This window comes from Stylophora pistillata, chromosome 9, assembly GCF_964205215.1.
Source record: "Stylophora pistillata chromosome 9, jaStyPist1.2, whole genome shotgun sequence".
Taxonomy (NCBI): domain Eukaryota; kingdom Metazoa; phylum Cnidaria; class Anthozoa; order Scleractinia; family Pocilloporidae; genus Stylophora; species Stylophora pistillata.
Window position 1 is genome coordinate 5,470,589 of NC_142527.1, and position 72,089 is coordinate 5,542,677.

Consider the following 72,089-nt stretch of genomic DNA (forward strand, 5'->3'; position numbering starts at 1 on the left):
CTTGTCTCTTTTCTTCCTTCCTGTCTTTCTTTATTAATCTCTTTTCCTTTTTTTCTGTCTGTTTATGATTCATTTATCTGCTCTGTCGCACTTAAGGATAGGTGCCATCTCCCACTTCATCAAGAAGTTATCAGGAATTGAAACCGCTTAACCATTTTGTGATTTTCTTTTTTTCTTTTGTTTCTCAAGTCACTATCTTCAGTCACTATTTCTTGTGCACCGCGAATTCTAATTCATCTAGATCAGAGTTCATACACTTATAAGTTAACCCCTATACCCGTATTAAAGAGCATCATACTACAGTAGATGATAAACATGTAGGTTGGAGAGCATTACGTCAATGATTACCTTTGCAATTTTTATTAGAAAATTTAGAGAAGTTGAAGTGAGATCTACTTCGCTACCTGCCGCGACAAGGAAAGTGGGTTCTAACCTTCTCCGTCTCTCCTTGAAAGACACTGCTGAAAAAAAAAATTACTAAAGTGACCAGGTACGAGCTGGAATCTCTGATCGCGAATGTTACTGTGATAGCTTTTGTGTAATAATAATAATAGCTATAATGCAATTTTTTCTATGGCGTTAAACCCAACCACAAACAGTTTTACATACCATATACAATTGTGAGAGTCATAACTCTCACAAATAAGACATAACAATTAGAAAACTATTAGGAAACCTACTTAAAATAGAACTACTATGTGGCATTTAATAGACACGTTTGGAGTTAGTATTTAAATTTGGACAGGGTTTCTACTGATCTTATTTGTGGAGGGAGATGGTTCTACATTACTGGAGCTGTGTACTTACTATCATCTATGTTTTTCCATAAGATTTGTACGTAATCGTCTCAGTCAGGGCGGAACTGTTCGTGATAAAAACCCAGCGCATGTCCTTAAAAAAAGGTTCATTTTCAGTGCCTTATTGTCACAAAACAAGAGAATATAAACCGTTTATCGTCTCTTGTACGAAAGCAGTGCATAGACACGATTCCTTCATTAGTTCGTATGCGCTGTAAATGCCATGGTTCGTCCTTTAAGCCTTTACTTATGGTAAAATGTGAATAAATAATTAAATAAGTAAGAAAGAAACTTAAACCAAAGAACTAAAAGTATAAAGCGTATTTGTTCACTCTCAATCAAAGTTAAGAAGTAAAACATTCTTACATTAGGGCCAGAATTATATTGAGGTTTACTACGCCCTTCTAGAACCTCTCTCTGTCAGTAAATAATCTTACTACTCCATAATAAAACACTTAGAGATATCATTTTTATATCTAGGAAAGAGTAGCGGACCTAAAATTGAACCTTGAGGTACATGTTATGTAATCTATAGATGAGGTGATATCATTAGCATAACATACTTGTTGTCGATTTTCTAAATACGAAGTGAACCAATTGATTGTTGCAGTTTCTACTCCGTAGTATCTAAGTTTTGTAGGTAAAATAACATGGTCAACGGTATCGAAGGCTTTTTTCAAGTCCAGGAAAAGAACTCCATGAACAATGCCTTTATACTGAGGTATGGTTAGTAAGAAAGTTATTCTCATTAACATACCTAAGATATAACTGCTCAAAGTCTTTTAAATACTCGTGCAATTGTTGGCAAAACATAAATTGGTCTGTAATTATTTGCGTAGCTCAGATCACCCCATTTAAAGAGTGGAAAGACCTTTGCTATTTTCCAATCAGATGAAATACACCAGAGGTGATAGATAAATGAAATAAGTCTGTTAAGTTCTTATACATAATAGGAGCAGCTATTTTTAAAATTCTATTTTATAGTTTATCGATACCAGTTGCCTTGTTAACTTTTACCTCTTTCAATAATTTTAGCACACTGGAGGCTTCTACTTCTTTCAAATTAAAGCTAGAATATTTTTTAGTCAAGAATTCTGTAGGAGTAATATTATCTTCATTGACTTGAATCTTAGAAGCTAGATTTGGGTCGATCGCTGCGAAGTGTTTGTTCATGTAATCTGCGATGTTCTCAGGATTTGTGATTGTCACGCCACACTTTTTACACTTTTCGCTTATCATCCGGAGTTGTTGCGCTCGACTTTTTTCCTAAGAGATCATTAAGCACTTTCCACGTCGCCTTTTGATCGCCAGATGCCTCGTTTATGCGTGACTGATAAAATATTTTCTTTTCTTGTTATCTTTTTATTGGTTAAACTTCTTGAAGTTCTATAAGCCGTCCAATGTTCTAGCATACCGGTTTTGGTTGCTTTCCTTCTTAACCAATATCGCTTAAGCACCAATTGTTTGATGTTTGGATTTAACCATGGAGAAGGTTTGTTACTTATTCTTCTGGTGCGGCAAGGAGCATGTTTATCAAGAATGCTGAGAAATACTTTAGTCCACGCGGCTAGCGTGCGGTTGACGTCTTGAAAGTGATCAATATACGGCAAAGGCGCATTAATGAGATCTTTTTTGAATTTTGATTCGTCAAAATACTTAAAATTTCTTGGTTTAACAAACCTTGGTCGACCCCTGGGAATCCCTATTTTCCTGATTGCATAAATAAGATAGTGATCACTAAGTGAAAGTGGATAAGCACCTGTGTAACTTAACCTTTCTTTACTATTGATAATCACTACATCAATTAAGGTTTTGGAAATAGAACTGAGTCTCGTAGGTTCATTTAACACCTGATTCATCTGAAAGCTAATCAATACACCATTAATTGTGAAGTGTGATACTCCAGGGAATTTGATAAAAAATTACAGTTCAAATCGCCAAGTAAATAAATTTCTTTATATTTTGGCGCTACTTTCTCCAAAAATAACTCAAAATACTTAAAACATTGAGAATTTAACTTTGGTGGTCGATACCAGGCAGTGAAAAGTCTAACTCCCTCAAGGATCAACGAACGCTTGTCATTGCACTAATTTATTCGTGTTTTTCTCGTTGCCAAGTTCCCACCAATAACGTAGCTTCATTTCTGCCTTTAAAAGCACACACAACCCACAATTCCTCTATTCGCTCCGACGAAGGGCTAACGCTCGAAACGTCAGCTTTTGTAATCGTTACGGTGGCCAATTTACCATTTCACCTTTGTTGATATATCCAAATTATTTAGTGAAAAGAAAAGGTTTCGAGTTAGGTCTCTGAATTTCCAAGGCGATCAACTCAAGGTTTTGCTCTTCGAAATCATGTAATCTTTCAAATAATAATGAATCACTTTAATAGACACAAACACCTCCACCTTTCTTATTTCTGTCTCTACGAAGTAGTATATAACCATGCAAAGAAAGCATATTATCAGAATCGTTGTCATCAAGTTTAGATTCATTTATGGCTGATATATCAAGAGGCTGATTTATCATAACTACTCTTAATTCATCGATATGTTTAACTAAACTATTTATGTTAAGAGAGCCCATTTTGAAACCTCTCATTTCACTCATTCTTTCGTGGAATGGTTTGAAATCGGAAGAATCCGACCTGTTTGAGTGACTATCAAATGGATGGATGGATGGATGGAACCCTTTATTTTAATACGGCATTTTATCAAATTAAAATATATAGTGATATTAAAATTTGGTTTACATAAAATCCGTACGCAATACAAGTTATATATTTACTATTAAAAAGCTTAATGTTCTAAAACTAGTTTTGCTGGTGCTGATAGTCATAGCCTAGCTTACCCATAAACTCTTTTAGTGAAGTTTCTTCCTTTAAACTTTTTGGCAAATCATTCCAGATTCTTGCTCCGGTAAATGCAAAACTGTTTCTTTAAAAATCTGTGCGACTTTTAGGGAGCGCAAGATTCATTCTGGAAGATCGCAGTCCATAATCATGAAAAGAGAAGCTATGGGCAAACATTTCAGACAGGTACGTACGGGGGGTGAGACCATTCAGTATTTTATGGATGGATGGGTGAGAGATGGAGGGATGTATGGATGGATGGATGGATGGAGAATCACTGAATGGATGGATGAATGTAATCGTCATTTTTGCTAGATTAAAATTTAAAAATGTAAAACGTAAAACAAAAAAACTGATGCACTGACTAAATTTGGAGACTGGCCCGAGATAAATTGAAGGAATCTCATAGGAAAAAGTATTGTCCGGCATAAATACAAACCTAGTCAGAACACAACTGCAAAACAAAACACATGAAGCCGCCCGTTTAAAAAATTTTTGGATAAAAATGGATTCATTATATTAGAGTCATTGGAATTATATTTCTGCTTTCACTGCATTGTCAGTGTACAGATATTGTTTTAGCCACAAAGACGGAAAACTAATACCGTTAATTGAGGAATTCGAAACGTATAGTTTGATTTTTCTTTCATCGTATTAAGAAAAATAAACGTTTGTGGTCAAGATTGAGCAGTTGAAATACAGGGTATTTCCGAAAAAGCTGAGCTCGATATGGCATAACAAGATGCCTTTCGAAGAACTTCATGAAAATCTTTTGTTCACTCATTGTTCTCTTTTTGGAGTCCCTGTTGCGTCGTTGATGTTGATGGTTAAATGTAGCTGCATCAAAACAAATCTTTAGTAGCCAGTATTCCAAACGAACAAAGCAAGGCTATTCAGCTAATTTTTAAAATATCGGGACGTGATTTCTCGATATGGCCACCCCAGTTATATAAAGGGATCCTTCACTCCGTATGCAGATGAGTTAGCTGGGTTGATTCTTCGAAATTTTAAAGTTCCGCGGTAAAACACAAAAGAAGTCACCAATTTATTTAGTTAGGTCGGTCAAGTCGTAGTACTTCCCTATTATCGTTGAAAATTAAAAAAAGGCATTCATTGAGGATTCATCAACTAATGAATCTACCAAAGTGGTTCAGAAAACAAAAACTATTGCACAATTGACATGCTGGTTAAAAAAACAAAATAATATAGGATAACAATATAACATCTGCTCGTCTCTTTCAATAATTCGAAAAACTCGACAACAACGAAAGAAAACAAGGCAAAGAGACGATATAAATGCAATTTTCACAATGTAGCGTGTGTCTTTTGTATAGGAGTTTTTCGACCAAAGAAAGACAAATTTAGGTAAAGAAAAACTAAACTTGGATGCCCTATTCAGGTATACAAGCCATTGTTTTGATAAAATGGTTTAATGAGGATTGTTTTGATTGTAGCCAAAAATGAAGTGACGGAAGCTGCGCGGGTTAATTGAAATGGGCCAAGAAACTGGTGCAGCTATGTTAATCACCAAAGGAAGTAGCATAGATATGATCTTTAGCCCGGGCAACAGTTACACGTACATAGTGTTACGTGCACGAATGACCAACAAATGTCTGCTAACAAAGCATACATAAAAGTAGACTCCCGAGTACGATATATGGCACGCAACAAAAATGTAACAACAAGCAGTTACCCATTTTAACTATTATTTAATTAGTTTTACACTGTTTAATCTACTTAGGTTAGAGATTAAGTTAAGTAGTTCAAAAAGTAGGCTTACAATCCTTTATGCCGTAGAAGTGTTCATCGTCTTGATCAACCTCCAATAGACCCTTCCACGGTTTTTACGGCCATATTGTTTGGGGGTCAAACAAAACCTCGTTACGTAGCAACAAGCAATATATTCTTTTGTAATTATTCGACGCGCGTCCGTACCTTCGCTCAATATCGTAACTTTATAAAGGGAAAATCGCTTATTTTCGTCTCCAAATCTAGTGGGAACATAGATAAGGCGTTACTAAAAGTAAGTGCCGAATTTTTGGCGAAGTACCTTTTTATCACTGCATTTTATGGGCAGATTGATATGTTGTTTGAATGTGACCTCGTGGCCGCCATGGTGCGAGAATGGCATTTTAAAAAGCACTTCTTTCGGTTGAGAAATTAGAGTATGTTTTTTAGCCATCGATATTGTGTAGTTTTAAACTTTAGGATTTATGGTGGGAGTAAGTACTCAAATAAGGTTCTGAAAGCATCTGTATTTTGCATGCCAGTATAGAGTCGAACATCAGCATCTCTGGTTATTTGTGCAGAGGCTGTACACAGTTTTAACCCTGGGGAATCGTCTCCACTTTTCATCAATTCGTCACTTGCAGTGATGGTATCACTATTATTAACCGATGTTGATAATCGCCGCCTTTTGGGTGACTTAGTATTTGAATGCTTAAAAGGAGTAAAAAAAGAGAGTAGGTATTGGATTGCTTACTGAAGGCTTCCCGTCTCGAAAATGATTGGAGCAGACGACAACACTCTCCCTTGACTTTCCTATGGAGAAATATTTTCTTTCCTTCCGAACCTGTCGAGATCATGCTTCAATTAATGATTGCTTGGGCTTGTGGAACGATAACTTCTGTACATGTGAGTGGATGACCCATTTTTTCGGATCTCCACTATCGTCTCCAAAACCTATTAAAACAAGGGTTTCTCTTTGCCGAGTTATTGGTTTTTCAAGAGTATGTTAGCCTGTCTGGACGAAAAGGTTTAAAAAGCACGTAAACACATTTATTTCAATTTTTCCTCTGCACAATTAAGTTACTTAAATACAAAAAGTCATTCGGAAAAGCTGTACTCTGACCTTCTGGCATTATGTCGACCGCGAGGTCACGTCCAAAGAAAAACGATCTCAATGTTCCCATAAAACGCAGAGAAGAAAACGTTTTTCGCCGAGAGGAGAAAAAGTCACTCGTCTTTATTGATGTCTTCTCTTTTTCAGCGATGAATATTAATTTTTGTTCCTGAACAAAGCGAAAATTTAAACGAGGGTGGCGATGCGTGTCTTCTTATCATAAGAGATTCTATGGCTCGTTGCTACGCAACGAGGTTTTGTTTGACCCCCAACCAATATGGCCGATAAAACCGTGGAAGGGTCTATTCCAACTTCCGCCGACTGAAGACCACAGCGCTTGGCTTTCTTGATTCATGACTTTCTTTCCGTGTACGCAAACTCTTCCGAAGGACTCCATAGTAAACTCTGTATTCTCTATCTTCTTCCTCTCTCGACTATCGTCTTTTTCATCTCTTTCTTCTCTCCGGATATCGCAAGGTCAAAAGGTCATAGCCTCGTCATATCATAGCTTCCAAAAAGTTCAGTCAGCAAACCACGAGGGTAAGCCCTCGGGCAAATCTCCTTTGTACTTCTCACAAGCCAGCTTTTATACATTTACTTTAGTTATCTAGAATGTTCTATTACTATTTATAGCGTATTACAAGTTGTACTATGTTTGGAAACTGCTGAGTCACATGAAAGAAGTTTCTGGAATATTACAGATTATAGATAATTCTAGAAAAGTCTGGGGTTGCGTGACAGATTCAGTAAAAATAATGCGGTCCTCGTAACAATAGTGTCTTGAAATGACCCATATTTGCAAAAAAAGGAAGCGTGTTAAGAAAGGCGGACGGTGCCCTATTGAGAAACATTAAATTCAATTAGTACTCTCTCCCATAGCTACGTATGTATGCCATTAGAAGTCACAGGAAGGAGCCAGGTTTACCAGGCTCCTTCAATATTGCAACTCTTGACGTCACTACAGCGAGTGTTGTCGCAGAAGGAGGAGGCTTAACTTGAGCATGGAAAATATCACAATATATTGCATTGTTACCAACAGAGACTATTTGGAAGTGTATCGGAATAGAAACTAAGTCATCACTTCTTTTCTACACTATTTTTGCCGCAATTTTAAATGGCCAAATCTAGCACTCACATATTGGATTATCGACTAAATAGTCCATAGGTGGCCAAGTTTAGCACTTACACGTATTGGACAACCGACTGAATAGTTCATAAGAAGCAGCTTTTCTGCGGGTAGCATCAGTCTACAGGAGAAGTTTTCACTGGCAAGAAAACTTAAGCTGACTAAGTATAAGAATTCATTAACAAGACAAAGAAGCATGGAGTACCTCTGCTTCCTTCTGTTGGTGACAGCAGGCTTGGTTGCATCTGAAAATCCTGATGGTGAGATTGCTCGATAATTCCTTGTAATAATGCCAAAGTAGATCATGGTTCTCGAAGCTCAGGCCCATACTTTTGAATTGTTTTCGCTTTTTGAACTTTTCAGTTAGTCCCTGTTTTTCTGATTATTGATTTCTCTTGCTGGTCACAGTTCTTAAGCAATTAAATTGGTACCGCGAAAAAAAACCCATGGATTCACCGCGTTAAGAAATTCTAAGAGTTCGACCGTTACAGAATAAAACATTTTTTGAAATTTTCCATAATACGAAGTCCACCTGATTTTACAGTTAATAACTAGAAGTTTCAATTCGCCTCACAACGAATTCTTTTTGCGCATTATTATAAGCGAAGCAGTCATTTTCAAATCGCTTGTTTTCTATTGAAACGTACCTATCCCAAAAAGGTTGAATGCAGGCCTCTGTTCCTGTGACTAATTATTAGTAGAGTCAAAGAGAATGGAAGTAAACAAAGCTTCATAATTTTTTTTTCGCGCTACTGATCAAAGGAGTAACGTTTGATTGGTTTCATTGGAGGACTTACTGCATAATTCATTGGTTGATACCACGAGTGATACATGATCTATTGAATGAATTAGTAATCAATAAAAAACTAATTAATCAACTGTATTTAACTTTGAACAATAGAAAACTTGGAAGTGGATGATAAGGATTTGTTCGAGGGAGATATGATTGTCCCTCCCGATGTCTTCTATAAAGCCGAGCACGGAATGGATGTTGATAGCTCTCGCAAAAGAGGTGCGATCAGAAGCAGACTGTGGCCGTCAGGAGTGGTTCCTTATGTCATCTCTAGAAGCCTTGGTAAGGGTGAATAAAATATTTCATCGTTAAAACTCTCTAAACATTGTAATAGTGAATCGTAGTTTTCTGATACACTAAAGACAAATACCGAATCTGCTGTACTACAGTAGCTATGACGTCACATAATTAGCTGAAGAGCGACGTTTTTGTTATTCATTTCCCTTTTAAACTGTATGTTTACTTAGACAGATTTGATCAAGTTCCTGTGAAGTTCGAAGTGAGATGTATGTTACACATAACTAAAAAGGAAAACAAAGTTACAGTCAACAAGCTGGATTTTAGGGTGATGGACTGGTATCCTAGCGGCTTCGTAACAAAAAAAACGGGAACGGCTCCTCGGGGAAAGGAAACTTGGGTCGAGTGCAGACTTATCCTTTCTTTTTTTTAAATAAGAGTTCGGAACTTTTTGGCATTAGTTGAATAGTCGCCGCTGTAATCTGCTTCACCTGTATCACAATTCAAACAAGATCTTCCAAAAAAAACATACCTATTCACTCGAAATGATTTTTGCTGCGTCATATCTACGATTTGAACTCTGGAGGCAAACAGAGGGAAATAAAGCCCGCTTGGTACACGAGATCGAAACTAATTAGTCTGTGCTTTTTTTTTTCAATACAGCTGGAAGTACGTCTCCCATTTATGCAGGAATGAGAGAATGGTCAAGAAAGACATGCATCCGTTTTAAGAGGCGAACAAATGAAAGAGCCTTCAGACCGTTAGCGCAAAATGCTCTAAGACAAATCTTATAAGACCGTTTGTTTGAACGAAGTTGATAGAAATGGCAAGAGAAATTAGAGATTCGAGTTATTTCAACATGTTAACATTTTTTCCCGTGCTCAAAAATTTTTATCTAAATCGACAAAGAAAGAGCCAGAATATCTCGAAGCAATGTTACTGATGGATAAGCAACACGTAGCAATCATATTTTCTTGACTTAATAGGTTATCGTAACTATTTCCCTCCGTATGGAGCTGAGTTAGAGACCTTATACGCAAATCAGACCGGCGACTACAAACAGTAGGTCCTAAATCGAAAAATTAAGTATAAAAAAGGAAATGGACCTTTTTAAAACTTTGTACGTTTCTTTTCGTGCCTTTCATTTTTTTTCATGAAAGCGCTTCACACTATATAAATAATTAATGCATTCTCCTGATGTCAACTTACTTTTCAGTCGAGGGTGTTATTCAAATGTGGGCAGAACTGGAAGATCTCAAATTATTAACCTTGGTCCCAGATGCCGGACTCTAGGAATTGTTGCCCATGAAATCGGTAAATAATTTGGTTTGTTGTGTTTGTATATCATTTTTTATTTATTTTCCTCTCCTTATTAGTTTGGCCGGTTTTTTGTTTCTTTTTCTTCTGCTTTTTTCCTTTCTCGTTTGTTTTCTTTTCTTTCGTATTTGTTCATGTTTTAGAGGTTTTATTTTATATAAACGTTTAGGGAAGATATTTTTAGAGCGGTAGCAAGAGTTAAACAACTTTATCCTAACTTAAGACTAGTTCGACACTTCTTAAAATTTTCTCTGATTTTTCGCAGGCCATGCCATTGGATTCTTTCATGAACAGTCTCGTTCCGATAGAGATAAATTCGTCACAGTGCTGTTGCAAAATGTAATACCAGGTGAGGCAAATTGATTCGCATTTCATTTTTAAAAGCCTAAGCGGCAAAACTCGTCATTCTTGAATTTCTCCACCTAGTCTTGCTACTGTACAATCACTCTCAAGAAGGTGCAAGCGCTATCTTACACTAAAAACCTAAATTTGAGTTTCGTCATAGAGTAATTGCAGTTTGTAAACTGTCGCTAATAACTTGGGGTTTCGCTTACCAAAAGCAATATCCGTTTACTCTAAAGTCACTTTATATTTTACTCTTAATTTCTCAGTGCATAATTTATGTAGTATGGTTTAAGCAAACTATTTTTTAATCCAAAATAGTAAAGTTATTTTAAAGCAGCCGTGAAGTTTTTGTTTTTGCTTTGACTTCACGCTGGACCTCTCCTTGCTTTTGAAAGATTTGATCAGATTGTACAGTGTGTGAAATACAAATGCAGCATACACCGTCAAGTCGCATGCAGTATTTCCGGCCATTTTGTTCTCCAACCCACTAGAACCCAAACCTTTCTTAAGTTATCTTGAATAGGGTTCTCGTTATCAGGATTGTTAGCAATTTCTTCCTAGCGTCCACCTGCCATATTACCAGCTGCCGACCTTTCCGACCAAAAGTATTTGATGTAATTTATTGCAGGGACAGAGAATAATTTTAGGAAGTACCCAAGGTCAGTCATTGATTCTCTTGGAACCTTTTACGATTATAGAAGCTTAATGCATTACGGAAGCAGAGTATTCAGCAAGAACGGCAGACTTCCAACCATAATAACAAAAAACCCGAGGGTATGTTACTATAGCAGCCAAGACAAAGATCTTTGTTTATGTTTCTTTGATTTACAATGAGCCAAAAAGGCTCGTTTTACGAAGGTCCCGTTGCTTTATGAGCCAGAAGCCATAAAAATCAAAATCTATGGAGTGTAGATAAAGAGATCGCATCTCACCTCATACACCAATTCATTCTTTTTTTATTTCCCGATATCTTAAAGGCCCAATTTCAACCGAGATGCCTAGCGCGCTCAGATCATTTTTCATATATGAAAAATACACTATTTTCCTCGAAGTTGCGGAATCGCTTTGACTTCTTCTTCCATGTTACTAATTAGGGCTTTCAAAGTTCCATCTTGAATCATGTGCGAACAACAAACTATCGTAGTATCCATATCAGTAAATAGTTTTTAATTCTTACATGTATGACGGGGAAAAACGTCATTTGAAAAGTTGATGCCGCCGAAGAAGCGGTCTAGAGGAAGGCCGGGTCTGCCCGGCTCGGCAAAGGTTATTCGACTTCGAGAGACTGTGTATGATTTATGGAGGGCAAGGAAAACAACAATGGGTTTCGGTAACACTACAGACAGTGCTTTTGCAGAAATGTTATTGCATTATTCCTACGATGAAACTAGAGACTCCGGGGAGATTTTTTCGAGGTGAGAATAATTATTTGACTGATTTTTACTTGAGATCCTGAGATATGTATGTAAGCGTTCTCATTTGTACAAGTCATTATTCTATAATTGAAATGCGTAAAGTAAATCCGTTTTGGCCAATATTGGTTATTTGTTTATATTTTATTTAGTGTTGAAGCCGAACAATTTCCTTCAACATCAAGTAAGCTTTGTACAAGTTTTATACACAGACTCGATTTCTGATTTTTCAGTCTCAAATATTTAGCTGCAAATTTGTTTACTGTTCTTCACCAAATCTTTGTTTTTCTTTTTAATAGTGTTTGTGAATGACTATCAGAGTTCGCCATTTAACAATAGCGCGATTACAAAACAAAAACAAACGACTGCAAAGGATCTCGGATGAAAATGGGCCTTTAATTGTTTCAATTTCAAAAGTTTCTATATCTCCCTTTAGTATGACTTCATGGCAAACAAAAAAGTTTTTAGGGCCTATTAAGTATAGGGAGCCTCAAGAAACAGGATTTTGGACCCGACTACACAAAGTATTCACTAGCGTAACCAATATGCTCCACCTCCTATAATAATTTTTGATCAGCTGTCGTATTGCACCCCTATCCTTCCCTGAGCAACTTGTTTTCTTCTTAGCACCAACAAGTGTGAAGACTTTTGCAATACATTTGCAGATTTGATGGAGGAATGATGGGGGAAGGAAGGCATTGTGCGACATACATCACTGGCTGCGACGGAGACAGAATCAATCTCCCAGCCCCTGATGAACACGGAATGGGCTATTTAAATAGAGTTACTTACTCACTTACTTATGACGTTTACGTATAATGTTTTCAGTATCAAGGAGTTATTGGCCAGCGGAGGCGCTTAAGTCCAATTGATGCACAGCAAGCCAACCTTTTGTACCGAAATGAATGTAGAAAGAGAGGAGGGGGAGGAGGTATATATATATATATATATATATATATATATATATATATATACAGTCTTGTTTTTGTAATTAAATTTCACTTTTGTTTTGGTTCGTTGTCTTTTTTTTGTGACATTTTCAACTTCTATTCAAAACATGTCCTTTTTTGAAAGTTTAAAAACCCGTAGATAATATTCGCGAGCTACGTTGTCCATCAGAAAGATAACCCGGAATGTCACTCTTTAATTTCCTATGGTTAAAAGCAATGATAGGTAACAGATGCTCGGTGTGTTAAAAAGTAGTTTTACAAGTGTTGTATTTTGTCCTTTCCGGTCGCCGTTGCTCTGTTTTCAATATGTTTTAGTCTGCATTTATAATTATGGTGTTATAAAATGATTATACCAAGATATTATTACGGTCTCAGATCTCGCATCTTATTTGGCGAAATGACAAACTAACAAAAAAGAAATGTCGGAAACGTTTATTTGATATTTTTAGAAGAGTTGTTAACGAGCCACAACAGCTATGAATAACATAAGTCTTTGTCTTCATTTCCTACATAGCGGTTTGTCGAGACCGATGGCGGCCAGTAAGCCAATGCAGGAATTCCAGAGTTAGGAGAAACTGCATGAAACGATGCAACCAATGCCGTTAGCAGAGAATGCGATCACCGCAATGATGCATTTAGTCTTTAACTCTTGTGTATCTCTTTAACTCTTGTGTAGCTTAATAAAAGTCTTTTACGTGGATACTTTTTTCATTGGTTGGTATAATTTTCTTTATTCCAAAGAGGCTCAGAACGGCTTCCTCATTCAGGTACAATTTATTGTTTGTTGGATCAATACGACCAAAATTTTTATAACGTCTCGCCCAGCAATGTTATCATACAACTTCAAAATATTTCTAGTGAGCTGGTGGTTAGTTTTTCTTTCTCACGAGAAGTAAGCATCCATACAATCGCCAAAATTTATTGAAAACACTTTCTTTCATTGTTAGGTTTGTGCATTTGAAGCTACAAAACTTATCTTTTCGTCAAAGAATTTACAAAACCGGGTCTGGCTCATTGTAACTTACTTAACTTGCCAATTTTTATTATAACATAATCAAAGTAAAGCTCGCGCTCTTATTGGTCAATTCACTGTCCTCCACTTGCCTATGGGTGTACGCTGTTGATGCGAGTAAACGCAAAGACTATCTTTCACGCGCTTGCTTTTTCTGATCACGTAAGATTTGTTAAACAAAAAGGAACTCTTTTGCTACAATTTATTGATGTGATGTTATGAAACAAATGGTAAAAATGGTACAAAATTGAGTTATGGATGCACCTTTGGAGGTTTGCAGACATCGCAAAGTTCATATTCAAATATATCAACAGACATCACAAAGTTCACAATCAGATATATCAATAGCCACACCACAAATACTCTGGGAGAGCGTACTTGGGTCAATTTATGTTGGGTATAAGCCGCTGGCCTCTCAGAACGTCTACCCAATTAGAGCCTATTCTGCGGCCAATTATAGACCCCATCTTGGTCACTTTTGGGCCAATATAATTCGTGCCATCCAAAAGGCGACCATTTTTCAATCCCGTATTACCCATAATTTTCCTACCCTGAGTTCTGAAAATGTGCGACCCCATTATCGTACCTCTATTGATATATTCAATCCAGTCGTGAATCCAGTCGTGAAAATGCGACGTCATCCAGTAGCACATCTTCGTCAACCTATTGCTAAGAACTACTCCCCCTCCACAGCCAAAATTCATATATCGTAATATTTCATCAAATCATTCCAAACTCATTTGTTCATTGCATTTTACCGAAATACCACACAACATGCATAACGAAATTTGCCAAAACCTACTTTAATTCAAAGAAATTTCGCCCGTTACTCTTAACTGACAAGAGTTTCTACAAAAAAAACAAGTAGATTTTCAAAACTCTACCACCAGTATAAACATGATATCTGTAACAGTTTTCGTACGTTGTTGTTGTTGTTTTTAACCTCATTCAAATTTCTTTCTACAAAAATCTTCACCACATTACCTTTCTACCAAATCGTTATTTATATACACCAAATTCTGATATTTATATACACCAAATTCTGTTACTCATATACCATTTTGAGTTCGTATTTGGTCGCAAATACTTTCCAACTATTCTCATGGATACCAAGATTTAGAAATATTTTTCTGAATAAAATCTTACATTAAATTTACATTCATTAGATACATTGTATTTTTAAACTTTTAACTCTGAATGTTCTGATGGTTCAGATAACTTCGTAATCAGCTCATATTCCGATTGATCTTACATGGAAATGCATCGTGCCAACTGTTGCAGACCTGAAAAAGGCTCCAAATATCCAAATAAACGTTCAGGATGTGATAGATTTTAGCAAAACAATTGATACATTCGCACTTGTTGAATACGAGATCGATTATAGTCAACTCGCCGCTATGCACTTCGTTTGCTAGTTACCATCTCATATCTAACGCACGCTCAAGGAATAATCGGTAACTATAGACACATGCACAATTATAGTACAAACTCTGTAACTCAATTACTATTATCTTTCGACATAACTACAATGATAATTCCGTATGAAATGAAATGAAATGACTAACCGTCCAAATCGTCCCAACCATTTTCACATTGGACTGTTAGATTATCAATGCCATCATTCCTTCGCCTTTTGACTTCAAAACCGTCCTCAGCCTCTCTCGTCGCATTTTGAAAATGTTCTCAACGACAATAAGATCATACTCCTTTTAATGCCAAAGTTCTTACGTAATAAGTTCACACAATCGCGGCTTTAGAAAGAAAACAGGTCCAGAAGATCAAAAAAATTTGCTAAGGAGAAACTTTATTGTCTTCGACGTGACTAACTCTTAAATTTTTACTGTCAATTATGTTTTGAAAATTTTTTTATTTAACTAATTTGATTAAAAACCTCTCCCTGCGGTATTGTTTCCACTCTTGTAGTTTTACTTCAATAACTTTTCATGCGCAAAAACAGTTTTTATCCAAGAAAACCCATCTCTAGCACAAAATCAGCAACCAATTCATTTAGGCTTCCCTAATATTTACAATCATATTTTCTAAGTGGCATTAAAAATGCCCCTTCTTTTTCTTTTCCTGTACACGTTGGACTCGGTTCGCTCGGGAGTGTGGGCAAAGGTCTGATAATGGAATAGAAAGACCCCTGCTCAGGTAGGTTTTTTCCGTGCTGATTCACAACCACATGAGCGTTGATGTCGAGGTTTTCCTCTTATTCACGCTGGTGATTACGTTCTGTCCTCCTCTTTTAGCCACTAATACCAAACACAATCACAAATCTATCGGATCATTTAAGCCCATAATGGAGACAGATGACTTGAAACTGATGCTGTTTTCCTTGGGTGGTGGCTGCAGAGTGGCCAGTGGATTCTTACATCTCAACTTTGGGTAAATCTGAAAAAAAGAGAAATACAGTAAATGGAACATAGAGGGACTAGTGTAAAAAGACTTTAAGTGGTATTATCCACATCGCCCATAGCAAATGAATTTTATATCTTTTCCAATGAATATATATCTTTCCAAAGATATATGCCAATGGCCAATGAATGCCCGTCGTTTAGGCCTTTGGAGAAGGAAATACACCCTAGTTTGGATGGGGACCAATTATTACACCTAAGATATACATCTTAATGATGCGTACTAACCACTTTGTGAGCAACAACTGCCTTGGTCCAGCAACCCAAACCCAGGTTAATTTTTTAAGGCTTTGAGAGTCTTCGAATGGTACGAGCATCTAATAAACAACCAAAAAACTAATTTTGTTTCCATTATCATTTACCTCTAAACCCATTATGTGCTGAGCGCTTTGTTCTTCGCACGTACTCAGTATTTTTATATATGCGTTATTGACCGAGCGTAAGGTCAAGATGGCTGGATATAGACCTGTTTTTTTTACTCTTTTTGGTTTTTGCGGTTTTATGGACCGAGCTGAGGTCGACGCCCAATAATAACGGGAAGAAAGAATTAGGCTCAAATCCAGCCATCCTGACCGCGCAAGCTTGGTCAATAAAAGATTCATGATATGGTAAAAATATTTCGTTTTAATGAGAATTAAGAATGATTTATTTATTACTAGATGACGTACCAATGGACCCATAGATAAGGAACTTGGGAGGAAAAATCTTTTTGAAACACAATGTTCAAGGATCAGTCCCAGGATCCTGGTACTGAGAGTTATCCACTCATTGATTATGAAAACTTATGATTTTATATCTATCACTTGGAAGGGAAGCGGGGTGGAGGATTTTGGTTGTACCTGGTCTACCCAGAATGCGTGCCAGGATCTTTTTTCAATTAGTTATATGAAGTAGATCACGCATCACTTGTATCAAATTTACCCTTTGCCTTGAAAGAATAGGGCATATTGGCTTTCATCTGTTCTTTCCTTGAAGCGGATACAAGTTTTGGTCGACCATTCTTTCATTTCTGCTTTGATAGCTCCTCTTGCTTTTGCGTTATTAGCTGGATTGAAAATCAAGACGCAACAAGAAAATCAAAGATATGGGGGAATTCTAGCTCTGGATTTGTTGTCTGCAAGTCATGAAAAAAGGTAGAAAGGGAAATTGAGGAAAGAGGCTGGAAATGGCAGAAAATTGACCGACTTGTAACCGACAGAAACCAATGGCGTTTAAATCCGATGCCTTTTGGGCATAGACGCAAATACTAAGCTAATGCGAAAAAAAAAAAAAAAGAAAAGTTTAGAATAGGCTAAATTAACTCGTGCAGCAGATAAAAGAAATTTCTTCTGTTTCTTGTTTGACTAATGAGGGCTTTCCAAAACATTAGAATTACATTGAAACAAACAAACAAAAAGCATTCCAGGAGTGTCCTCGTTCGTAACGATCGAGCATAGAGTTTACGTATACTGGATAGGTATATTGGGCCAATTATACCACATGGCCTGCTGATACTCTCCCTGATGGTAGAGCACAAGACGGCATAAAATGGGTGCGACTAAAATCTTCAAAGATAATTTATTTTTCCCTGAGCCCTCAATAATCTTTTAAACATTACTTTTAAATCAACACCTTTTTCTACTTTTGAAATTGCTGCTTAAGGCTAAATACTTGCCAGGACTTTCGTGTATGGTGTAAACCAGAACACCTCAATGCCAATGTTCGTTTGTCATGGCTCCAGCCCTTGCCATTGGTCCATCAACATCGAATCCAAGCCTAATTGCCATGATTTGTGCTTTGGAGAATAACATGTGTCTTTCAAAACTATCTGGGTCTTCATGGCCTTAATTCGTTCTCTATGAGAAAAAGATGATGAGTCAGAAAATAATAATTTCTTTGCAAATCGAGTGCATTTTCAACTCCGGAAAAATAAAGAAATAAACGAAAACTTTGAATGGTCGCATATCTGCTGGACAAACTCGTTGGACACACTTGTGCCAAAGATATCCCAGACATATTTTAGTAAAATAATCCATGGTCCAAAATCACTCTACACATGAACTTCTCTTGGTTTAGAAAATACCTTGCTTTAAAAACTATCAGATTCTTATAATCAGAAACGCTCTGTCAATATCACCTGTCTCAAGCTCAGTAGCAGTGAATTATTGGAGCATGCTGAGTCAATAATTAAGAGTGCCTTTTCACTATAAGGTGTTGAATATTCACTTAAAAGCCTTTATTAACCCATAAGCTATCTAAGACAATTGGAGTGGATGCTATTTACAAAAAAAGCTCACCATCAGAAGGTTCGCCTGCCAAAGCCATTCCACATAGGACCAGAATGTATAGGAACTTCATCCTTCGTGAGTTTTAGAGTGAGCCTCTAGTCTACCAAGGATTGGAGGTAGAAGTGTCTAACTCCAGCAAAGCGACAACATTATGAGCGATAAGTACGACGGAGAAATCTTCAAAACTTAAGGTGGCTCGTACTAGTTTCCTCGCGCGGGGAACAGATAATTCTTGCGTCATGCGCGAGAGAAACGTGCGAAAGAAGCGCGAGATTAAAAGGCGAAATTTAAAACAAAGATGGCGGCGCGAGGATTTTTTTCTACTTTTGTGATGGGTTCACCTAAGAGTGTGTATTTGATGTGTTGAGCGGCCACTGTGAATGCAGGAGATAGAAACTAAGATAAAGAAGACGATTTTGGGAGAAGTAAAGGTTGCTTTACTTCACATCTAAAAGAAATATTCAACCGATATGAAATCTTGTGACGGCGAAAAAAGAAGAACTCAAGTGAAGGATAATCTACTTGAAGTGGAAGAAGACTGAAACTTAAAGGAAAATAATATGATATTGCCAGAAGTCGTGTGTAGGGTTTTTAAGATGAGCCCGGGAGGCTGTCTTTGACAGCTGTTTTTAATGATTTAAACATCAGTTCGTAGGCGCTCGCGCGAGCACACGCAATTGTCAGCGGTAGCTATAACAGATCATGAGCAAATGTCGATCTTATAGAATCCAGATTTTTAATTGCGTGAGAACGCGCGTGGAAATTGCTAAACTCACGAAAGCTATTGCATGAAAACAAGTCCGGTGACCCCTTCTTTTTATTGTTCCAATATGATAATAACGTCGAAAGGAATCATCAGAAAAAAAAATAGAAAATTCTACGGAAGGAAATGTGCGATGTGTGAAAATTGCCTTTTTTGTAGATTTTCTGAAATTCCGCTCGGTAGAATTTTTTAAAAATCTTTGTCCATTTTCCTTTTTAAGTGCCAAAAGCAATCGCTGAAAGAAATCAGGGGGTCACCGGGTTAGCTTTCGAATTATTTAAGCCACAAGCTAAAAAATGAGTCTGAATAAGCCTATGAAAGCTTTGCCATGGAAACTGCTAGTTACGAAATGACACTTATTTTTGGATAACCAATGATTATATAATTCAACCCCGTAAAAGTGTTCAACTGGCCCTGGTTAGTCTTTCTGTTGTATTCTTTCAAAGTTACAAACCATCAAAAAGATGAAAACCGGTACGAGCCACCTTAATCTACTTTGAATGAATTTTTGGCTAAAAATTTTTAATATATGTAACGAAATTTTAATGCAAAATTTTCACTTATTGGGAGCTCCGCTTTTAAACTTGGCTAAATCTATATATCATTTGCATTGCTTCTGTGACGTATTCGATGTCCAAGTAAGGCAGGTGTTTTCTACCATTTTATACAAATCCCAAACACCATCATTTCCCCTAATTTCAAATAACACATGCAAGGTAGAGAAGTTTCCAACACCTTTATTCATTTTATTCATTCGAACCATTCTACTAAGCTTAGGTGAAAACTAATTTAATTCAGTGGTTGATTTCCAGTCGTTTTCAAATACCCTGCAAGAAAAATCAAAGGCTCTGTGAGCCAACTCGTGAATTGGATAAGCCAATGTAATTTGTGTGGTCGATAGAAATGGGGATTTGATTTCCATACTAGGATATGAATCGTTAGACAGGTAAATGAGCGTTATGAGGAATATGATATGAAACCAAATTAGGCCTCAAAGACAGAAGATATGGCCTTATTAGGACTTAGTGCAAGACAATCACTGTTCTAGATTTTACTGTAAAGGTTTGTGGAATGAAAGTTCAAAAGGGTGCTGTTTTGTTTATCATAAAACTATTGTTCTAATCTTGAATCAATCAATCAATCAATCAATTTATTTAACGTGGTCAGAACGCTTAGCTAAAAGCTAGTTTACAGGTACGCCACGAAATAAAATTGAGCTCAGTATTTACTTGCTATGCAAGCATAGGGATAGGCATGTAAAAGCTTATGCTCTGGATGGAACGTACAGACATAAGGAAAGCATATATGCCTATGATTATCAAAACGTTGACTTCTTTTTATGCGTATACTGTCTAGTTAAGACTTGGTTGGCATAAGCGTAAGTATTAACATAAGTGAAAGGCTTTCAGGCAATCAGCAGGCACTATACTGCTTATACCAACCATGTTGTTTTGCACGAAATTATTTTAATTAAGTTACGTAATATCCCTAGGGACATTTCTCTATAAAAATGAACATGCGTTTCGAAAATCGTAACGGGAACACAAGGTTCAAGAAAGGGAAAGGAATACAGAATTGTAAGTACAATTAGCTCAAGAACATTACGGCACAGTGCCTGAAAAGTAATTAGTGTAATTCGTTTATTTCAGTTTGACTTCACGTGCTCATAAGAAAGGAAATAAAGTCCAAAAATTTCCCGAGCTTTTAAGGTCTGAATACAAGTTCAATACACATGTCCCCATTTAACATAACATCGACTGAGCTCTTGTGCTAATGTTTATGTTGCAGCTGTGCCCATGCACCTGTGCATTAGCTTGTTATGTTTATGCCTATGCTTTCCTTGCAACTGAGTACCGTACTTGAAGCCTGTCTCGCACTAAGATAATTATTAGCACGAGGATGAAAAGAAGTACAAGGATGTTCACAACACTCTAAAGTTTATGTTTTTCGGGATTCTTATTGTAAGTAATTTCAATTCCTTGAAATGTAAGGATCAAGATTTCTGGTTTTATGAATTTTAGACTCTCCAATGAAATTTCCTCAGTTTAAGAATACCACCATTAAAAATACGATTTACATTCCTTGTTTTAAGAATTATGATTTTGAATTCTCATTTTAAGGGTATTTCCACTATTGAATAAATATCTCAAATCCTTTCTTTTAGCAAGTATTCATTCTATGCAGAAAGGTTCTTCTTCCAACTAGCTTTATGATAAATGCTTGCCAAAATTTCAGAAATATCTGTGGAATTGTGCTTGTCAAATTCCCAAGGAAATATAACTATAAATATAATTTGAAAAACTTTTTTACATTGATTTTTCTTTCAACACACTCAATATCTGTGATTCATGAAACAAGACCACAGTTTTGAGTGTTCCTAGTTTACCCTAAATATAAAGCATTAGGAATATCCTTGTTGCATGTAAGTCACAAAAAATGTTTCTTTCAAATGACAATCGAAGTGGTTGTCAAATTAGATCGTAAAGTTATAACTTCCAGAAGAATAAGCATGGAATGTAAACTGCTAACACTTACAATCATGTGATTACTATACAAAAAATTACTGAACCAGAGTAAAGAATCCCAAACTAAATATAAACCGCTAGTTGACAGAATTATAGTCATACACCAGCAAGGATATTCATCCTTGTAAAGGGATTGTTGTTGTCACTGTCGACCTATTATTGTTTTAATCTTCATTATGATTCAAAAGAAAAGTTGCTGTATCAATTTCTTGAAGAACATGTCCTAGGTGTAAAGCCTCTATGACGAACATTTAGGTACAGGCAAACCTGTAACAAGATTTTTGACAAAGAGAAAGACTAATCTTCAGTATGATTCAAAGGAAAGGCTACTATACCTATTCCTTGAGGAATTTGTGTTTGTCATGAAGCCGCTATATATATTGTTTATTTTAGTATTGGTAAATCTGCATGAAGATTTTTATTGAATAGTAAAAATTTCAGCATATTAAGTTAACATGTAGCTGTGTAATTTCTTGAAGAATTGAAGTTAGGTATAAAGCCCTGTCACTTTGCTGTACCTTTGATCTACATCAAATGAAGTGAGGTGTAACTTAAGTGTTGCTTCAAAATAAAACTTGCTGCTGTGCAGGTATCTTAAGTTCAAAATAATGTAAAACATTTTAAAGAGAGCACAATTTGGGTTGATTATGTCAGATTAAAGGTTGTTGTTGAGTTTGGAGTATGGCTTGGCTAACCTGTGTTACATGCACAAAATATTGATAGAAAGAACCACTTCCTGGAGTTAAGATCCTTGTCTCAAGGACATAGGGATGATGTATTATTTAACAATCTTTGAGGAGTAAGACATTAGTGCTCTGTTTTGAGATCTTTCCTTACTCATTTTGGAAAAAAAGTAGGTCTTAAAGTAAGGACACTGCTATCAGTTTTAGGCAGTATTTGTCACTCACTTTCAGCGTTTTGCTTAACTTCCTTTTTTTTGTTTTCTTTTTTTCTTTTTCGGACACAGTAATCATTTTCCTGGCTATATACATTTAAAAATTGGAGTATTCACGCCGTAAATGAAATATACGCTGCAAGAGATAAAAGTGTATTCAGAGATTGGGCAAACTTTAATTAATTCACAAATGAAAAACGTATACTTTCTTACTCTTTCAAGATTATCATTGGCTTCTTTTTCACCCTAACACTATTCTTAGCAATAAAGGTCGCCATTTCGTTTGTTTATCACTCGCCAAAAGCTATCAAATGCATTCAAAAGCCTAAAATAGAAAAAAGTTTACAGAAATCGACCAATCGAGCGAGCGAGCGAGCGCCATTCATCACATCATACCTACAACTCGCTATGTCGCATGTGCGCAATTCACGAGTTAAAAAGTATGTCAACACTGACTGAACGAATTCCCCTTTATTTTTATTGTTTTTCCGTCGTTTGTTTTTCTGTTTTTGAAAAATGAAACTCGACGCCACCGTCCTACTAAAACCATGAAATAATGATTCAACAACAGCTTTTCACGTATGTGCTATAGAAAGACTGTCCCCGAAGCGAAATTTTGTTTGCAGATCTCTATATTCCTTAATTATACTCTTCCCTGCCTAGACTCGCGCTTTCTTTGTTTTTTTTTTTCTTTCTGTTTTTTTTTTTTCTCTAAATTCAGATAACAGCTTTCTTAAAAATCGGTCATAATCTAACAGGACAATGACTACATGACGTACTTCCCTTAACGCAAGCTGATTTGGTCTCTCTTATGGATTTCCTATTAATGTTTGCGTTGATTTTTACAAGTACTATTGCGAGTAATTTTAAGGGAATTTCAGGAACGATTTCAAGAGAAATCTCTCTAAGAATGACCAGCCACTTCTCCATAACTGGACGTTCTCATGTAAAAAGAAAAAGTGTATTAGAGTTTTAAATCAAACTGTCGTTTGACCACATTTTCACAAAACCACTAGACTCGTTACAATAATATGTAAAAAAATCTCAAGATCAACTCTCAATAAAAGTCAATAACGGTCAAAAGCAATGACTGTCACCGTCACGATTACGAAGAATTACCTCATCAAGTATCTTTGGTCCCTTTAGCCTCTGCATCTTCTTGGTTTTCTATACATTCTTTTCATCTGTTCTTTGTCATTACTGCTAACTCTCACGGGAGCGTGAAAAAGCCTTACCTAAAACAAAATACAAAAATATGCTCTGTAACACGATCAGCTGTACTAGTAACGCATATCATAACATAACCAAAGTAAAGCACGTGCTCTGATTGGTCAATTTAGCGTCCCCCATTTGCCCATGGGTGTACGCTGCTGACGTGAGCAAATGCAAAGACTATTTTTCCGCGCGCGCTTGTTTTTTTCTGGTCGCTTAAGATTTGTTAAATAGAAGGGAACTCTTTAGCTACAATGTATCAATGTTATGTTATAAAACAAACGGTAAACACCACAGCGTACACTATTGAGTTATGGATGCACTTGGGAGGTTTGCTAAGCACTCAAGAAGCTAGAGTCGCTCTCGGCTATCGCCTCGAGCGACTCTTACGCTTCTTTCGTGCTTAGCAACCTCCCGCGTGCATCCATAACTCAATAGTGTACGCTGTGGTGTTTACCATTTGTTAAACCTAAGAAGAAAAACTTTCCACTGCGATGCATTGTTTATTTCAACACTTTGAATGCTGCATTTTAATAATGGGTTGCCTTTTTCACATCACTTTAGCTCTGACCTAGCCTCGAGAAGGTCTTTGCAAATAGTTTTATCAGTGTAAGAGAGATCCTGATAGGTGAAATGTTGAAAAGATAAAAATGCAACTCTGGCAACTTACACCCCGTCGTCTAGGCACGATTGTAGGCTTGCCATTCCGGGTAAAGTCTCTCGACCCATAGTGCATCACGCTATGATAATCATAGCGAAAACCAAAAGAGTTGATGAACTTACGACCCAGCTTTATGAAGTTCTTCACAAATTCTGAAATTTAACAAAACGATTAAAAAAAAAACCCCCGCTTGATTAAGAACCCACGACATTTTCTTTTTTTTCTTCTTTAACTGAAAAACAGTAGTTTATAATTGATTAAGCTCACTATCATTTCAAAATGATCTGGTGCTCGCTAGTACGAGTTTAAGGAGAATATCTAGAGCGTCCCAGCGAGGATAACTGTTGGCCGTAAAAGGGAAAAAAATATTTAGTCGTGTGGTGTAAAACTGGTTTATTTTAACCGTTAGTTTCAAAAAGAATTGAGCTGTTAAAAGAAATTTACCGTTGGCGGTAAAAGCCAGAACCACATCGATACTCTATCGTTAGCCGTAACAGCCACCACACCTGATTGAGACTCTCTTTGGTGTATTGGATGAATTTCTAAGATCATTACAATTATTGGTTCGCATCTTCTACTGGTACGAGACCCGCCCTTTGAGGCAGACTCATGATCATCTCAGGAAATTGACAATCATTGGATGAGGTTGGCCTCGGAAACGAGACCGTCTCCCTTAAATTCTACTGAGACCGAAGACTTTAGTTTACGTGGCCTATGTGCGGCGATTAAAATCTTTTGACTGTAATTTTATCCTCACCACGAGATTCAAATGTATTATAGATATTTTCTCGCGAATGAGATCACTACCAAATGGTAAGACCCACGCCTGAGAATTAATACCTGCAACGACAACAGCACTCTTTCTTACTTTTTTCCTTGTTTTGTTTTGTTTTTTGTTTTTTTTTGTTTTTTTCTCATTTGGATTCTGGGATAGGGAGGGGGATGAAATGCCCCCCCAAAAAGCAGAAGATATGACGAAAGCTTTGCCAGGTAGAATAAGCTGCGTGCACACACTGTATAAGCAATCAAAATTTAGAAGGTTACACCAATGTCTACAAACAATTGCATACTTACACTTTTAAGAGTAAACGAGGTAACCGAACAAAGAAAAAGAAACACAAAACGGAAGAATAACTATTTTTTTAAAAACTTTCATGCACTGCTAACTATGTACTTGGCTTAATGTTTTTCCAGAATATCCTGATATATTTATCCCGGTCAGGACGGGAATTTTCATGCCAGAGACCCAAAGCGTGACCTGAGATAAAAAAAAAAACGTAGCTTTTTTTACTTGATAACACTAAAGTATGTTAGTCTGTTAGTCACAGTGTCCGGTCATTAATCTTGACAGGGGGAGAGGCGAAGGGATCTTTTAAAGGGGGAGGAGGGGGGATTTGTCGCTCCTAAAAGATTATGAAGGGAGGACTATAAAATGGAGTGTTTCTTTTATCTCATTCACGCCTGTCTCCTTATCTCCTTCTTCTGGTAGGAGCCTGGCTACACAGGGTGCGCTTTTCTAGAAAGGTATAATCATTCATATTTTATGGCAAGAATGTAGAAAAAATGTCTTTAGGGCTAAGTTATGATAACTGTGACAGGTCTCATAACAACATTGCAAGGTGCAGTGGCTTTACCAAAAGTATTCTGTGAATCAAATGATTACTGCAGACAGAATGAAAGGAAAGTAAGAGTGGGTCGCTTATTTAAAATGACACCTCAGTGATAATAGTCTCCCTCGCAGCCGCTTTTTTTGGATGTCACGCAACTCTCCCCCCAAAAAACGGCTGCTGACAACCGAACTACATTCCTTTCTCCGAATTGGCCAATCACAGCTCGGGTTCCATTTTCAGGAACCTTTTCGCGCCAGACTCACCTTTTAAGACTCGTCCAGTCAGATATCGTTTTCTATCGCGATCCTCATGTGGAAAACAGAAGACAAATGGCGGTGCTTGAAGGAGCTTTCCGCAAAGCGTCGTCAAAGTTCAAAATTTTCGATCTTAAAGCTCACCAGAAGCTTGCAATTAAAAAAGTTTTAGTCGAGAAAGAAGATGTTTTTGTTAAGTTACCTACAGGATTCGGGAAATCGTTAATATATTGAGCACTCCCGCTCGTGTTTGACCATGTTACCGATGAAAGTGGTCATATTATTGTTATCGTTGTTGCGTTGTGCCAACGTGCGGAAACACTCGTTAATTCGGGCCGATTTCCTGTACCGGTGATAAGAAGCCACGAACATAACTAATCCGGTTCGCTCCAGCTGGCAGCGGACTGGCAAATGAAGAAGTACAAGTAGTGTAGGAGACGTTGGCCGACCTAACTTGCAGTTTTCTCGAGGCTTCGCCTGGTTTGTTGACGGTAAGCACGCGCTTTTTTCCTCCTGATCTCCATCTGTAGGTCGAAGCAAGCATTTAGCCCTTGGCCTAGATTGAAAGGCGTCTTGTATTTCCTTTTGATTATTGATGTAATTTACTGTTTCTTATATATTCTGACCTTTATAATTTGTAGTAACCTCTTGAAATAGTGCGAATAAAGAGTTTCAGTCAAGTTTTTAGCTTCTTCTACTTTCTTAGTTGCTCGTTGAAACTTTAACAACCGCTCAAACAATCTAGCGTTCGTGTCGTTGGCGTAGCAGTTGACGTCTATGTTAAGTGTAGATTCTGTAATTTCAGCGAAATTGTGAGAAGTTTTCCCAAAAATATATACTCTATCTTTACCAGGGCACAACGATGAACATGTGAAACATTTCGAGCTCTCTTCGACAAATTTCTTCAGTGTTTCTCCCAACATCCACATTTTCGCGTGAAACCTTACGTCATTCAGATTTTCTGGTATGTGATTGGTCTGTTCAATAGACCGCGACCAAACCGCAAGGACAATGAGAAAGGAATGTAGTTCGGTTGTCTGCAGCCGTTCTTTTAGGGGAGCGTTGCGTGACATCCCAAAAAAAACGGCTGCGAGGGAGACTACAGTGATAGTGAATTGCTGGACTGTTGTGTTTTAAATCGAATTTAAAGCAACCTCACCAACTTCATGAGCTACTCTTCCTTTGTCCCAACATCCACGGGCAAGAATAAGGTCTTGGCGCCTTCCAGATCTCCCCACAGTGGATGCACATCTATTGAAGGAAAATTTAGCTAGTTTGATATTGTTATTTATCTTCTAGCCGGCCAAGGCATCCTAATGCGCTCTCTGATTGACAGAGGGCCGATCGATCTAAACTTATAAAAAAAATCAAACAAAACAAAATCCTTGGCATTACGCAAAGAAAACTCTCTTCGGATTCTTTTGAAACGCACATCTTAAAGGTTTAGAAAAAATCAAAATGTCATCCACCAGCCTACGTTGGTCCGTATAGGGAAAAACTGTACCCTCTGTCTTGCGTACTACCCTCGGTTTTACGGTTAGGCCCTATAGATTGTGCTCGCATAATTTTGGCAAAATTTGGAAAAAGAAGCATGATTTTGCTATGTCATATGCAGCTATAGCATATTTTCATTTTTTTCGAAGGGAACACTAGCAGAGTCATGACTTGCTTGGTCTTTAAGATTGAATATTTCCAATTGCGTTCCATGGTTCAGTCTGATTTGGCTTTTTTAATGTCTAGGGGAAAGGAGGTTGGAAAAATTGTGATTCGTTCGTCGTCAAAAGGACTGTCATGGGAAACCAGAAGTGAAGATTGCGTCGGTCCCAGTTCCCGCTTTCACAGTTGACAAAATGGCCTCCAAGCTAAGAGAAACGAGACGCTAACATCGAACATTTTGACAAAGCTATAGTCGCCGCTGTTGCCGAGACTTCAAATCGACATCATTTGTTACCTGTTTCACCACAATTTTACTCCAAAAAAACTCCACTGCTTATTACAAGTCCAAAAAATACTTCTTCTCAAATCCAAACATGTGCTTTTTCATGTGGGTTACTAGTTTCTCATTTCACACCTCATGTAATATCAAAGTAAATGTCCAATCCATAAAAAGAGAACAAAAGCAAAAGAAACTATGGTTCTGCGGCGGTAACACGCTGCTTTTAGTCAGGAATAAAGTCCAGGGGTTAATTATTTTTTTATCAGAACAAGTATGCAACTCAAAATAAGGAAGGCAGCATCATGATGTTTTACCAACAATAAATACATAATTTAGACTTGTTTTGTGTCTATATTGTTTGAAAAGTGTAATTAGGGAGAAGGTGGTCTAATAATCGAGCACGATTTTGAGCATAATTTTTAAATAGAAAAAAAGAAAAGAAAGAACCAGCAATGCTAGAAGTATGGTATGCCGCTTTTTGAAGCACAATCTAGAAGATTCTACTTACAACCTCGTATTGCATCCTAGAAATATAAATATAGAGGCAAGACCGATACAACGTAGATAAGTAAATTTCAAGATGGAGCACTATATTTCGGCTGGCCAAACCAGCCTTCTTCAGGTGCAGTGGGAATTAACAGAGAATTGGGGTGACGCTTCATAGATAGCTGTATGATGTAACAACGGAAATATGTAAAACTAATTTGATTGACAATGAGAAAACAATAAAAATAGAAATAGTGAGCAAAAATAGAAATGAAGAAAGGTAAATTGGATAAATAACTAGAAACTAATACATTTCTTCGCGAGCGTTAAGGCCATCTGGATAAATAGTGTTGCCTCTTTAAATTAAAAAAGCTTCTCTGGCCTGGTTAGTTTCTAGTTATTTATCCAATTTACCTTACTTCATTTCTATTTTTGCTCACTATTTCTATTTTTATCGTTATCTCATTGTCAATCAAATTAGTTTTACATATTTCCGCTGTTACATCATACAGCTATCTATAAAGCATCACCCCAATTCTCTGTTAATTCCCACTGCACCTGAAGAAGGCTGGTTTGGCCAGCCGAAATATAGTGCTCCGTCCTAAAATTTACTTATCTACGTTGTATCGGTCTTGCCTCTATATTTATATTTCGTATTCGTTATTTTGGGCCGATCAGATCATCGCTGATCCAACTTACAAGAGTACGAGTATTGTCCATCGTTGCCTGCTGAACATTTCACTGCATCCTAGACCTCGGCCACAATGTTTTCCTAGTACGGCTGGTGAATATCACATGATAATTTCCTCTATATATTTTCCCCCGGATGGTAAGCATAGTTAAGAAGTGATGTTAAAGCCAAGAAGCCAAGATGGAAGTTAACATTGATTTATAACGACTTTCGCTGATTATTAATAATAATGCAGTTTAAAAGCCATTTACCGTTTCGGTTTTGTAATGTTAGCGATCTTCTGTTGTATTTCAATTCATTTCACTGAGTTCAACGATATTTTTCAGTTATGCCTGAGTAACACTCAGACTCGCGATACCGTCCCCGCCGGTAAAAATTAATGACTAAAACAAGAATGTAACTCTTTTTAGGAAAGTTAACCTCTATGGTCATCAACGACAAATGCTTGATTTTTCAGTATTGTTACTAAGCAATAAAAAGCAATAATTCCATTGTTCTGAAATGCGGTTTAGCTAGAATATCAATTAAAGACTGATACGCGCGTACGCTTCTTCTCCCCGATCTGCCTCTGATCGTCTGCTTTTGGTTCTTACATAAGAACCTCCCAGTTGGCTTGTTAGCTCGGTTGGTAGAGCGCTGCGCTGGTATCGCAGAGGTCAGTGGTTCGAATCCCGTACAGGCCTGAATTTTTTTCAGGTCTGATTTTCACTATTGCTTAAATAGTGCTTTACTGCGAAGGATCGCGCACATATACGTTTCATAACCGCAGTTCATATATATGTATTTCATATGTTTGTTGTTTGATAAGAACCTTTGATACTAACTCCTTTAATCTTTCCTTATCACCAATACAAGATCGTTTCATTAAAAGACGATAAATAAATAATTTTTTTTATGTGCTCTTGAGAAAAACCTGGATAATCATTTTTAACGTCTGACTTACCAAATTACCTTTTTTTTAACAGACTATCAAGAAAAAGCACTCTTAAATACTTACACACGGCCAGGTACAAAGTTGACATAGGAACGTTCTCCTTTCCTCCTTCCCCTGAATTTAATACATGCCTTCGACTGCCACTCCCACAATCCCAGCTGTATAGCTCTGCGGGCTCTGCGATTTCGGCCTTTTGAAAGGTAAATGAAGATGATGAGGATAATGATACAAATCAGAAAAGAGCGTCACTGAAGGTGGCGACACAATTTTTAGCATTGCAGTAATTTGCACTCACGATTAAAACTCTCTTTTTTCTTTCGATTGGTTTTTACTATGCGTTCTAATGTAGAAAGTCAATTTAAGACTGCTCCCTCGCGAACAGTCCATTATCCTCCCTTGAATCTCAATGCATCAGGAAAAATTGAGTTTCGAAGGAAATAAAATGATCTGTTTCCCTCAGAAACAGTGGTTCAGTTTTTAATGAATAAGGATGAGGAATATCATAACCATAAAAAAGCTAATGATAACCATGATATTGTTATCAATCCTGGACCAGATGCTGCCTACGAATTACTATTACTTGGAAACAGAACCGGAATGAATTTGCATAGGAATTCAACACCTAAAACCTATACAAGAGCTCAACTCTTCAAGATTCGTCGTGTTTACAGAACTGCTCTTCCTTATCGAATTTTCTCTAACCTAAGAAATAGTAGCCTATTTCACTATCGAGGCTCAAGAGCTGGTCAACGGAACCATTTGCTGTCTGGATTGACAAAAGCCATTTCTGTATGCATAACGAATAACAGCAACAGATCAGCGAGATCAACAAGGCTAGCAAGCTATGCAAATTTGACGACGATCAAACGACCTCCACTGTTTCGACAAGTTTCTTCTGTATCCAAATCAGTCGAGTTCTGTCTGTTAAGTGCGTGTTAGGTGAAAAATAAATCATTGGTAATCAAGGATTTTGTTTTGGATGGCAATATCGATGTCTTGGTGATCGCGGAGACTTGGCTGCAGGCGGGCATCTCTGACCAGCTAACTGTGAATGACATTTGCCCGACAGGCTTTGCATTTCATCATCTGCCTCGTAAACATTCCAGGGGAGGAGGTGTAGCCTTGTTGTACAAAAGCCGATTTAAGTTGAAAAAACTGTCTCCGAATATCTCATTTAAATCCTTGGAATTAACAGACTGTACCTTCACTTATACAACTACGTCCCTAAGAAAAGTGATGGTTTACCGACCGTCACCGTCTCAAAAGAACCGATTGTCCGTTACACTCTTTCTGAATGAATTTAGTTCACTCCTGGAAAAGCTCATAATCTCAACTGGACCATTAATGATCACAGGTGATTTTAAGTTCCATCTTGATAATCCCAGTGATCAAGCTGCTGCCCGTTTTCGAGGGATGCTTAATGTTTTTTATCTTAAACAGCATGTGGAGGATTCTACGCACAAGAATGGACACTCTTTAGATCTAGTGATCACAAGGTCAGGAGACCAAGTTGTAAGAAATGTCAGGGTTTCTGACCCTGTTATTTCTGACCATTGTGCGGTTAGGTGGGAAGCTCCTTGCCTAGAAAAACCTGGCCTTGCAAAAACGTCTGTTTGCTTTCGAAAAATTCGTTCTATTGACAGAGATAATTTTGTACATGATATTAAGGATTCATTTCTTATGAATCAAAAAGACTTCCTTGATGTCTCGGTACTATCTGGTTGCTATGAAAACACTCTGCGTTCCTTACTCGACCGATATGCGCCTGTCAAGAAAAGTATTATTACGCTCAGACCTGCTACTCCTTGGTATTTAGATGACATCAAACAGGAGAAAGCAGAAAGGAGAAAGCCAGAACGACGTTGGCGTAGCACAAAGTTAACGTTGACCGGGAATTACACACTGAACAGTGCAAACGAGTGAATCGGCCTATTCATGAGTCCAAGATGAAATTTTATTCTGAAGTAATTAATGAATTCTCTGACAGCCAACGTGTCTTGTTCTCTTGGTTTGGAAAAATGTTAAATACCAGTGCAGTAAAAAATTACCAACTCATGACTGTCCCAGAAATCTCGCGAACATGTTTGCGGATTATTTCGACGGCCGGGTAAGGTCCAGTGTAATGGTGCGAGTTTTCCAACTACTACCGCCGACCCCATGAATGCTGATCAACGATATCATGGACCTGAACTTTGTGGATTCTTTCCAACAACATCAACTGAACTAAGCTCACTTATAAAGTCGTGCTCCCTGGACCCCATCCCTGGATCTCTAATAAAAGGATTGTTTTTCTGTCCTCTAGCCTGTCTTTGTTAGTATGATCAATCTGTGTTTTAAAGATGGCTTAGTACCTGACCTTTTTCTAAGGAGGCGGTTTTAGATCCTGTCATCAAACAAGACTCTTTGGACTATGAAATTTATCAGGACTACAGACCTATCTCAAATCTGCGCTTTATGTCCAAGGCAACTGAGAAAGTAGTAGCTTTGCGCTCCACTGACCATCTAGACGATAATAATCTGCTTGAAACTTTTCAGTCAACATACAAGAAGGGACACAGTACAGAAACAGCTCTTACGCGAATCAATGATGATCTACTTAGGATGATCGATCGATGAGAATGCCTGTGTCATTCTTGTTCTTTTGGACCTTTCAGCGGCTTTTGACACCGTTGACCATCAAATATTTCTCACACGACTTAAGTGTCGCTACGGTGTCAAGGGAAATGCACTGGCCTGGATGCGCTGTTATATTTCAAATCGGTTCCAATATATCAGAGTGGCGAATGATTGTTTATTTAAGCACAAGCTGGCCTGTGGTGTTCCACAAGGTTCTTTGTTAGGACCGACTTTGTGCTCTATGTACACGGCCCCGATTGCAGATGTCATCAAACTTTACGGTATGAGGTATCATTTCTATGCTGATGACTCGAAGATATACACGACATTCAACCCCTCAGATGCTTTACAGTCCAAATCACTAATGGAGGAATGTATTCAAGATGTCTAATTATGGATGGTTGCGAACAAGCTTAAAGTTCAACAGGGATAAGACGGAGCTCCTTGTCCTGACTGCTCGCTATCGTCCTCAACCTCCACTTGATTGGATCAAGATCGGAGCTGACATTATTAAAGCTAGTAAATCTGCCAAGAACATTGGTGTTTGGCTTGATAGTGTGCTTTTTATGGATGAACAAATAAATAACATCTGTAAAACTGCCTTTTTCCACCTTCGTAACATAGCTAAAATTGGAAAGTTCCTTTCACACCGTCAGTGTGAAAACTTATTCATACCTTTATTTCGTCGAAGTTGGATCATTGTAACGTTCTTATATCTGGCCTACAGAAGTCACAAATTAATAGATTACAACATGCACAAAATTCAGCTGCCCGCCTGCTTACAGCCACCAGCAGATATGATCACCTTACGCCTATACTTAGAAGCCTACATTGGCTGCCTGTGTCCACCCGTATTGATTTTAAGATACTTCTCGTTTTTAAAGTGTTAATGGCCTGAGTCCTCTGTATCTTAGTGAACTGTTAAGACCGTACATTCCTCATAGAAACCAAAAATCTTCTAAGAATACTACTCTTAATACTACCTAAATGCAATCTTAAAACATATGGATATAGACATTTAAGTCTAAACTTAAAAACCATTTATTTAGGCAGTTGTAGATTTTGCTTTCATTGATTTTTCACTTTAATTCTTAATTGATGATATTTTTCTATCACTATCACTGTAAAGCGCAACTGGATCTTTGAGAAGCGTTGCGCTATATAAGCTATGTATTATATTGTATTGTATAACAATAACGGTTGTGAATAATAGTGATGATGGTTATGAGTTATTATCAGCACTAACAGTAATATATGAGCAATAATTTTCACAATTAAGCGATGAGAACTGTGATTTTTTAGCGCTTAATGCATCTGCTTTCTTACTAGCGTCTCGAGTAACAATTTGCATGGGTAACTTCCAACTTCAGTACATTTGATATATTAAAACTCACACAGCAACCAAGTGGACAATCAGACATAGTTTGATGCAATTCTGGTTTAAAGATTCAATGGATGTTAGCAGGGAAGTATACCCAACGTTTCGATACTCCTGTCTTGTACCTTCATCAGGGGTCATCTGATCGTTGCCACAAGAGATCCTTTACTATGCCCACTAATTAACCGCCCCTTTTTCCGAAGAGGTGTTAATAAGCGTCAGGTAGATAGTAAGCCGCCATCATCGCGACTCAGGGAAGCTTGGGAGAAGTTGATATGTTATGCTCCCAAACAAAGGCACTGGTAGTAGCAGCGATTAGCGGTGATAATTTTAGAATTATCCCACCCAATTGTATAATAAGTTAGGCATGTGTGCTCCGCCAAAGCTAAATTTTCTTTTTTTGCAAAAGAAGACCGCTCTCTGATGCTCTTTCAAACGCGTACCAAACTGACGTTTGGTCTGTCCAATTGTGTGTCCAATACTGGTGATCACAGCATTGCACGAAACTGAAGAAATAGCATCGGTTCCTCGTTCTTTCGTAATCATTATTCTCAACAATTGTAATTTCCCTGCTCACATTCATTAAATTTTTAAACCTCAGTCGCATCAAGCTAGATCAAAAGCATTTTTGTTTGCTCCAACTACCGCAGTTTGGAAGATGAAACATGGAATCTTCATGTTTTATATGATAATAAAGCAAAATGTTTTCAACGATGACGTCATCAAAACGTCTATCCTCCCATAGATCATAAGTAAGAACCAAATAAAATACGTTTATAAATCACTTGTCTCTTGAAGCAATTTGTTCACGAAACTGTTCGTCACAAATTCATTTTGAACTTACGTAATGCAGGATGAACATACACAACCATAACACCACCAGGCCACCGTCGACCAATATTTGCAGCTCTTCCAAAGCCACCCATCCTGATTGCAGCCGCTTGTCTAGGTTTTAATAGAATGTCTCCTTCGAATAACTTTGGATTTTCTAGCTCTGCAATTTAAGGGATGCAAATAAATCAATTTCTGGATGAAAATAAGAACATTTCTTTCTGCCAGCCGCGTCCAGAATATGAATATTGAGATAAAAAATATATTCTAGTGTCCTATAACTTATGTCAATGTCACTCTCCAGTTACGTTTATCTCAATAATGCCTTAGTTTTATTACGAAGATATTAAATGACTTTTTTTTTTGGTTCAGTGAAAGTTGTCCAAAGGTAATTTTTATGTCTAGAGAAATGATTCAATTGCACACCGACGATGCGAATAAATCATAGAAATGTTCTCAATCGAATATTGCAAAGTCCTATCAAAGGAAAGTGAACTGACATAATGATCTAATGTGTTAATAAAATATTTCAATTCATCAGGAACAAATGATAATACCGAAAAGTGGCCATGCCTTTAGCTCCTAAACTTCAGTTTTTCGCACAAAAATGAACCGAGCTCGTAAGTTCGGAAACCCAAATGCCCCCTCAATCCCTTTAAGAGGTAAGTCTAGGTACACAAGTTACAACCTTTCCAAGGCAAGTTTACAAAACTTTGTATTAAATGCGATCTGATAAAAATTCCTTGCACTTACATCGACGACGAAATCAAAAGCAAAACGTTAAAAAAATGGCAGATCCGATTATGCTTACCTTTGAGACTCTGGACGATTACGACCGCGTAGAGAGCAAGGAGGAGTAACAACTTCATGATGCTTTCTCGTGAAAGCCAACAGCGCCATGAAGAACAGCCAAACATGCCCACATTTATTGCAAATTTTGTGAAATCACCTGCTTAGATCTCCCACTCATTTTTGGAGTATCTTGAAGTCCTTTGTGGGCTAGTATAATAACGAAGGGAAACATATGCTCCAGATGAGAAGCCGCACTGAAGTAGCACGGATTTATGTTACGCGTGGATTTTTTTGATAATGGAGTTGACGTATCTCATAAATTTTCAAGTGTTTGTTGCGTTATTGCTGTGTGTTCATCTGGATAAAAACTTGGAAGCAACTACTTACCCAAACAAACACGAGTATGCACTTGAATCAAATCATTTGAAGAGTAAAAACGATGGGGTGTGCGTCTGCCGAACACAATAGAGTTTTGTCGCCGATGTTTGACTTTTGGCAGTTGTCTCAGAATCATTTTAAAGTCATTTAAAGCTTTTTAAGAATAATAATATGGATTTAACTGCGTGGTTGTGAGAGTGAACGAAAGGCGGCCGGTATTTTCCTTATGCCATGTTCGATTAGTTGGGTGCTGTGGTGGCCCGCTTGAACGACAGAAACAGGATTGCCACGTTTCTCAATAAAACTGACACATTGCCTCCGATTTGTCGGAAAAATCAGAAACTAAATAAACGTAGAGGTCTAAGAAACTGAGAAAAGGGAATTGAATTCTTGGCATGTGATAGATGCAATGACAAATACAACAATAAGCTATGTAAATCTGTAGGTTTGTAATATACACTAGTGCATAAGCCGTTGCCTTTATATAATTGAAACTTTGATATCTAAGAAAAGACAAAGAATTGTCTTAAGTGCATTTCCTTAAATTGATAGACAAATTCGTGTATTAATAAATAAAAAGTGTCAATGCTGTCGATCACCGTCTCAACACTATCGGAAACGCTGGAGAGAAATACTAAAGTGAAAGAAAATTTCCTTGGTCATATGCCTCAGGCGAAACTACACCATTATGTAAAATTTCCATAAGTCGCTCAAAAGAACGTTTCACATCGTTTGCAGGTAGACTAATCGTTCGTGGGTCGCTATACCGAAATTTGATCCTAGATAAAAGGGCTAAGTATGCTCAATTCTATAATATCCTCCATTTTGGAATCGCATGACTCTAACCAATTCCAGACGGAGTTGCACCTTGCAGTCATACGCGATGATGCAGAATTCTATCCGTTGGATAAGACGAACATTTTCGATTTCTTTTTATGGGGGATGTAATCGGGAGATGCATAACGCAAATGAAGTTGCTGGATAAATCCCTATATAGTTATTACTTATCTTATACTCGTCGAAGAGCGTTATCCGCCCTTTTAAACAAATGGGCCCTGAATTGTACGTGTTCTAAAACAAATCGCTTTCATTTTAGAGTTTCTTGAGCTTGACTGGGCTGTTTAGGTTTACAAAGAAGAAAAAAAGGCAGTCACCAAATTTCATTTTTAACCATTTTATTCCATTCAACTTTTACTCTGCATGAGTCCACTGGTTGACAGGTACTCAGTTCCGAGACACTGAAAAAGATAAACGAAATACAAAAATCTATCAAGTCTGTATCACATCGCTAAAATAATATAAACAAAATTAATCAGAAATTTCTTGACTCATTTTCTCACGTGGCTTTTCTTTGCTACCCTTTGCTTCTGAAATTCTGCGTGAAGGATGCATTTAATCTCTCACCCTCAGCGCCCCCAGCGGTTATACATGCGATTTATCTGAACTCCATCTAAATAACTAATACCATTCCATTGGCCAATGCTAACCTGATATTTGAGCACACTGAAAGCCCAAGATAAGCTTAGCTGTCTGTATCCGCACATTTTACATTAACCAGCTTTGAAATGAATTTCATTCCCTTTCAGTTAGGAGCTTTATCTTTTTTGTCAGAAAGCTTTTCATTCTTCCATCGACTTTTAAATAGGTCAAAAGTAAGAGTGTAGCTAACGTACCTCGTCGCGTCTAGGTAGAATAGTCGTAACCAACCCCAAGAGAGTTGATGTAAGATCTCTTTTGGAAACTATGTTGCATTGCTATAAGTTCAATTATTGGTTATAGAGAAAAAAAAAAAACAAGTACGTGAAGAACTCATTCAAATATATTTCCCCTAAACGCACATCGATGTACTTTGAAAACCTTAACTTGTAAGTAACATAACACAACATAACATAACATAATCTTTATTTGTTAAGATAAAATCACATGTCCTAAGTTACAACATAAACTCACAAGGGAAACTATTACATGTCATATAGTAACCGAAGAAGAGGAGCTAAAATCCTCGTGGCAGCCATGTTGGCACCGCTAACCAATAGCAATTTGTGTTTACTGCTTGACAGAAAGACATACGCTTCCTTTTTGTTTTGAGCTTTCCATTTTTTTTTAACTGATCCATACAAATATCTAACAATTATTGGATTCGGTTTTCGCATGATAGCGATAATTGTCAAGGCCAAAGTTTGTGTTACTAAACTAAGGCCTTGATAATTATCTCTATCATGCGAAAACCGAATCCTGTAATTGCTTTATTATTCATGATCCTGAGCTGCACTTGTGTAGACAAGAGCGCATAAAACTATTGTCTTTAGGTATGACGTCACTTATATATATATATATATTGTGGGAGGAAAAAGACAAGTAAACTACAAGTTCATCCCTACAAGCCTGTTTCGTGGTCGCCCATAAATCCCCTGATGAGTGGGCGACCACGAAACAGGCTTGTAGGGATGAACTTGTAGTTTACTTGTCTTTTTCCTCCCACAATATATACTTCGCTCTACTTCTATGTATTGAGCACTGTTCTACGAAAATCAAGTCACACTTTATATATATATATATATATATATATATATATACATATATATATATATATACATATATATATATATATATATATATATATATATAGCATTGTGCCGTTAGCACTGTGCATAGCTCACTAGGCTCTTCTAGTTTGAGCACTCTGGCATGGCTTAGATGATACCACAAGTGTGGGATCGTTCGGGGATCCATATCGGTTCTCCACCCCATCCTAGCATCAGCACTGCACTGATGAGGCCCAGAAGGCCGAAACAGTACTGTCTGCAGTTATTATTATTATAATCAATCATTGTAAGTAATCAACTAGCTTTGTAAATAAAACATTGATTTAAAAAAAATTTAAAAAAAAAAAAAAAAGTACTGTCTGCAGTTATATATATATATATACACCTTTTTATGCAGTTATATATATATATAATATTTATAATATATATATATATATATATATATATAATATATACGGCCTGCTCCCAGTTGGCTTGTTAGCTCAATTGGTAGAGCGCTGCACTAGTATCGCAGAGGTCAGTGGTTCGAATCCCGTACAGGCCTGATTTTTTTCAGGTCTGATTTTCGCTATTGCTTAAATAGCGCTATCTACTGCGAGGATCGTGCATCATATGTATATATAATATTGTAGTACACGAGGACGGACAACTTCGAGCTAAGAAAGACATATACTCAAATAAAGTCTAAGAAAGTTAAATAAAAACGTTTCGGTCCGAGACCTTCATCAGTTGTAATACAATGACTTACAAATTCCTTAAATAGATTTATATAGGGCGTGATGACACATATAAACAAACACAGTAATTACTACGCGAAAAATTATCACAATAAAAAGCAATGGAAAAATTGTCGAATCCACTAAAAATGTTAAGGAACCAGCGTTGACTTGAAAGGTGAGAATTGTACTAGAATTCCCAATCAACGCTGAGACTGGGACCTCTGATGCCCGCCCAATTCGAAATTCTTGGCGCTTTCTTAGGCTTTCTTAGCTCGAAGTTGTCCGTCCTCGTGTACTACAATATTTTTCCTATATATATATACAGAATAAAAAGGTACACCAATCGATGAGTTCCCAGTAGAAGGATCCAAGGAGGATACAGTGCTTCAAGGTAAATTTTAAGTAAGTGTAAAACGATGAAACATGAAGCAAACTTCACTGTTCCAGCTTTAATGAGGCGACGTTTCGGCCTTCGGCCTTCTTCAGGTGGAACGTATTTACATAAATACTAAAAACTAAAAGTCCTAGTAGGTTTACAGAATAACCTGAATTTATACTAAACGTAAGAAATATAAATAATATTACGTAATGCACTACATACCTAAATAATAAGATATAATGATGAGTAAAAGGCAAGAATGTGCTAAGGGCGAAATAACCACGATTGGTTGCGAAGAATTCAATTGTATCGTGTAAATGAAGCCCTAATTACGTATTATAGCGGACGCGATTTTTGGATCTGAATTCGCATCTTTTGTTAAGTCCATGGGGACTAAGTGTACAAAGTTGTGCGGTCCAGTAGGCCTCTCTCGTAAGTAATAATCTATCAATATAATCTGCGTCCCCTTGGCTGGTAATTTTCTTAATAACAATAAAATTAATTTCGTAAATCTCGTGCTTGATACAATTGAAATGGACTGCAAGCTCGCACGTATTTTTGTTTCTTCGCATAGCCGACTTGTGATTGCGAAAACGTACCTTGAATTCAGTGAAAGTAGAACCTTGTTACACGAGGCCAAGTAAACAACATTTCTGGAAGAGCAAGACAAGTTTTGGCAAATCTTATAAGTTCGGCCTGTGGAAAAACTTATTAAATTTGGAGTCTTGAATTAAAAAATTGCTGCAAAGGTCGCATCTAGAGGAGCATTTAAAACACCCTCCCGTTTCCTTCTCTGCCTGACTAAATTTCCTATCCACACAAAATCTAGAAGGCGCCAAAATGTCTTTGAGGTTTTTTGGAATGGCGATATGCTGGAAAAATCGATTTTGATGGAAAAATTTCCGATAACTCGGTTGACGATCTTAAGAGATGAGCACGTTTTGGATAACCCTCCGTTATTTCCGTTAGTCCTCGACTACAATCCTATCCTCCCCGATATTCAGAGGGTTATCCAAAAACATGAACGCCAACTTTCGACGAAGGGCTAACGCTGGAAACGTCAGCTTTTATAATCGTAACGGTGGCCAATTTACCATTTCAACTTTGTTGATATATTCAAATTATTTCGTTACCCCCACCGACGCAGCCCCAAACAGTTTCTTTGGAAACTACCAGCCTTTATTCATATTGTAAATTTCAACTGAGTTCAGACTATAGAGAAAAACCCTGAACCTACTCCAATGTTCATTGACCCTAGCAAAACAATAATGGTAACATATAGCCAAGCTCATGAGTTGGTATTTGGACAAAATTCAGGACAACGATGTGTTGGAATGGGTTTATGCTCTTTGATTTGCAATAACAAACAAGGAACAATTCTGCTAATGTTCTCGTGTTAATGATGGATATTGGAAATCAGTTGTATTCAAGTTTGTCTCAGTTAACCAGACAATCATTTTTAATGCAGGCAGAATTACCCACACTTTTAAATGCGTTCAAGACTGAAGAGCCTTTCAATCACTTATATCCGAAAATTTCAACAATTTTGTCTTGACAAGTAGGATGTACTGCAGTTGCTTTCTATTGTAAAGGTAATGTGGACTTGAAACTATTCCATTCTCGTGCAAGGGATATTTATTGTAGAGGCCATCCTCAAGGTACATGTGTGCTGCTTGAAGCATCATCACTGAATAGCTAAGTACATTATTTTCAGAGCATACATAACAATAATATATTTGAGTTGAAAGAGGTTAAAATTAATAAAAGTTTAAAATAGTACCGTTTTTCAAAGTCATGCCTGTGAAACCAGTAAGTTCAATGTGAGTTGTGTTGTGGCTGTCTATTCACTCTGCTACTCTGGAATAAAGTCATGTAGTTATTGGAATTCAAACACCTTATCTAATGTTATTCAGTATGGCAAAAGATTATATGAAGGTTCATCTTTAAACGATTATTTACCATCAGATGATTTGCCAAAAACTGTTGATATTTCTGGAACTGAAGTAAGTTTAGATCTTAAAAGTGATTACAGTGAAGGAATATTTTCTGATTCAGTTGACGGCAAATCAATTCTCGAAAATCTTGTAAGAAATAATAGTGAATTCACAGGGTTTTTGATGTGGTTTTCAGTTTTTTGTATGACATATATTTTTAAACCCACAAAAAGGTCAAAATATCTGTATTTCCTTTTGGTATTAAATGAAAGTCAAATGCCTCTAATTGAATATACTAAAACTGTAAATAGCACTGCTTCTCTTGTTGCAGCCATCAACAATATTCAATATTCAGAGATTTTTCTATTAAAAACAATACGAACTACTGAACAATAATATTGCTTCAATCTACTGATTTCTGAGAACTCCCACTAGGTGATCATTTGGCAACAAACTATGATTCGGTACCAATAATAGATGAAAAATTCCCTTCTCCTTCCAGTTAAAGGAAAATAAATTACCTACTCACGGTTTGTAAAAGCCTTGAAAGTCTTTGAAGATGCCGGATTTTAAAAATAAAAAATTCAAGGCCTTAAAAGTACTTGAATTTTAGGATTAGGGCTTGAGTTCTGCAGTGCTTTTTCTTAAGCAAGTTTCAAGTTGAAAATTACAGTACTTTCATGGAAAAGCTGAGAAATAATATTAAATAATTTTAAAATTGCTTATGCAAACCTTTCCAAAAGTGATCCTTCAATTTTCTAAAACTTTGTCTTCAAAGTCATAGAAAAGTCCTTGAATTTCAACCTTTGGAATCTTTAGGAACCTACTGCTATATGGTAATATATTATTTTGATTGTTATCTACTACCATAACAACATTTATTACACTCCAGCAGACAAAAAGAAACACAAGTAGATTTATTCATGACCGGCAAAGACAAAATTGCGTGAAAGTAACAATGGCAGTATGGCAGTCCCCTAAGGATAACTCCAGATGTGCGATATTGAAAGCCCGAGTTCACGCAGCTAAGCGTCTAGTCTTTTCAGTCGTTTCCCTTCAGTTCGAACCACACAACTACAACCTCTATTTTGTCATCCCGTTTTCCCGTAATATTTAATTCGCGGCTTCTTCCAATAAACATTCTGATTGATTAAACTTGATTTCTGTGGAATTATTCAACCGATAACCGTGTGTTCGATTTAACAAGCTAATGGGGTCAAATTACCCAACGGATTGGTATTAGTTATTTAGATGGAGTTCAGATGAATCGCATGTATAACTGCTGGGGTTGCTGAAGGTGAGAGATTAAATACATCCTCCATGGAAAATTTCAGAAGCAAAGAGTACCAAAGAAAAGCTACGAGAAAAAAAGAGTCAAGAAATCTCCGATTAATTGTGTTTATATTACTTTAGCGATGTGATAGACTTGATAGATTTTTACTTTCCGTTTACCTTTTCAGGGTCTCGGAACTGAGTACCTGTCAACCAGTGGACTCATGCAGAGTATAGAATTGAATGAAATAAAATAGTTAGCTAGAAACGAAATTTGGTGACTGGCTTTTTTTCTTCTCAAGAAACTCTAAAATCAAAGCAGTTTGTTTTAGAACACGTATAATTTAGGGCCCAGTTGTTTAAAAGGGCGGATAACGCTCTTCGACGAGTATAAAGTAAGTAATAACTATATAGGGATTTATCCAGCAACTTCATTTACGTTATGCATTTTCCCGCTTACATCCCCCACGAAAATAAAATGGAGAATTTCTTCATCTTATCCAACAGATAGAATTCTGGATTACCGCGTATGACTGCAAAGGGGAATTCTGGAATTGGGTAGAGTCAAGCAACTCCAAAATGGAGGATATTATAGAATTGAGCTCACTTAGCCCTTTTATCAAGGATCAAATTTCAGTATAGCGACCAGTGAAGGATTAGTCTACCTGTAACTTATGGAAATTTTACATTATGATGTAGTTTTGCCTGAGGCATGTGACCGAGGAAATTTTCTTTCACTTTAGTATTTCTCTCCAGCGTTTCCGAGAGTGTTCTATTTATTTAATGTACTAGTCGCTTTTTTCTGTGTACTGGGTTTGTAAATAATCTAATAGAAAAGTTCTCTAACATGCGACGTGCTTCTACGAAAAGTGAGAAAAATTGACAAATGAGATAGTATCCAATAGCGAGCTCGCGGGAGAAATCTAGGCGCAAACTGTTATTAAGACATCCGCCAAACTCTATGCCATCTGCCGCTTTTCTTCCCATGACATTTTTAATTGAATTATTCATAGGATGGACTTTTAACCAAGAGGGCGCGGCGAAGAATGTTGCTATCTGATTGGTTCTTGAAGAGGTGGAGAGTTTCGAGTAACATTGAGACGGGGATCGACAGCATTGACACTTTTTAATTTTGAATACACGAGTTTGTTTATCGATTGAAGGAGGTGCACTTAGGACAATTCTTTGTCCCTTTTTTAGACATCAACGTTTCAATTACATAAAGACATCTGCGTATGTACTAGTGCGTATTACAAACCTACAGATTTATATAATTTATTATTGTATTTCTCATTGCATCCATCACATGCCAAGAATTCCATTCCTTTTTCTCAGTTTCTTAGACTTCGTCGTTTATGTAGTGATGACTCTGATTTATTCGACAAATCCTAGGCAATGTGCCAGCTTTATCGAGAAACGAAGCTATCCTGTTTCTGTCGTTCAATCGGGCCACCACAAAGCCCAACTAATGGATCGACGCCAGCACTACGAAAATCACATAAGGAAACTACCCACCGCCTTCCATTCACTCTCACAACCACGCATTTAAATCCACGTGATTATTCTTAACAACTTTAAATGAATTCAAAATGATTCAGAGACAACTGCCAAAAGTCAGACATCAGCGAGAAAACTCTATTGTGTTCGGCAGACGCACACTCCTCCGTTTTTTTTTTTTTTTCAGATGATTTGATTCAAGTGCATACTCGTGTTTGCGTGGGTAAGTAGTTGCTTCGACCCAAGTTTTGATCCAGGTGAACACACGGCAATAACGCAACAAACACTTGAAAAGTTTTTAGATACGTCAACTCCATTAGCGAAAAAAAATCCACGCTACTTCAGTGAGGCCTGTCATCTGGAGCATATGTGTCCCTCCGCTATCATACTAGTCCACAAAGTACTTTAAGGTACTTCAAAAAAGAGTGGAAGATCTAAGCACGTGATTTCACAAAATTTGTAATAAATGTGCGCACGTTTGGCTGTTCTTCATAGCCCATATCGGGTTTCACGAAGAAGCATCATGAAGTGGTTATTCCTTCTTGTTCTGTGCGCGGTCGCAATCGTCCAAGGTCTCAAAGGTGAGCGTAATCGGATCTAGCATTTTTCTTAACATTGTGCTTTTGATTTCGTCGTCAATGCCAGTGCAAGGAATCTTTATCAGTTCGCATTTAATACAAAGTTTTGTAAACTTACCTTGGAAAGGTTGTAATTTGGGTACCCGGAATTACCTTTTAAAGGGATTAAATGGGCATTTGGGTCTATCTTCCGAACTTACGAACTCAGTTCATTTTTGTACGAACAAGCGAGGTTTAGGAGCTAAAGGCATCGCCATTTTTCGGTATTATCATTCGTTCCTGATGAACTGAAATCTTTTATTAACACATTGGATCATTATGTCAGCTTACTTTCCTTTAATAGAACTTTGCAATATTCGATTGAGCAAATTTCTATGACTTTTTCGCATTGTCATTGTGCAATTCAAACAATTCTCTAGTCATGAAACCGTCTACTGAACCAAAGAAAAAAGTCATTTAAAATCTTCGCAATAAAAACTAAGGCATTACTGAGATAAACGTGATTGGAGAGTGACACTCCCAGAAGTCACAGGACATTACGTAATATTTTTATATTAATATTCACATTCTGAACGCGGCTGTTAGAAAGAAATGTTATTATTATTTTCTTTATTTTCTTTGGCTCCCTAAAATTGCAGAGCTAGAAAATCCAAAGTTATTCGAAGGAGACGTGGTCTTAGAACGTAGACAAGCGGCTGCAATTAGGATGGGTGGCTTTGGAAGAGCTGCAAATATCGGTCGACGGTGGCCTGGTGGTGTTATGGTTATGTCTGTTCATCCCTCATTACGTAAGTTCAAAATGAATTTGTTACGAACAGTTCCGTGAACAAATTGCTTTAAAAGACAAGTGATTATAAACGCATTTTATTTGGTTCTTACTTATGATCTATGGGAGGATAGACGTTTTGATGACGTTATCGTTGAAAACATTTTGCTTTATTATCAAATAAAACATGAAGATTCCATGATTCATCTGCCGAACTGCGATAGTTAATTTAATTTAATTCAGTTTAGTCCATTTTCACTGCATTAAGTTTTGCAGTGGGGAAGGACTAGAAAGGAACATAGGAACCATTCGTGCTAGTCCACCCTCCCACCCATCCCACCCCAGGGGAGGACATCCATCACACGGTAATTTCGTGTGTGGGAAATTAACGTCTCCTACCCCAACCCTGCGGGAGACGGGACATCCATTTATTCGTCCCTATCCGAGAAGACTAGAATATCTAACCATTTCTTGATGTTATAGAAAGGTAGCAAATTCTTCTCAATTATTTTAAGACCCTGAGTGTTGGTCCGGCCGGGGCTCGAACCCTCGACCCTCGACCCTCGACCCTTGACCCTCGATCCTCGACCCTCGACCCTCGACCTCCCGCACAACAGTCCAGCGCTTTATCCATTGAGCTAACCGGGAGGCGGTTAGCTCAAAGTTGGAGCTAGGAAATATGCTAAAGATGTAGTTTGATGCTACTCAGGTATAAAAAATTAATGAATGTGACCGGGGAAATTACAATTGTTGGGAATACCGATTACGAAAGAACAAGGAACCGACACTATATCGATCTTCTATTACGTGCAATGATCGTGTGATCACGATTATATCTGACAGACCAAACGTAAGTTTGGCACGCGTTTATTTTGCGAAAAAGGAAAAGTTAGCTTTAGCAGAGCACATATGCCTAATTTATCATACAATTGGGTGGGATAATTCTAAAATTATCACCGCTAATCGCCGCTACCACCAGTGCCTTTGTTTTGAAGCTTGGCAAATCAACTAGGTCTGATTGTCCACTTGGTTGCTGTGTGAGCTTTAATATATCAAATATACACGCTATGCAAAACGAGCATTCTTCTGTAGGGATTGGTAACGAGTTTGAACCAAAACGAGGTCGGTCAGCCTTGCACAAGTGTAACTATACCGAAGTTTTAGAGAGATGTGAGTTATTGGTAACTGTTTTAGACTGAAATATGAGCAATTCTACGCTTCCCAGTGCCAAATATTCACTTGACCAAACTTCAAAAACATGTAGTTTATGTAGGTTGTAAACAATCTACTGACAGTGGCCCGAGAAACTCCAAATAAGTGGGCTATGTGGTGCTCAGCAAATCCTCTTCTTAGCCTACACATTACAAGGAAAAATTCATCAATTACTGTCAATCTCCTTGGTCTGCCACATTTTCTCTTTGGGGTTTCGTCATCCTGATCTTTAATGTTGTCCTCATTAACCTGACTTTGATAAAAATCTGCTTCCACATCATTCTTTTCCAAAGTGTGATATCTCACATTTTCTTCTTCATCTCTTGTATTAATTCATATACTTGAATATTGCTAAAAATGTACGATAATTAGGAAAACCAGTATAAAACGCAATATTTTCATCAGATTTTAAGTTATCTAGGGTGAATATCTCTTGCTCTGTGTGATGGAGTTTGTCCTGGAGAAGCGTACACTCTTTTTGTAATTCATCTTTCCCTATTTCATTATCAACTGAACAAAGTCTGAAGTGATTCTTGTCGTTCTGAGTCGAGCTCAGCCATTAGTAACTTGTTTGCTTTGGCTAATCGTTCTAACTTCAGTCGAAGATCCTGAAATTGAGATTCAAGTGCATATATATATTTTTTTTAAGTTTAGCATTCTCTGCTTGTGCTTCTATAAGTTATTCTTCTGTTGTTACTGTTTGGCGTTTCGTAGGCGATTTTCTTTTCTTTGGCGATGCCATATGCCACGAGAATTTTGATGGGATGCTACCAGGCTTCAGTGTTATAATACCATTCAATGATTTTTTTATGTCATTTTTCTTGAAATGACGAGAGCACACTTTAGTCCGACGAGTTAGTTCAAAATTTTTTCCGGGATCTCTTCGAATCGCATGGATCCATTTCTTTCGCAAAACTGCATTCTTCGGGAAGTTAAAGAATGAAACTTTTTCCCCATCTGAATTGCGATGGCCCTTAAAGGTAAAATTAGGAACACAGCAGTGTGTAGGCATTTACAAATGCAAAAAAAAAAAAAGGATTTCGAGAAAATCCTTTCTAAAAAAGCGTACAACGAAATGGGGATGGCTGACCGACCTCGTTTTGGAACAAAACTCGTTACCAATCCCTACAGAAGAATGCTCGTTTTGCATAGCGTGTATACCAAAGTTTGAGGTTACCCACGCAAATTGTTACTCGAGACCCTGGTAAGTAAGCGTATGCATTAAGCTCTAAAAAATCACAGTTCTTATCGCTTAATTGTGAAAACTATTGCACATATTTTACTGTTACTCCTGATAATAACCCATAACCATTATCATTATTATTTACCACTGTTATTGTTATAGTCATGGTTATCATTAGCTTTTTTAAGGCTGTGATATTCCTCATCGCTATTCATTAAAACTGAACTACTGGTCCTGAGGGAAACAGATCATTTTATTTCCTTCAAAACTCAATGATTCCCGATGCATTGAGATTCAAGGGAAGGAAATGGACTGTTCTCGGAGGGGCCAGTCTTAAACTGACTTTCTATATGGCATAAGGATGACCCTACATTAAGGACGCATTGTGAAAACCAATCAGGAAAAAAAAGAGAATATTACTCGAGAGTGCAAATTACGGCAATGCTAAAATTGTGTCGCCATCTTCAGTCACGCCCTTTTTTTGAGCAACAAGTTCAACATTTGATGATTTGTATCATTATCCTCATAATTTTCATTTACTTTTCAAAGGCCGGAATCGTAGAGCCTGGAGGGCTATACGGCGGGGAATGTGGGAGTGGAGGAAGAAGTCATGTATTAGATTCAGGGGAAGGAGGAGAGGTGAACGTGCCTATGTCTACTTTGTACCTGGTAGAGGGTGAGTCTTTAAGAGTGCTTTTTATTGATAGTCTGTTAAAAAAGAGGTAATTTGGTAAGTCACCCGTTAAAAATGATTATCTAGGTTTCTGTCAAGAGCACATCAAAAAAGAAATCTTATTTATTTATCGTCTTTTAATGAAACGATCTTGTATTGGCGATAAGTAAAGATTAAAGGAGTTAGTATCAAAGGTTCTTATGTAAGAAACAAAGCAGAAAATCAGAGGCAGATCGGGGAGAAGAAGCGTATCAGTGTTTAATTAATATTCGAATATTAATTGCCTTTTATTGCTTAGTAACAATACTGAAAAATCAAAAATTAGTCGTTGATGACCATAGGGGTTAACTTTCCTAAAAAGAGTTACATTCTCGTTTTAGTCAGTAATTTTCACCGGCGGGGAAGGTATCGCGAGTCTGAGTCTTACTCAGGCATAACTGAAAAATATCGTTGAACTCAGTAAAATGAATTGAAATGCAACAGGAGATCGCTAACATTACAAAACTGAAACGGTAAAGGGATTTTAAACTGTATCATTATTAAAATCAGCGAAAGTCGTTACAAATCAATATTAACTTCCATCTTGGCTTCTTGGCTTTAACATCACCTCTTAACTATGCTTACCACCCGGGGGAAAATATATTGAGGAGATAATTATATGATATTCACCAGCCGTACTTGGAAAAAAATGTGGCCGAGGTATAGGATGCAGTACGAGGCTGTCAGTGAAGTAGGATCTTCTAGATTGTGCCTCGAAAAGTAGCATATCATGTTTCTAGCCTTGCTGGTTTTTTCCTTTCCTTTTTCTTTCTTTATTTAAAAATTATGCTCAAAATCGTGCTCGATTATTTGACCACCTTCTCCCTAAGTACATTTTTCAAACAATATAGACACATCACAAGTCTATATTATGTATTTATTGTTGGTAAAACATTATGATGCCGCCTTCCTTATTTGAGTTGCATACTTGCTCTGATAAAAAAAAAAAATTAACCCCTGGACACTATTCCTGACTAAGAGCAGCGACTATAGCTTTGTCAAAATGTTCGATGTTACCGTCTCGTTTCTCTTAGCTTGGAGGCCATTTTGTCAACTGTGAAAGCGGGAATTGGGACCGACGCAATCTTCACTTCTGGTTTCCCATGAAAGTCCTTCTGACGACGAACGACTCATAATTTTTCTAACCTCCTTCCCCCTAGACATTAAAAAAGCCAAATCAGACTGAACCATGGCACGGAGTTGGAAATATTCAATCTTAAAGACCAAGCAAGTCATGACGCTGGTAGTGTTCCCTTCGAAAAAAATGAAAATATGCTATAGCTGCATATGACAAAAGCAAAAATCATGCTCGTTTTTACAAATTTGCCAAAATTATGCGAGAACAATCTATAGGGCCTAACCGTAAGCCGAGGGTGGAACGCAAGATAAAGGGTACAGTTTTTCCCTATACGGACCGACGTAGGCTGGTGGATAACATTTTGATTTTCTCTTAACCTTTAAGATGTGCGTATCAAAAGAATCCGAATGATTTAATTAATTACGGTAAGATCCTCCATGAACTGAATAATCTTTTATCGAGTAGATGGTAGAGAAAAACAGACTGAGATAATTCTAATTAAAAAGAGACGCTCCTCCAAGAGAGCTTTCTTTGCGTATGCTAAGGATTTTGTTTTTGATTTTTTTATAAGTTTGTAACGATCGGCCTTCTGATACAATGAATATATGAAGTTCATATATCTTACATTGAATATGTGAAGTTCATATATTCGGCCTTCTCTCAATCAGAGAGCGCATTAGGATGCCTTGGCCGGCTAGAAGATAAATAGCAATACTAGCTCAATTTTCCTTCAATAGATGTTCATCGTTTGTGGGGAGAACTGGAAGGCGCCAAGCCCTTACTCTTGCTCGTGGATGTTGGACCAGAGGAATAGTAGCTCATGAAATTGGTGACGTAGCTTTAAATTCGATTTAAAACACAACAGTCCAGCAATTCATTTTCGTTGAGGTGTCATTTTGAATAAGCGACCCACTCTGACTTTCCTTTCATTCTGTCTGCAGTAATCATTTGATTCACAGAATATTTTTGGTAAAGCCACTGCACCTTGCAATGTTGTTATGAGACCTGTCACAGTTATCATAACTTAGCCCTAAAGACATTTTTTCTACATTCTCGCCATAAAATATGAATGATTATACCTTTCTAGAAAAGCGCACCCTGTGTAGCCAGTCTCCTACCAGAAGAAGGAGATAAGGAGATAGGGTGTCATATTAATGTTACTCACAGACGTACTCAGTATAAAGCAACAATGGTTTAATTGCTTCTAGTCTTGAATGTACATATTACGGAAAATTCTCTATGACCACGAGGTCCCTGTGTAAGAATGTAAAATCACTGTCCTACTGCTCATGCGTAGTGTGCTAAATTTAGTACAGAAAACTGACATCATGACACAGGGGTGAGTTAGATAAAAGAAACACTACATTTTATAAAGTCCTCCCTTCACAATCTTTTAGTAGCAAAAAATCCACCCTCTTCCTCCTTTAAAACATCCTTTCACCCTTCTCCCACGTCACGATTAATAATAGGGACCTTAAGAAACCACGACGGCGACGGCAACGAGGACGTGGAAAAACAAGAGATCTAATTGGCAGAACAATAGCCCAGCACGTGCGTTTCGAAACTTTGTACATTTCTTAGCCGTCCTATGCAAAACAGCAACGCGAAATCGCCAAAATTTGCGTCGTCTGCGAACCGGAAACGCGACGGCAAATTATTTTATTTTCCATTTGGAACTCAACGCCTACTTTATACGTCATGCTGAAGTTGAGCTGTGGCGCTGTATGAGACAGTAAGCTCCTGCAGCCAGCAGCCATTTTTCAAGTTCTAACTAAGAGAAGAAATTCATTTTTTAATCGAAGTCTTCCTTGGCGTCGCCGTCGTGGTTTCTTAAGGTCCCTAATGAGCCAACACTGTGACTAATAGACTAATATACTTAAGTGTTATTAAGTAAATAATCTACATCTTGTTTTTATCTTAGGTCACGCTCTGGGTCTCTGGCATGAACAATCTCGTCCTGACCGGGATAGATATGTCAGGATAGTGTGGCAAAACATCCAGCCAAGTACATCTTAGTAGTGCATAACAGTTTTTAAAAAAATTTTATTCTCCTGTTTTGTGTTTCTTTTTCTTTGTTCGGTTCCCTCATTTACTCTTAAAAATGTAATTATGTAAATTTTTCTATACATTGGTGTAACCATTTAAATTGCGATTGGTTATACAGTGTGTGCACGCAGCTAATTCTACCTAACAAAGTTTCCGTCCTGTTATCTGCTCTTTTTGGAGGATTTCACCCCCTTCTTCCCATCCCAGAATTAAAAAAAAAAAAAAAGAGACAAAGAAAAAGAAAAAAGGAAGAAAGAGTGGTAGTGATCTCATTCGTGAGAAAACATCTATAACACGTGTGAATCTCGTGGTGAGGATAAAAATACAGTTAACTGATTTTCATCGCCGCACATAAGCCAAGTAAACGAAAGTCTTAGGCTTCAGTAGATGGCAAGAGAGATGGTCTCGTTTCCAAGTAGAATTTAAGGGAGACGGTGTCGTTTCCAAGGGCAACCTCATCCAATGGTTGTCAATTGTCTGAGATGATCATGAGTCTACCTCAAAGGGCGGGTCTCGTACCAGTAGAAGATATGAACCAATGATTTTAATAATCTTAGAAATGCATTCAATACACCAGAGAGAGTCTCAATCAGGTGGTGACTGTTAAGGCTAACGGTAAATAACTTTGAGTAGTTATTTTTTTTTTTTCAAAACTAGAGAGAGAGTCTTGATGGGGTTCTGGCTTTTACCGCCCACAGAAAATTTCTTTGAGTAGCTCAATTTAAAACAAAGGGTTAAAATAAACCAGTTTTACGCCGAACGGCTAAATAATTTTTTGCCCTCGTATCGCTAACAGTTATCCCCGCTGAGACCCTCTAGATATTTCCTTAAATTCGTGGTAGTGAGCAGTGGATTATTATAAAATTCTGTTCTGTTCTGTTCTGTTCAGTTATAAAATTCTGTTCTTCAGTTAAAGAGGAAAAAAAGGCAAATGTCATGGGTTCTTAATCAAGCGGTTTTCTTTTTAATCGTTTATTTGTTTTTTAGGAGCGAAGCACAACTTCAGGAAGCTGGGCCGTAACGTCATCAACTCTCTTGGTTTTCGCTATGATTATTATAGCGTGATGCACTATGGGCCGAAAGCTTTTTCCAGGAATCGCAGGCCTACAATTGTACCTAAACGACGGGGTGTAAGTTGCCAGAGCTGCATTTTTATCTTTTCAACTTTTTACCCATCAGGATCTGTCTTACACTGACATAACTATTTACAAAGACCTTCTCGAGGCTAGGTTAGAACTAAAGTGATGTGAAAAAGGCAACCCATCATTAAAATGCGACATTCAAATTAGTTAAATAAGCAATCCGTCGCAATGGAAAGTTTTGTTTGCTATGTTATACGTTACTTATACAGCTGATCGTGTAACAGATCATATTTGTGTATTTTGTTGTAGGTAAGGCTTCGCCGCACTCCTGTGAGAGTTAGCCGTATTGACAAAGAACAGATGAAAAGAATGTATAGAAAACCAAGAAGATGCAGAGGCTAAAGGAGCCAAAGACAATCGATGAGGTAGTTCTACGTAATCGTAACAGTGAGAGTAGAGATATTGCTTTTGACCGTTATCAATTTTATGGAAAGTTGATCTTGAGATTTTTGACATATTATTGTAACGAGTCTAGTGGTGTTATAAAAAATGTGGTCAAATGGCGGTTCGTTTTGAACTCATTATACTCTTTTTTTTTTTTACATGAGAACGTCCAATAATAGAGAAGTAGTTGGCCATTCTTATAAAGATTTATCTTCAAATCGTATCTGAAATTCCCTTAAAATTACTTGCAATAGTACTTGCAAAGATCAACGCAAAGATTGATATGAAAGCCATAAAAAAGACACAAAATTTTACGATAAGGGAAGCACGTCATGTAATCAATGTTCTGTTAGATTATGACCGATTTTCAAGAAAGCTCTTCTCCGAATTAAAAAATAGAAAAAGAAAGAAAAAGAAAAAACTAAAGAAAGCGCGAGTCCCAGCAAGGAAGAATGTAATTGAGGAATATAAAGTTAGTTAGGATCAGATTTGCAAAACAAAATTTCGCTTCGCGGACAGTCTTTTTATATTACATACGTGTAAAACTGTTGTTGGATCATTACTTCATAGATTCAGCACTGAGAACGGGAGCGTCGTGTTTCATTTTTCAAAAGGAAACAAACAAACTACGGATAAACAGTCAAAAGAAAGAGGGCTTTTCGTTCAGTCAGTGTTGATGTACTTTTTATTCTTGCAGGGTCTTTGAAAACAAACTGGAAATCAACCACTGGATTAAAATAGAGATCACCCTAGCCTAGTAGAATGGACTGAATGAATAAATGAATAAAGGTGTTGGAGACTTCTCTGCCTTGCATATGTTGTTTGAATTAGGGGAAATGGTGGTAATAATAGCAATAATACCTTTATTTATTACCCTCGGCAATAAGAATTACGGTAATACTACAGTAAAAAATTTCGAAATTCAAAAACTCAAAACACCACAAATATATCTACAATTAAGTTATGTCAAATTAAGGTTAGCACCTCTAAAAATAAACGATTGTTTGTGCCTAATAGTGCGTGATGCAGGTATTCTGATGTGTATTGGGTTCGTCTTACAAGATGTTAGGTTATGGCCATGACCCACAACCTTGTCTGATAAACGTTTACAAGGATGCGCTTCAGATTCTAGGATATACTTAAATTATTTCCTCGCCAATTTCTGACGCCCAGTTACAAGTGACTCAACAGTATCCCTAGGGAGTTCTATGACATTTAGACATTTATTCTGCACACCCTGAATATATTCAAAAGAACACCATGATCTACTAGATCGAAGGCTTTTCGGAAGTCTACAAAGACCACATACACGCCATTCTATGGATTCCCGGAATCTGTAGCGTTGTACCAGTCTTGTGTGATGCTGGCAAGCGCAGTCATAGTAGATCTGTCTTCCGTAGAAGCGTGTTGGGAAGCATTAAGACTAGGGTACTTTAGGTTAAGCTTTAGCTGGATCCTCTCCAACGCTTTGGCGACTTGTGGCAAAACTGAAAGGTGCCTAAAGCCATTGTTTATATCTGTCGGATTATCAACCTTGGGTACCAGGCTGACCAGAGCATGCTTGTAGCTGGTAGGGTACTTAGACTGTTCTATACTGGCACAGATAATATCGTGTACACCTGGTGCGAATTCTTCGTGAAACTGTTCAAGGAGCCACGCAGGCACACCGTCAACACCTGCTGCTTTCCTCGGATTCATATGTTTGAGCATAGTGTTGACTTGACCAATATTTGGAGCAGGCGGAAGTCTGTCGTTCAAGTCATTGGCAATCTCACTAACTGACAGTGCGGTTGGCTGTCGGTCCTTCCGCGGAGCAGCAAAAGCGTCAAGCAGAAGATCCACTGTTTCCTGTATTTCAGCCTTGTTTGGCGCAGTTGGAGTTTTTGACAACTGCTAGGCGCCACAGAGCGAATACATATATTTAAACCACTTGCTCGGATTCTTGTAACGGAGATCGCGGGCCTTTCTCATATGAAACTTACGCTTGGCACTGGATATAAGGGCTGCTACCAATTTACGCTTTTGTTGGTATTTTATCTTGTCACCTTTATCCCAAGCCCTTTGTCTGGGACGTGGTGTTTAGGATTTGTACAGAGATGGTATAAAAAAAACTGCTGTACTTGAACATAGATTACGTCAGAGAAACAATGCAAATATTAGAACCCTGGACAAACTTCTTTAGAGTGGAGAGAAAGTAAAATCTTGATTTGAAAGAGTATATATTTCTTGAACTTGACTCGTTACGTTTTGGCTACAAAGTTTATAGTTTGCTTGGACTCACTTTGCAACGTTATGCACTCAACTTCAAACGCACAAAATCCCCTTTTGCGAACGAATGCTTAGTCATGCTGACTTAAATGCTTGAACTTTTTATGGAACTTTCCAGAACTTTTTGATAGGTTTTGTTGTTATGATGTAATTGTATCAAAAGAGTTATATTGTAAGCTTCTGAAATGTTCCGGAATACACTGTAAATGTATATAAGGACTCGATCGTGTCAGGTAGAGGCAGTTGCTGTTTTCAGGAGTGACCGACTGTTTGGATAGATATACCAAGAGAGAGACTTGTTGTGGAAAATTGCTAATTTCAAGAAAAATTGGAGAAACTGTGAAACTGTGAGTTTGCGCAGTGATGAACTAAGATAGAGTTTGTAGAGGGGTTAAGTAGGTTATTGAGGATAGTTACTGTTAGTTTTGTCCATTGGAGTGGCTCCTAAGCAGTTGAGTCCGTAGGACTATAGCGGAGCTCGTAGCACGCGCAGCGTAGCCTCATAATTATACAAAATAGTAGTAGTAACCCATCAAGCCGAAACAATTTGGACTTATGACTGTACGGGTGTCCGTTCAAGGTGCTACTTTTAGCATGAGCGATCAACTGTACCGCGGGTACGCCAACGACACGGCTTTAGTCTTGTCCAGCGGGCGTTTGAGCCCAATGCGTGCGCTACATTTGTACATAGCCGAGGAGAGACTGGGTTCGAGATGATTTAAGTGGATGGTACGTTAAGCATGCGCAGCCGAGAGCCGTGCGGGCTAATCCGCGCAATGGTATCCGAGCTGGAAAAAAATTGCGAGTTCCTCTTTTAGGCTTAGCTATATCTATATATTAGTTTTTTTCTATCGGTTTAATTATACCGTGGCGCCCTTAAAAAAAAGGCTTCCAATTCAAACCCCAACTAGAATAAGATGAGTGTTTGTTTTGTGGCAACAAATTATTTCGGTCTGGAGCTTGTACGTACCACACTCAAAATGTAATATCTAAACAAGCCCATCTGTATTGAGCTCGAGGTTACGGCCAGCAGGGTGCATGGTCAAGGGCATCATCATGTTCAAGGGCGAAGCAAACATTATCGTAAAACTGCATAAATCAACAAAATGATGTTAACAGTAACTTCAAAACACAGCATTGCGTCTATACTGTATATTGTTTTATAGATGATCCTCTTTGTAGATATTTTTTTATAAGACGTGAATATACTCTTTAAGCTACCTTCTGCTGTTTCTAGGTGCCCTGGTATTAAAACATGGTAATAATAAGTAAATTCACTCGTCAGAGGATTCTTATTGTTCTAACACAGAGCTGATGCTGTATAGCTTAAGTTCCGAACCGACCATAAACAAAAACCCCTTGATAAGGAAAATAAAAAAAGCTGCAACAAAACGCAGCCGTAGAAATAAGCGATCTTCCTCCGAATCCTTGACGAAAACAAAGATATCATTCAAGGTTTTAGGAGGGTCTTCACGGGGTAATGGCTCTTGTGACTACAGGTTAAAATTTTGGCTATTTTACGGCTAACAATTAACACTACTCCATTGTTGTCACTAAACCTTTTTGGTGCATCTTAAAGACTATCCGTTAAATGTGGTCAATTTTTTCACCTAACGGCAAAATGTTTTGCCTGTTTTACGACTTAAGGTTAACCTCATTGGAATCCTCTTTTAACTCAGCACTAGTCATATTTACAATCTAATCCAATTGATTATTTTATGATAATCATTACAATCACTGAAACACTCGTAAAATACTATTTAAAAAGGAAATTCATTCGTGTTTAGTGCTCGTTAAGGATAGACAATCTAGTTTTCTTTATCAGCAAAGAAAACGAACTATGATTTATTGCCTAAAGAAAGGTGCAGCGGTGGAAAAACACAGCTTTGAGAGTGAGTGCGGCTTACATAATCATCCAACGGTCCTCTGTTAATTTGTTTTTTTCTTTATAGAACGAGCTATTTGAATATTGTAATTACAACCAATACCATGTCAACTCATCCATAGCCAGAAAATACCTATTGATCGATGATACAGAGACAATCTAAGCATACATACCACGGCCGAAGATGGGACGCGCCTGGCAACAAATTCAGTAAGGCTACAGTCAAAGAACTTCATGGTTAAAAAATTATTGGTAATTGCCCTTTCTTCCTTCTAAGTTCATCGATTTCTACAAAATTTTCATTGAGAGAGAGAGCCATCCGTGTTTTATGTTACTTTCCAATTGATCTTTCAAAGAGTGATTTTATTAGCAGAGCACATTCTTATTATATAATTGACATAATAGACATTGAAATGTTCATTAGTGATAATCTAAATAGAATATTAAATCTCTCGAGATTCATGGTCATGACACTGAAACGAAGCAAGATAATTAAATCACCTAAAAACCGCCTAATCGCAAAAGATTCCATTTTATTCGCATCTATTTATTCAATCATTCCAGTGGAAATACTATATTGTAGTATTTATCAATTGAGTGAAATCCCCACATCAGCTGTACAGCAAATATTTTGAATAGCTCCTAATTAGATAATTCAAATGACACACACGGACCATTGAAAACACTGGCCATCATGGCATTGGAATTGCTTCTAATTGCCTCATAGAAGCGAATTTTAGTGATCAAGAATAATTTGGATGCGTTCAGGGTTTCATTTCCTTGGTTCTTTAGAGAACGTTAAGTAGGCTCTACCCAGGAGCAAGGAAGCACACTTAACCGCCTCCAGGTTAGCTCAAGAGCGCTGGATTATTGTGCGGAAGGTCGAGGGTTCGAGACCCGGCCAGATTAACACTCAAGGTCCTAAAATAGTTGGGAAGAATATGCTACCTTTCTATAACATCAAGAAATGGTTAGATATTCTAGTCATCTCGGATAGGGACGAATAAATGGAGGTCCTGTCACCTGCAGGGTTAGGGGTAGGAGACGTTAATTTCCCACGCACAAGATTACTGTGTGATGGATGTCCTCCCCTGGGGTGGGATGGGCGGGTTGGGTGGGTTGGGGTTGGTTTAGGTGGGTGAACCTAGTAGGGGAGTACGTGTTCTATTGTTCTCTCGCCTGTACACTGTACGAATCTATAAATACAAATACCATACAAGTGTCATCAGTAGTGTTTATCTTACCAAAATTCCCCTAAAGAACTAGTTTAGGCTCGTTTTAAGAAAAAGTTATTTTTAGAAACTCCTACAGGTTTTTTTCTTTAATTTTCAAAGCAAGAGTTTTTGCCCGGCAGGATGTGACATCAAGACTTAAAGTAAAGGCTCTCCACATTTCTTAAGTTTTAAGATTTCTCCGCCTCACTTATCGCGCACTTTGTTTATGGTTCCTAAAGTAACACTCGTCTACTTCCAATACTTGGCAGACTAGAGGCTCATTCTAAAACTCATAAAAGATGAAGTTCCTCTACATTCTGTTTCTGTGTGGGGAGGGGGGGGGGCTAGTCGAACCACCTGATGGTGAGCTTTTTCCCAAGTAGCATCCACCTCAAATTTCCCAGATAGCTTAGGGTTTAATCAGGGCTTTTAAATGAAGTATTCAACACCTTATAGTGTTCTCCCCTTACTCCGATAATCTATTAAGATGGGTAATACTGGACAGAGCTTTTCTAACCACTAGAATCTGATAGTTTTGAAATCAAGGGTTTTTTATAAACCAAGAGAAGTTCATATGCGGAGTGTTTTAGGGCTATGGATTTCTCTATTAAAATATGAATCGTGTTTGCGACGTTTTTGGCACAAGCGTAATTGTCCAACGAGTTTATCTTACAGATATACGACTATCAAAAGTTCTCGTTCACTTCTTTTTTTTTGTTGACGATTGAAAATGTACTGGTTCAGCGAAAAAATGCATGCTTAAGTTTTGACTCATCATCTTTTGTTCACAAAGCATGGAGGCGGGGGAAACCCCGATAGTTTTGAGGGAGACATGTTGCTCTCTAAAGGACAAATCATGGTCGCTAGACTTGGAGTTGGTGTAGATGGACAAATGGCGACAGCTGGAGCCATGAAAAACAAACGTTAACCGGGAAGTGTTCTGGTTTACACTATTAAAGAAAGTCTTGGTAAGTATTTAGCCTCAAACAAGAGTATCAATTTTAATTATAAATTGTAATTGTTGTTTTAAGCCCAATGTTTAAAAAATAGTGAAGAGCCCAGGAAACAAATGTTATTACTTGTCTTTGAGGATTTGAGCCACGCCTATTTTATGCCGTCTTGTGCTCTGTAATCAGGCAAATAGAGAGAGCATCGGCAGGCCATGCCTTATATTTGGCTCAAATACACCGATTTTGCACGCTCGATCGTAACGAAGGAACATATTACTTGAGTGCTGTTTTTTTGTTTCAATGTAATTCTAGTTTTTCGGAAATTAAGCCCATATTGGGGAACCAAGAAACAGAAGAGCTTTCATGTCTTTGCGACACGAGTTAGTTTAGCCTATTCAAAATTAGTTTTTTTTTAGCAGTTAGCTTAGTATTTTGGTCAAGTTATGCTCACGAGGACTAGTAATTAGAACGCCATTGATTTATGTCAGTTGCCAGTGGGTCGATTTGCTGCTATGTCCAGCGTCTGTCCATCAATTCCCTTTAATACCATTCCGTTGTCCAAAGGTAACCTGTATATTTGAGCACAAAACCCCAAGATGAGCTTAACTGTCTGCATCCGCACATTTTACATTAGGGACTTTAAGCAGTCAGGACGGCAGCGGCACGGAAGACGTCGATTAAAAGATGAGTTTCTATTTTTAGTTAGAATTTCGAAAGTGGCTGCATGTGTTTGCCGTCTCATAGGGCGCCAGACCTCAAACTCAACATAACGCACAAAAGTAGCGTTAAGTTCCAAATGTAAATTAAAATAATTTGCCGCCGGGTTTCGGTTCGCAGACGACGCAAATTTGGGTGATTTCACGTTGTTGTTTTGCAAAGGACGGCTTAGAAATGTACAAAGTTTTAAAACGCAAATGTTGGGCTATTGTTCTGTCAATTAGATGTATTGTTTTTCCACGTTCTCGTTGCCGTAGCCGTCGTGGTTTGCGTAAAGTCCCTATTAACCAGCTCTGAATGGAATTTCATTCCCTTTTAGAAGTTTTACCTTTTCTGTCAGAAAGTTTTTTTATTCTTCAATCGGCGTTAAATATGCCAGAAGTAAGAGTGTAGCTAATGAATCCTACCTCGTCTAGGTAGAATTTTAAGCCATCCATTCCGGCTGAAAGCGGTACTCTCAGAATGCATCGAGCTTGAGTAGTTGCTATAAGCTCAATCATTGGTTATATATTTCCCCTAAACAGGCGTCGAGGTACTTTGAAAACCTTAATTAGTAAGCGTATTTATGTACGATCCTCGCTGTAAAGAGCACTATTTTAAGCAATAGTGAAAATCAGACCTGAAAAAATTCAGGCTTGTACGGAATTCGAACCACTGACCTCGGCGATACTAGTGTAGCGCTCTACCTATTGAGCTAACAAGCCAACTGGGAGCTTGTCACCAAATTAATTTGATATAAACCCGTAAGATTATAAATCAAACACAACGAATATATGAGATCCATATGTCTGAACTGCGGTTATAGAAGCGTATTTGTGCACGATCCTCACAGAGTAGAGTAGAGTAGTATTTAAGCAATAGTGGTAATCAGATCTGAAAAAAATCAGGCCTGTACGGGATTCGAACCACTGACCTCTGCGATACTAGTGCAGCGCTCTACCAATTGAGCTACAAGCCAACTGGGAGCAGGTAAGTATGACCTAGAGCAATCTGTGTTTACTGCTTGACAGAAAGGTATACGCTTCTCTTTTGTTTTGAAATTTTTAATTATTTTTTTTGAACTGATCCATACAAATATCTAACAATTATTAGATTCGGTTTTCGCAAGATAGCGATAGTCATCAAGGCCAAAATTTGTGTTACCTGGCGATGCCGAAGGCTAAGGCGGATAACACAAACTGAGGCCTTGATAATTATCGCTATCATGCCAAAACCGAATCCAACAACTGTTTTGATCAGCAGGGATTTGCTAAAGCAAAGGCATAGAAAAAACCAGGAAAGATTTATTACTCGACGTTTCGGGGTCATTTATTACTCGACGTTTCGGGAGTCACGATGACCCCGAAACGTCGAGTAATAAATCTTTCCTGGTTTTTTCAACAACTGTTTTATTATGCATAATCCTGAGCTGCACTTGTATAGACAAGAGCGCCCACAACTGTTTTCTGAGGGTATGACGTAAGAGAATTTATAATAATACTACTTCAGTGTCATCAGTAGTGACTTACCGTCAAGGCCACGAGTACTACTTTCCCTCCATTCCGGACTACCAACCAGAAAATTCAAAGAGGGAGAGTTTTATTCAGCCTGAGAATTACATTGGTATATTGCTGAAAATCTATGTCGATCGAATCGCCGTAATGTTTCATAGAAACCCTAACTTTACACAAACCTGTGGTCTATTGACCAAGTGCATTTCAGCTTAATTTACCCAAATTTCAGTTCAGGCGTATTCCCACTTATCACTTCGGATGTTGTGCCAATATGTAATGACTTAGGCATCCCTATCAGGACGAAATTGTTCATGCCATAAACTTAAATCGTGCGGCCTAAAGGATTGAAGGATTAGTGGAAGTTTCACGCAATTTCTTATTGTTTACAGCTACGACTAGTGTTTAGCTATGAGGACCCTGTTAGGTAGTGCCACAATCTTTATCTTGTGATTTATTTCCGAATAAAAAGACAAGAAAAGTCAATAATTGTCACTCTGCTGTCTTTACGTCCTTTTGGTGACAAGAAAAGTCCCTAAAAATGTAACTTTGAAGCACGTGGGCGAATAAATCTAATGGATGTTTTGTTTCTTTCCATCACTCTATCCTTTTTATTTTTTTTGCAGTTGATTATGAATATATTTGCTGATTCTTTGCAGAAATACTACAACAGAAGAATTGCAACAGACAATCTGAGCTCAATCGCAGTTTAAATGAATCAAGCTATGGACTCCTTCAAAACACAACGATATTCACTGCTCTTTAAGAACCACCATCGCTAAGAGCGGTCCTCTCGACTTCCCGTCCAAAAAGAATTTTCCTTAATTTTTTTGCTATGAAAAGGGTTTAGGACACATATTTAAAAAATAGTTTGGTTGTTTTCCAGTTCTATTTTTGCCTCGCCACAAGCGAAAATTGACTTTTGGCTAGACCAACCGTTAGGACAACGATCGAAAGTGTAAATTCTTGCATAACTTGTCTTGTAAATAAAACCGTAACGTACATGTATTTTAACTTGTTTGTGTGTCCTTTAAAGCCACACAGTATGTCTGCAATGACCATAATGCTAAATTGGTTTCTTTAATTTTGATATTCTCCACTCTGTACATGGCTCTTGATCTGATTTAAGGAAAATTATCGAGGAAGCGCCTTCGATCGCCTTTGTTTACTTTGTAAGTCATGCAAGCGTTACGACTGATCATGTTTATGTAACGTTTTAGGACAACTAACAATTTATTTTCTATCCAACTGTCATGAAAATCTAAAATATTTTACGAAGAATATAAACAAACGAAGTTTGAACGGTTAAAGACATATCTTAGTCATGTTTTAGAATTATGCAAATGAGCTTTGACACGTGCATGATTAAGAGATGATGGTGGATGAAAGCTAGAGAGATACCCGCAGGTTTGAGGCAATCGGTGACCTCACTGGTGTATAAACTATCCTCCGATATGTCGTTTTTTAGCCTGATTTACGCCTGCATTTTGAGAATTATTTCTTTTAAATTGGTTAATTTTTGATTTGCAAACTATGGTCGAAGGGAAGGTTGTCTTCTGATCACGCTGCTATGAATAAGATTTCAAGTGAAGTTTCCATATTTTGTCTGTGAACTGACTGAATATAGTTTGTAACTGAAATTTTCTTCTAGAGCCACAAAATACCCAACAATTTCATGAGTCAAGTTCCCCTGCTCCAGCAGCCATGATGAAGGATGATGTCTTGACGCCCGCCGGTCCTTCCCACATAAGATAAACATCAGAAAAAAAAAAAAATAACAATAATAGCAATAACAGAAACAAGGCTCATGTTATCTGTGGCTACTTGAAATTTAGTTCTAGTGTATTAAGTCACATCACAAGACGTTGGCAATGATCAATTTGTTTTCTTAGAACAGCAAAGCTTAGCGGAATAATATAGAGATAGAAAACACTCCAAAGCTTCACCCGTTTAGAAATTCGAGTTCCCATTGGTCTACCTCCTCCCACCGGCTCAAAAAGCGTTTGGGATCCAGCTATGACTTCATTTAATGTACATACCACCTATCTCCATAGCAAACCATAGGGAAACCAGTGACCCACTGTAGCTATATAGGAGAGATTACGGTATTGAATTCGCAAATGAAGCATTTCAGAACGTTTGCACCTGGCAAAGACTAAGATAACTGTTATTACTCTCCACCATGTCGAAAGTATACGTAAATCCTTTCATTCCACCTTCGAGGCTGAAACGGACGGAAGTTCTGCTATTCTACTGATGCATTCCATCATATGTGACATTTCTTGCACGAGAATTATAATCGTTAACCCCAACAAAGATAAAAAGATTATTTTTTATTGATAGCTAAGAATCCGAAAAAGTCCAGTTGGAGAAAAAAACATCACTTTTGATCGGATGTTTAACGATTTACCCCACGCGCACAGCTTCAAGCTAATATAAGTATAATTATTTTCTCACAAATTCCTGTAACTCAACTACAGATATTGCTTATTGCTATCATGTACTCGATATGTTACATATGTGCACTTACAGAGAGCCAGAACGATCAATGGGGCACATACCACAGTAACTCCCATCCATCTTCCGAATACATTCGCAGCTCTTCTCAGAATATCTCACCAGTAACTTTCACACTACCCGGCTTTGGACTCTTGCCAAGCACGATTCCAAAGAAAAGCAAGAAGGTATAATAACTTCATAATTCTTAGCTTTGGTGCATCAGACGAGTCGACGAAGTACAGCCAAAGCAGCTAGCATTTATTGAAATTTGTGTCATTTTATCTGCTGTGGGCACTCTCTCTTCAATAAAAGTAGAACTTCTTTTTCCTTTTTTTTTCTCGTTATTCCCGTGGCAACGCATTCGATAAGATAAGCCCTTGCTTTGACTACCTTGACTTCAATGAACAATTATGGCAAGAAGAAAGCCCGTTTCACAGACGCCAATCTCTTTCTAGGCTGGCGATGCACGCCCACTTTTTGCTTGTTATTAGTTACACGTCCCCGCTCAAGTCAAGATTGATAAACATTAATAAATCAAAAATACCCAACTGAACAGCTTTTTCTGCAAACTTTGTTTAATAAAAAATGTATTTCTAAAAAATTTTCTAAAGAATATTTAGACTGTTAAAGGTCATTTTCTTGCCAAACCTTTCGCTGATAGGCATAAAGGGTGGATAAAAATTAATTTCCTATGATTTAAGTTTTTGATTTGAAAAACTCCAGACCACCATAAGAACAGTTTATAGAGCATAAACAAGCAAACTGGCTGGGCGCCTCTCCTCTTCATCTGCAGCATTTGTGTTTGGTCAAATTTTAAAATAACCTCACGCTAACCAAACTCAAATTAACTGCATTCAAAATACGTCAAACAAAGGGAGTATTGGCTAAGCAGGTGATCTTGAAAACTAATTGCACGCCTCTCTTCTCAGTCTGCAGCATTTGTGTTTTGTCAGATTTTTAAATAACCCCACGCAAACCAAACACTAATTAACTGCACTCAAAATACGTCAAAAAAATGGAGTATTGGCTGAGCAGGCGATCTTGCAAACTGACGGGACGCCTCTCCTCTACGTCTGCAGCATTTGCGTTTTGTCAGATTTTTAAATAACCCCACGCTAACCAAAATCTGATTAACTGCACTCAAAATACGTCAAACAAATGGAGTTTTAGCTGAGCAGGTGATCTTGCAAACTGACTGGACGCCTCCCCTCTCTATCTGCGGCATTTGTGTTTGGTTAATTTTTTTAAATAACTCCATGCTAACCAAACTCTTATAAACAGCACTCAAAATACGTTAAACAAATGGCGGGAGTATTGGCTGAGCGGGTGATCTTCCAAACTGACTGGATGCCTCTCCTCTCCGTCTACAGTGTTTGTGTTCGGTCAAATCTTTTAAATAACCCCATGCTAACCAAACTCTATTAAATAGCACTCAAAATACGTCAAACAAATGGAGTATTGGCTGAGAAAGTTTATCTTGCAAACTGACTGGACTCTCCATCTGTAGCATTTGTGTTAGGTCAATTTTTTTAAATAACCCGACGCTAACCAAACTCTAATAAACAGCACCCAAAATACGTCAAACAAATGGAGTATCGACTGAGCAAGTGATCCATGTTAGAGATCAATAAATTCCAACTTGTTTCTACTCGTTCACCAGACTGTTGTGGTCTACAAGGAAGCGTAATGATCTGGCTCTACGTTCTTATTCTTTGCAGAGCAGCGTTGGCAAAGTCCCGAAGGTAAAATTCCTCGAGAATCAAATGAAGTTTCTTAAAGTAGGGTTGATTAATTTTTTTTAATCAGGATCTTTTCACGAGCCTGTTTTTTGTTGTTGTTTGTTTGTTTGTTTTTTTTTTGTTTTTACTGTCTCCATATAGAATGTTGATTATTTCAACAGCGTGTAAGAGGCTTTTATCCTATCGAGTTCTCAGTAAATTACTCTGGCAAGGAACTAAAATTAGAACAAACCCGGGTTCGAAATCGTAAGGGGAACTCAAGGTTTTTGTGTTCCACTCTCCTGACATATGTTTGAAATATTTATTTATCTAATAGTTAATGTTTTATTGATTGTTTTTTATTTTGGACAGAGAATAAAGGTCTAAACCTGTTTCAAGGAGACTTGAAACTATCACCTGGTCAAGTAGTGGCCTTGAGATCAGGACCTAATTCAAGGGGTGTAGGAAGTGAAAGAAAATGGATCAAAGGCTTCTTTCTGTTTACCATTAATAAGAGCCTTAGTAAGTCCTTAACAATAAATCAAGCATTTTGATTTATTCTTTATTGGTACACGAACGGTAGTTAGCGTTGAAGAGTAGGTTATAGAGTAGCTTATAGGATTAACCTCCGAGCTCCAGTTTCTTGTTATTTGTTGTTGTTTTCCGAATGCCACTAACACTACCACACTCCGAACATCCTTTGCTATTCACTTCCAAGCAATTCGCCCAGAATTTTCGCCAAAAAATTTTGTGACCGTTGTAGGAATGAATGAGTTAAAATCATGTTTTTGTGCTATATTATCTCACTGTTATAGAATATAATGTTTGGCGCAAAGTCTTTACTTTCTATAGTTCAAAAGTTATCACAAAGTATTTCCTTGGACTCATTCTGACCGATTGAGGAAAATCGTACGCTTTCAAGGTGAAGCAAAAAAAACTCATAAGCCTCTGTGGCATTAATTTATAATAGGAAAAAGTGGAGGCATGCGAGCGTCTTGGCAAGGAAAAAGAGACTGGGAGAAAAAAAACTTGTATCAGGCTCAGAAGGAAAGGGAAAAAAGACAAAGACTATGCGAACTTTATAAAAGGTGATGGGTAAGTATGGAGCTTTTTAGAAGCTTTGATGTCGCCTCGCTATGCAAGATAGAATGAACTGTTTTCGATATTGCCTTTTATTATCCACTACACCTAGATGAGTACAAATAACGCCATGGACGAGTACAAATATCACGCGGTATTTGTACTCGTCTATTGCAGAGTACCGGTTAAACAGGTTTTCTCGCATCGCGCAAGCGAAGAATTGGATTGTAGTTACGAAAAAAAACAAAACAAACGGCGGACAATTAGAATCATATTTCCGACGACGAAGAGTCAGAATGGCTGGCAAATATAGATCCAAGTTCATTAGATGAATCGAACGAAGAAAAACAGCTTGACGACCAAAAAATTTCTTCATTTAATGAAGAGAATAGAAACAGCAACACAACAACTTGCCAATTCCGTTCCGCTTCGCATACTTCTGTCACGCACTCTCCGTAAATAAATATCCGCGAAATTCGCCCGCACTGAAATAACAGTTTGGCGTGTTGGATAATAAATAACTTATTAGACGTTTTGTTGTGTAGTATTGCTGAGTATGTTTACTCATTATTTGTATTTTAACTCGCCCTACGGGCTCGTCAAAATACGGCACAACTCGTAAAAATACTCAGCGATAATACACAACAAAACGTCTAATATATATATATATATATATAGATATATATATATATATATATAGATATATATATATATATCTATCTATATATATATATATATATATATATATACTGAAATACACTCCAATATATTAAACATACAAAACAGACTACTACGTGTCGCAGAGGAAAAGGAACAAGGGTTTAATCAAGGATTTTTCTCTCCTTTAGCCGCATGATTTCAAGGAAATTAGGGTGTCAATTTTTGAAACTACAGCACTAGAATGCGCGTGTAAGCAAAGCCAAATTGAAGGACGATCTCCCGAGTAAAGCTGTTTGCTTCGAGAAGTTCGCTAGGGAGCACACGAGCCACCTTGATAATTAATAAACTTTGCTACAAAAATAAATTTCTCTCTAATTTCTTAGAGATTAAAATATTGGGGAATTACCCTTATTTCATTTTCTGCTTTCATTTTTTGTTTTCATTTTTTCTAATGTATTTTTCGCATAAGCCTTTGTCAACTTCTAGTCAGGTTCATTTTATTTTACATTTTCATCGATCTACGACAAAATCGTTACAAATACGAGTAGTTAATATCTGTAACTCTAAATATCCTAAAAGCCTTTTTTAATTACTGTTTAAGGATTGAAAAAAGGTTGTTTTGTTTGTTTTATTCTAACTTTAAAGTTGTTGGTCGTTTGTTGGGAGAAGGGGAGGCAAGCAAGACCTCAGCCAGGGTCAAGGATGTTGGATAAAGGGAATAGTTTCTCTTGAGATTGGTCAGTTATGTTGAGTTTATTATACTTTAGCAGATATAAGCTAACATTAAAGAAATGAGGTCAAATTTTTTCCAATAAAAATTTCCCCAGCAAATTTTAGCCTTAAGACCGCATGCTCAATGTAGCTGTTTTGTTTTACCTTCCGTTATTCCTGGTATATATTTGAATCTTTTCGATTATTTGAAAATCGAAATTTTTAGATAGTCCATTTCAAACCGATCTTCACATTCGTGTAATAATGTCGCCTTCTGAGGCTGCTGCAAATAAATCTACTTGAAACTACGCATGATATTTTCGTCAAACTTCAAAACAAGGATTGCGAAATGAAGACATTCGTATCTGCTGTGAGCGAGAGATTTAACTCAGTGAATTCGATTCTTGCAGCCTCTAATTTAGGATTGTAGATTAAGTTGGCAAATCAAGTTAATATTTTTTTCCCGTATTTTGTTTCCGCGAACGTGATGTATATTCAAAGATGGATGAACTCTCACTTTTAAAACGCCGTCAAAAGGTTTTTTATTTTTAATTTACAACTCACCAAATTTTGCGTTTCTAAAGAACAACCTTAAAGTTTGAAAAATGTGCTCAATTTTTTTAAATAATCCCAATATGGGCACCATTATTTTACAAAAAAAACTCAGTGATCTGGCTGCTCAATCAAAACCTTAAAGCGAGGATCGATAAGCAGTTACTGCATCTTTAATCAATGAAAAAAAAACATAATTTGAGTGAAAATGCCTTTTTACGAAGCTTCTAGGGGGTAAAAGATCGAGATCATCAACTGAGAGTTGAGTCGAAAGAGACTGGGTAGGACTTAATATCGTCACGGGGTTGCAAAGGAACATTTAAAATGGCGTCAAACGTGGACTACATTTTGTGCACATTTGATGAAAATTTTTTAAGAGGTTTGGTCATTCGCTTCAATCTCAGAACGCCGTCAGTGTCGAAACTTCATGTCTTATTTTTAAAGGCGGAGATCAAAATTATAGGAATTGAAGCGAATGACTTGTTGCGCGTCTAAAACATTTATGTTTTAGACGCGCAACAAGGGCATACATTTCAAGCTTGGTAGAGGGCCACTTCCGCCGCGATTTTGTCAGGGCCTTCGCAGCATAAGAAACTGGGCGCTCCTCACCATCCTGCACTTGAGACAAAACGGCAGCGACGCCTGTTGTGCTAGCGTCAGTGTCTAGCACAAAAGGAAGATCAAATTGTGGAAAGCCGAGAACAGGCGCTGCACATAGGGCTTGTTTCAGGCCATCAAAAGACTTCTGACAGGCGATCGACCACTCAAACTGACGCCCCTTCTCCTCTAGTTGGAACAGAGGGTGTGCAAGGGTTGCAAAGTCTGGTATAAACTTTCGGTAGTATCCAACCTTGCCCAGGAAAACACGCAACTCAGACACTGGTTGGTGGAGGCCAGGACATCACTGCATACACCTTTTCAGGGTCTGCGGACACTCCTTGCTCTGATAAGATGTGGCCAACAAATGGTACGCGCTTTGGCAGAATACGGCATTTCTCTGGCTTCACTTTTTACCTTGCCTCCTCAATGAGGGAAAGAGCACGATCCAGTGATTCACAGTGCTTGGCAAAGGTAGGACTAAAGAGCAGGAAATCATCAAAGAATGCCAAGAGTTCTTCCCATGTCATTCCTGTTAACAAACTAGCAATCTGGCGCACAAAAAAGGGAGCTGCATTACAAAGCCCAAAGGGAACCCGCTTCCACTGCCAGTTTCCTTGCTTGGTGGAGAACGCTGTTTTCTCTCTGTCATCGGTCGAATGCATGATAGGCAGAGATGAAGTCTAGAGTTGAAAAGAATTTCGCGCCGGCAAGAGAATCAATCATGTCCTCCACCTTCGGGATAGGGTAGTGTTCCTTGACGGTGGCACTGTTTAGTCTGTGAAAATCAAGACAATAATGGTATGAGCCATCCTTTTTAGAAGCTAAGACGACTTGGGCACTCCAAGGATTGGTAGAGGGTTCTATTACATCTCCCTCAAGTAGCCTTTGCGTCTCCTCGCTTATGTACTTCTCTTGTTCTGGTGAAAAGCGGCGCAGGGGAAGTCTTGAAGGGGGAGCAGAGCCAGTGTTAATTCGTAATTGGGCCTTAGTGCAGTGGCCAATGTCATGTGGCTCTCTCGATAGCGCTTTGGAATGCTTGGCCAAGATTTTCAATACGCTAAGTTTCTGATCATCTGTTAGCTGGTCATTGTCTATGGGGAATAGCTTTTTTATTTCCTCAACTGCATCCCAACTCAGCTCTGCTTCGACTGACACCGCGTTGCAATTCATTTGTCTCGTATTGCTGTCGGGAAAGGCGGTTTCTACTCTGTAACTGCGTTCCGTAGGTAATGTTTGCCCCTTTTCTACTATTGGACAGAACTCCCCTACATTTGTGTCCGTGTAGATGGTAACTGGCCGGCCGGAATAGTTGTAGAAACGAACTGGGACCGATCCATTATTGACCGAGGATAGAGAACTGGGCACCGCCATCGGGAACCGTTCAAAGAACCTGTCCAGAGGTTCTAGGATCCCATGAATTCCTTCCAAATTCACCCCTTTGACTTGGCAAACAAGAAGAACCTTCTGATCTGGTTTTATGGTAACAGTTTCTACCAGTGACACCCTGTGGACCTCCCAACGAGATTCGCCTCTCAGTTTTGTTTGGGCGTTTCCAGCGTGAAGGGTTCCCCCACTAAAGTCAACAACGCACCCAATGTTTTTTAAAAAGTCCATCCCAAGTAGGGCATTCTGCTTCAGATTGTCGCAAACATAAAACAGCTGCTTAGCTCTTATCCCCTCGAGAGTGGTGTCTAGCTCCACAGTTCCCAGGATACTGAGTTGTGAGCCCTCAGCACCCACAATCTTGGATGTGACCTTCCCCAGAGTGTCACTTAAGCCGATATGTTTGAACACTTCCTTATTAAAAATGCAGATCGGGCTACCACAATCCACCACTGCACTCACAGGGACCCCTTTGATCTTGCAGTCGAGCAAGAACACGTTAGGTTGGATGGAGCTAATGTATATCACTGGTACTTGGTCTCGGGGCGGGGAGCGACTCACGGTTACGATCTGTCCCCCGCCCTGTGGAA

The 72,089-nt window shown here is 37.8% G+C and overlaps 3 protein-coding genes and 1 long non-coding RNA gene across 4 annotated transcripts; 2 read left to right on the top strand and 2 right to left on the bottom strand.

Annotated features, from left to right (window-relative positions):
* Positions 1–7,679: 7,679 nt before the first annotated feature.
* On the top strand, positions 7,680–13,346 carry LOC111344154 (protein SpAN-like). Its single transcript, XM_088733436.1, has 8 exons — positions 7,680–7,875; positions 8,517–8,690; positions 9,309–9,405; positions 9,835–9,959; positions 10,228–10,311; positions 10,936–11,081; positions 12,548–12,650; positions 13,184–13,346. The coding sequence occupies exons 1-8, from the start codon at positions 7,812–7,814 to the stop codon at positions 13,273–13,275; spliced, it is 885 nt and encodes a 294-aa protein (XP_088589562.1). The 5' UTR covers positions 7,680–7,811; the 3' UTR covers positions 13,276–13,346.
* A 1,119-nt stretch (positions 13,347–14,465) lies between these two features.
* LOC148722905 (uncharacterized) lies at positions 14,466–16,619 on the bottom strand. Its single transcript, XR_015991827.1, has 2 exons — positions 16,324–16,619; positions 14,466–16,072 (listed from the first exon to the last, which is right to left on the bottom strand). It is a non-coding gene; the product is annotated as an uncharacterized LOC148722905 (long non-coding RNA).
* Positions 16,620–19,019: 2,400 nt separating this feature from the next.
* On the bottom strand, positions 19,020–36,054 carry LOC111344155 (astacin-like metalloprotease toxin 5). The gene is made up of 8 exons (XM_088733050.1): positions 35,966–36,054; positions 35,168–35,317; positions 30,393–30,519; positions 27,442–27,533; positions 25,593–25,676; positions 24,428–24,570; positions 23,665–23,780; positions 19,020–19,952 (listed from the first exon to the last, which is right to left on the bottom strand). Exons 1-7 carry the CDS (start codon positions 36,021–36,023, stop codon positions 23,688–23,690), a joined length of 747 nt encoding a protein of 248 aa, XP_088589176.1. The 5' UTR covers positions 36,024–36,054; the 3' UTR covers positions 19,020–19,952; positions 23,665–23,687.
* Positions 36,055–45,150: 9,096 nt separating this feature from the next.
* LOC148722906 (zinc metalloproteinase nas-4-like) lies at positions 45,151–54,575 on the top strand. Its single transcript, XM_088733049.1, has 8 exons — positions 45,151–45,252; positions 45,888–46,037; positions 48,960–49,086; positions 50,938–51,029; positions 52,122–52,205; positions 53,234–53,376; positions 53,638–53,753; positions 54,470–54,575. The coding sequence occupies exons 1-7, from the start codon at positions 45,195–45,197 to the stop codon at positions 53,728–53,730; spliced, it is 747 nt and encodes a 248-aa protein (XP_088589175.1). The 5' UTR covers positions 45,151–45,194; the 3' UTR covers positions 53,731–53,753; positions 54,470–54,575.
* Positions 54,576–72,089: the final 17,514 nt, after the last annotated feature.

Coding starts and splice junctions, on each gene's coding strand:
- LOC111344154 (XM_088733436.1), top strand. CDS start 7,812: ATGGAGTACCTCTGCTTCCTTCTGTTGGTGACAGCAGGCTTGGTTGCA. Junction 11,082..12,547: donor TAATAACAAAAAACCCGAGG/GTATGTTACTAT, acceptor TAATGTTTTCAG/TATCAAGGAGTTATTGGCCA. Junction 12,651..13,183: donor AAAGAGAGGAGGGGGAGGAG/GTATATATATAT, acceptor TTTCCTACATAG/CGGTTTGTCGAGACCGATGG.
- LOC111344155 (XM_088733050.1), bottom strand. CDS start 36,023: ATGAAGTTGTTACTCCTCCTTGCTCTCTACGCGGTCGTAATCGTCCAG. Junction 25,677..27,441: donor AAGAGTAGCTCATGAAGTTG/GTGAGGTTGCTT, acceptor TTTTTATCTCAG/GTCACGCTTTGGGTCTCTGG. Junction 24,571..25,592: donor CTGGAAAAACATTAAGCCAA/GTACATAGTTAG, acceptor GTTAAATTTCAG/AATTTGTGAAGAACTTCATA.
- LOC148722906 (XM_088733049.1), top strand. CDS start 45,195: ATGAAGTGGTTATTCCTTCTTGTTCTGTGCGCGGTCGCAATCGTCCAA. Junction 52,206..53,233: donor GTGGCAAAACATCCAGCCAA/GTACATCTTAGT, acceptor TTTGTTTTTTAG/GAGCGAAGCACAACTTCAGG. Junction 53,377..53,637: donor TTGTACCTAAACGACGGGGT/GTAAGTTGCCAG, acceptor ATTTTGTTGTAG/GTAAGGCTTCGCCGCACTCC.